At 37.7% G+C, this 71,457-nt stretch overlaps 3 protein-coding genes and 2 long non-coding RNA genes across 9 annotated transcripts; 3 read left to right on the top strand and 2 right to left on the bottom strand.

The window, feature by feature from the left end:
• Positions 1-18,809: 18,809 nt before the first annotated feature.
• LOC133712324 (uncharacterized) lies at positions 18,810-20,907 on the top strand. Of its 2 annotated transcripts, XR_009847296.1 has the most exons (4): positions 18,810-19,100; positions 19,231-20,296; positions 20,437-20,562; positions 20,759-20,906. It is a non-coding gene; the product is annotated as an uncharacterized LOC133712324 (long non-coding RNA). The 2 variants fall into 2 exon arrangements; XR_009847295.1 differs by having other exon boundaries at positions 19,231-20,562; positions 20,759-20,907.
• A 261-nt stretch (positions 20,908-21,168) lies between these two features.
• On the top strand, positions 21,169-22,077 carry LOC133708144 (diphosphomevalonate decarboxylase MVD1, peroxisomal-like). Its single transcript, XM_062133598.1, has 3 exons — positions 21,169-21,319; positions 21,684-21,747; positions 21,814-22,077. Exons 1-3 carry the CDS (start codon positions 21,172-21,174, stop codon positions 21,845-21,847), a joined length of 246 nt encoding a protein of 81 aa, XP_061989582.1. The 5' UTR covers positions 21,169-21,171; the 3' UTR covers positions 21,848-22,077.
• A 1,923-nt stretch (positions 22,078-24,000) lies between these two features.
• LOC133712375 (uncharacterized) lies at positions 24,001-29,278 on the bottom strand. Of its 4 annotated transcripts, none has more exons than XR_009847338.1 (8): positions 29,173-29,278; positions 28,956-29,081; positions 27,902-28,822; positions 27,627-27,744; positions 25,442-25,474; positions 25,100-25,363; positions 24,780-24,895; positions 24,001-24,334 (listed from the first exon to the last, which is right to left on the bottom strand). It is a non-coding gene; the product is annotated as an uncharacterized LOC133712375 (long non-coding RNA). The 4 variants fall into 4 exon arrangements; XR_009847336.1 differs by having other exon boundaries at positions 27,902-27,995; positions 28,084-29,081; XR_009847337.1 differs by having other exon boundaries at positions 25,100-25,177; positions 25,270-25,363; positions 27,902-29,081.
• A 5,263-nt stretch (positions 29,279-34,541) lies between these two features.
• Positions 34,542-37,616, bottom strand: LOC133710727 (auxin efflux carrier component 2-like). The gene is made up of 6 exons (XM_062136866.1): positions 36,295-37,616; positions 35,658-35,940; positions 35,398-35,483; positions 35,133-35,290; positions 34,899-34,975; positions 34,542-34,792 (listed from the first exon to the last, which is right to left on the bottom strand). Exons 1-6 carry the CDS (start codon positions 37,553-37,555, stop codon positions 34,726-34,728), a joined length of 1,932 nt encoding a protein of 643 aa, XP_061992850.1. The 5' UTR covers positions 37,556-37,616; the 3' UTR covers positions 34,542-34,725.
• Positions 37,617-66,754: 29,138 nt separating this feature from the next.
• On the top strand, positions 66,755-68,212 carry LOC133709112 (probable WRKY transcription factor 11). Its single transcript, XM_062134732.1, has 3 exons — positions 66,755-67,457; positions 67,546-67,671; positions 67,801-68,212. The coding sequence occupies exons 1-3, from the start codon at positions 66,832-66,834 to the stop codon at positions 67,976-67,978; spliced, it is 930 nt and encodes a 309-aa protein (XP_061990716.1). The 5' UTR covers positions 66,755-66,831; the 3' UTR covers positions 67,979-68,212.
• Positions 68,213-71,457: the final 3,245 nt, after the last annotated feature.

The raw sequence follows: 71,457 nt of genomic DNA on the forward strand, positions 1-71,457 counted from the left end.
CCATTGAGGAAAGCATTCTTTACATCAAATTAACATAGAGGCCAATCTTTAGTTGCTGCAAGTGATATCAAGATTCGAATGGTATTGATCTTTGCTACGGGGGAAAACGTTTCTTCATAATCAATTCCATAGCGTTGAGTGTAACCTTTGACAACTAATCTGGCTTTGTACCTGTCAATGCTTCCATCAGCTTTAAGTTTTACTGTAACCAGTCTTCTTTCCAGCATGCATATTCACAATATCCCAAGTCGAGTTTTTCTACAAAGCCTCTAGTTCTTCATTCATTGCTTGAGTCCACTTAGGATCTGCCATAGCATCCTATACACTACTAAGAATAGATACAGCGGATAATTGATCAACAACAAGTGCATGTGACCCAGACAACCTATGGTTAGACATGTAATTAGCTATAGGATACTTTGCTTTGGTTTTGATGTCTGGTTCATATTGTTTCTTAGGAATACCCTTGGTAGCCCTCTGTGATTTCCTAGGCTCAATATTACCTACCCCAAATGATTCGTTTGAAATTAAAGGTACCTGAGAAGGAATACTCGCAACGGATTCTTCAGTTGATGATGTAGAAAGGGGGAAGACCTCTGATAGATTAGGGCTCTGAATTATATTATGTTCATTGGGTGCATCACCATTGGGCATTAATGCATCGTTGTTAATCTGTTGGCTAGAGTCACATGGTAGGCTGGAGCCAAGCCGTTGGCTGGTGGAGTCAATAAATTGTCCTTCTGAGAGCCCCACGGGTCCATCCATTTTCCACCTTCTTTATCTCCCATCACGGGTCCACCTCCATCAATTTGTCCTTTTTTATCTCCCATCACGGCACCTCCACTTTCTTCTCCTGCGGACCCCACGGTGAGTTCTCCAACTTCTTTTTCGTTTCCTGCCCCATCTTCTTCTCCTGCGGACCCCACGATAAGTTCACCTCCATCTTCTTTTTCGTTTCATGCCCCATCGCTGTCAACTGATATTGGGGAGTTCCCAACTCCAACTCTAAATTTCGACTCCAAATTCTTCGAATTCTAATTCTTCAAATGCAAATAAATCTCGGGGATTTCCTTCACAATCTCTCTCCCCCTGAAGGGAAGACTTTGAACCTCCCCCTGAATAATAAGGCTCAGATTCGCGAAACGCAACATCAAGAGAAACATACATAGTGCCAGTAAAAGGATCATAACATCGATAACCCTTTTGAAAATCCGCATGACCAACAAATATACACTTATGGGCACGGGGTTCAAGCTTGCTGCGGTGAGGCTTGGGAATATGAACATAAGCAACGCATCCAAACACGCAAGGTTCAAGGTTTGGTAGCGACGGAAGTAACAAAAGTTTTTGAAGTTTTCGCTGAGGATTTTGAAATTCAATTACCCGAGAAGGAGTACGATTAATGAGGTAGGCGACGGACTTCACAGCTTATCCCCAATATTCACGTGGTACATGCATGCCAAACAAAGAGGCACGGACAACTTCAAGTAACTGTCGATTCTTCCTTTCCGCCAATCCATTCTGTTGAGGAGTATATGAGTTGGAAGTCTGATGTTGAATTCCATGAGATTGCATAAACTCCTGCATAGGGCCATTAACATACTCACCACAATTGTCAGATTGGAAAACACGAACAGACTGTTGGTATTGTGTGGACACCATTTTATGAAAATCTTGGAACATGCAACACACATTACTCTTGTTCTTTAATAGAGATACCCAAGTCATACGAGTGCAATCATCAATAAAAGTCACAAAATATTGAGCTCCAGAAAGAGAAGGGATCTTGGCAGGACCCCAGACATCCGAATGAATCTTCATAAATGGAATGAGACTTTTATTAAGACTAGGTGAATACAAAATTCTATGACTCTTAGCCAGTTCATATACATCACAACGAAAATCTGAATCACTGACAACCGAAAACAAATGAGGTTGTAGTTTTTTAAGAGAGCTAAAAGATAGATGACCCAAACGACGATGCCATAGCCACACTGTTTCCTTAGCACTCTCTACTCCATTGACCTGATTCACTTGTCCTAAAAACTGTTGTTCGCCACTCTCTGTCAGATCCAAGTAGTAGAGCTTCCCCCTTCTAACACCATAACGAAGAATCAGCCGAGTCAGAATGTCCTGAAACACACAATACATGCTAGTGCTAGAATAATTTCGCCAACAGATATGAGATTATATGCCAATGAAGGAACGACCAACACAGTGTGAGGGGCTCTTTTGATTGGAGTTGTACGGCAGTTGGAATTCATGGGTAAGGACCCAAGATTTTGCCCCTTTGTCTGAGTAAGCAGCAACTAGGCCCAGCAGACCTCAAAGGACAATGAGTCCTACGAAGAATGCTACTGTTTTTTCTTCCCGGCAACTCCTTCTATATTCACGGCAGTAAATTGAACATTCTAAAAAAGGCTTGGCAAGATGCATGTGGCGTGTGAGCTAAAAAAAGCATGATTTATAGTGAAGATGAGAGATTTACAGCAGCTAGGAAAGCTTGGATTCGGATTGTGGTTGATGAATTTTTGGATTGGAAATGGGTTTTTGCAATACATGTTGGGGGAATTGCTTGGTTTTGTTTTTGGGTTTGCACATATGTATGTAGGTTGGATCTAAATAGGTTTCTGGGATGAGTATAGGGAATAGCTTGGGTTTACTTTGCGTATGGATTTCTTTGGGGTTGTTTCTGAATGCCCTTCACAATAGTAAGAACTCTCAATTTATAGGAGAGCTGATGTGTGATGTAGCATTAAGCTTGCTGCCTTACCTTTGGCGTGCAGCTGTGATTATAATCCCAGAAATCCTGCTGCTGGGATTACCATTCCAGGATTTCCGCTGTTGAAATCTGCTGCTGGGATTGCAATCCCAGGATTTCTGCCGTGTTGCTGGGATTATGTTTTTGGTGTTGGGATCAAGGTTATATGTGGCATTTAGTGTTTTGTTTGGTTTCAAAGGAGATGGGCTTGGGCTTTTGGGGTTCTTTGCTTGTTGGGGTTGGCTTTATCCCTCATATCAAAGGGATATTGGGCTTGAATTGTGCTATCTCTCTTCTTCACCTTGCCCATGTTGAGAATTGGGCTGCTGGCTTGAATTTTGGTCCCAAGTCCAAAATTATCAGCATGCCTAAAACTCGCAATGGACATCATACTTTTCCGTAACCTTCCACACCACACCCATTCTTGTAAGCCCCAAGTGCGTGAATGTGGCTTGGGTCCACATGCGTGGCGTGATGGTTGCGGGTGTAATTCGCCTTGAAATATGAATTGGGCTTAAAGCATGAATTGGGCTTGAGGGCTGGATTTTTGGGTGTCAACACACAGAATCAAGGGTTAATGTATTAGATAAGACAACAGAACCTTCCCCAGTAACCGGAGTTGGAGTACCATCAGCAGTAGAAACAATATTTTTAGATGAGGGTTTCAGCTTTTCTAAGAGACTAGGATCATTAGTCATATATATGGTCAGATGCACCTGTATTAGTTATCCAAGAACTATTCATAGATACCTTACCCTTCATACCTGACTGTGCTACATTAGCAGAGGCACTAGATGGCTGTGTTTCCTCTGTAGTAGCCACGACAACTTTTCCAAGGTTCTTTCACTGTTTCTTGGTGAAATCCCACCAATCAGGGTAGCCAATCACTTCATAACACCGTTGCTTGCTATGACCCACATCTCCACAAACCGGACACTTTGTATTTGCATATGGATTTGTTTTACCCGGAGGATGACGTTGTGAGGGAGTTGAGAAGCCTGAGGAGGGCCCCTGTTTAGGTTGGACAACCATGGTAGAGGATTCAGAGGCGTGTCCCATTGCCTGCCTCTCAGAATGCACCTTTCGAACATATGCATAGCTTTGCTCCAAGTCGAATTTCGGGTCTTTGCGCAGAATCTCACCACGGACTTGATCATACTCTGAATCGAGTCCACTAAGAAACATGTGAACTCGCATTCGTGCCATGGCAGTGGTTTCTTGAACAACTGCAGCCACTGTGTTATTCTGAGAGGCCATACGATGATCAATTTCCTGAAACATCCCCACCAATTCATTGTAGTAGGTAGGAAGAGTCCGGCCATTCTGTTTTGCTCCAAAGCACTTCTTGTTTAATTCAAAAATCCTAGTTTCATCAGAATCATCATAAAAGGTCTTCTCAACAGCTTCCCACACATCTTTGGCTGTTGGGAGTTGGATATACCGATTCATGAGTGATGGTTCCATGGAATCAATTAACCAACTCTTCACTTTTTCGTTCTCTGTGGTCCAAACTTCAAATTCAGCAGAATCTATATTTGGTGCAGCTCTAGCTCCAGTGAGATAACCAACTTTTCCTCGTGTTCCAATCCTCATCTTCATAAGAGGTGCCCATATGGTGTAGTTGGATTCATTCAAGGCCACGCTAGTTGGAAACATTGAGTTATCTTGAGCGGTGGTATGATAATGGTTAACAATTGGAGGCATGTTGTGGAGTGCAAGGGTGGCAGCGTCGTCGTCCATCTAGCAAAAGTAGGGGCCTGTACGAAATCAATAAAGGGAACTGTAGGGACTGTAGCAGCGCAGCAATACTTGTCGGCTAGTACTTAATAAAAAAGATTGTCTGCTAGTACTTAATCAAAAAAGGGTGCAGCAATCTCAGTGCGGTAGTTTAGGCCTATGGTGATGATTCAAGAATTGTTGTTCTTCGGGATTCAGGTTTTGGGTTTCAAAAGAGTACGGTGCAAGTTCAAGGATTGAACCTGCTCTGATACCAAGTAGAAAATAAGAATTCAATGTGTTTTGGAATGCTTCAATATTATTCACCTCCAAAGAATAGGGTTTATAAAGTGATACAAGAGCAATCCTAATAGGAAACGATCTCCTACAAATATACAGAGAGACGTAATCTATACGTACAAGGAAAGTAAATATTTACAGAATATTCTACATCTTTCAATCATTTCTCCTCCTATTGCTTATATTTTCTCTTTGAACGTACAAAACAACAAACTAAGTAAAATCGAACTAAATTGCTTGAAAATACAATAAAAATCCAAGGTTTAAAGATATAAAAACTATAGGAAATAATGGTTATATTAGTTGATTAAGCTATTGGTTTAGTGCCACCATGCACATGCACCAATTCTTGAAGAACCTGAAGGATCCACCAAGAGCAAGAGAAAGAACACTTCACTAGTCTGCCAACATTTCGACAAGTTGAAGAATCCAGATGGGAGTTTAATGAAGCCAGCTCATTCGATGCAAATACTGCTCCGAAACCTACTCCAGCAACTCCAGATCAAATGGTATATTTGTAATAAGGACACATTTTCTCTATCAGTGCAGGAAGTCCCTAATTTACATCCCGAAGAAGAGCTAGAGGTACCTGACTTTTGAATTGGCTAAAATTGGAGGTAATTTGATTGCTATAGGTTATGATAAGGGGGTTTCTAGCTAGCTTGCTCAAAAAATGATAGTTAGTGATGAACTGCCATGTACTTTTGTTGAGAAGCAAGGGTTTATAGACTTCATGTAGTTGACTTAGCCACTTTTTAGGCCACCTTCAAGGAGAAAAATAGATAAGGATGTTTGGAAACTTTATCAAGCTGAGAAGGAGAGGATTTTGGGGTTTCTATTTGTTAATCAACAGAGCTGTCACCTACAATGGATAGTTGGACAAGTATCCAAAATATCAATTACATGGTGTTGACAGCTCACTTTGTAGATTGATCTAGTTGGAAGTTGCATAGGAGGACTTTAAACTTCTGTCTGATTCCAAATCACAAGGGAAAAACAATAGGAAAGCAAGTTGAATCTTGTTTGATTAAGTGGGGGATTGATAGCGTTTTTATGATAGTTGTGGATAATATATGTCCCTCAAGTGGCTTTAGATTACATGAATGAGAAGATAGGAAACTGAAATCATCTGGTGTTGGGAGGTAGTTTTCTGCATTTGAGATGTTGCTACCATATTCTGAAACTCATTGTGAAGAATGGAAAGGAGGAGTTAGACTCCTCTATTGATGACATTAGAAATTTTGTGAAGTACATTAGGTTATCATAAGCAAGGATAGAGAATTTTAGGAAGTGTGTAGCTCAAGTAAAGATTGAGCATAAGGGAGGATTTGTCTCTTCAGATGTCTGCACATGATGGAATTGAACATACTTTATGTTGGATATTTCATGCAAGTACAAGAAGGCATTTATGAGGCTTGAGGATAAAGATCAGCAGTTTGAGAGCTATTTCGAAGAAAGAGTTAGTGGAAACAAGAAATAATGGCCACCTAGAGCTATAGATTGGGATAAGGCAGCAAGACTCGATCGTCAAATTTCTCAAGATTTTCTATGAAACCACCTTGAAGTATAGTCCACTAAGTTTGTTACTGTCAATGAGCCTCTGCTTTGGATGTGCATAGTTGTTGGTGAGCTGGACAAATGCATAAGTAGTGAGGATTCTCTTCTTGTTAGCATTGGTACCTCGATTAAAAAAAATGTTTGATAAGTATTGGCTGAAGCTTGAAGATTTAAACAAGATTTGCTCATTGTTGTGGTTCTAGTTCTAAGATACAAGTTGTTGTATCTTTAGTTCTTCTTCCCAAAGTTCAAGCAGACCAGACTTTAGTTACTGTGAAGATTGAGGAAGTGACGAAAACATTGAGCAAGCTGTTTGATGAATATGCAGGTAACATCTTTATTGTTTTTCACTTTATTTCATATTATAACTTAGTTTCTGGTAATGATACACTAATTGCACTAATTTTCTTTGAATTTTAAAGTCTGATCCAATGGCTGCTGTAGCTTCAAGGAATGTGACAATGCCAAGGTTTGAGTCTGCATCTGTGCAAGTTAATGAGGATAGTCATGCAGCACGCCTGCATAAGTTCAAGCTGTTGAGGCAGGAGAAAGATGTTGTGGTGATTAAGAATTAGCTGGACAAGTATCTACTGGAAGCTTTAGAAGACCCTTCCAACTCAAAATTTTAAATTTTGGACTGGTGGAAGGAGAATCCTCCAAGACACAAATAGCCAAGGATGTGTTTGATGTACCTGCTTCAACAGTGGCTTCAGAAGCTGCCAGCTTTGGAAAGAGAGTGGTGGACCTTTTCAAAGCTTTACTCACCCCTAAGATGGTTGAGGGGTTGGTCTGTTTGAGTGATTGGCTAAGAGGAGTAGAATTCGATGCATACAAAGAACCAACCAAATATGAGATGGAGCTGTATAATGAGTTGGAAAAACTTGAAAGTGGTAAGTGTTCAGGGTTTTCCTCATTTTGTTTAAGTTTTCGACAAGTTTGTTAACTTTGTTTCAGATTCTAACTACTTTTTCATTTTATTGTTTTCAACATGATGGGACTGTGATTGGATAGATCCAGTGGATGTTATGTCTGACACTGGGGAATGAAGGCTGAAACAGGTTGAAGTTTGAATGGGGAAGGTTGAATATCTATATATATATATATATATATATATATATATATATATATATATATATATATATATTTTAGATTTGTTAGACTATTGCTTGTTAAGTTTGGTATGTATTAAGTTGAGACTTTGATAGTTTGTAAACTAGTATTTGCTAGCATTGCTATTGGTTTGAATGTTTGATGTAACATTGAAATTGTTGGTTTTTTCAGTCTATAATAATTAAGAACTTGTGTTACGTTTGCAGTTTGCTACTTTGCTAGGTTTGCTTGATATCTGAATTAAGTGTTTACATTTTCTTAGTAGTTGAAAGTTGGAATAGCTTAAATTTTTCTGCCTTGTTGAATACTTGAATCAGTTCAATGCGCGCAGCAATTTGACAAATTGGGTAAAATTAGGCTAGACTAGGCCTCATCATTTAGCCCTACTCGGCCCTTGCATTAGGGCGGGCCGGCCTTACCCTTTCTCAAATAGGGTAGGGTAAGGGTCATGCAAATGAAGCCCGGCCTATTTGAGCCCGTTAGGGCCAAGCCCGGCCCGACCCTTTAGCCCACCCAATTAAGCCATAATATTTTTCTATTTTTGTAATTGATTTCCTAAGCTTTATTTTCTTTCATTTTTATTTCCTTTGTTAAACAACAATTAATTTTGGGAGATTTAGAGAGATAGTTAATTGAATATAACCATCTTAACTAATACTATTGGGGTTGTGACCACTTACCCAATTTCAGCTTAAAAATTGCCCACTTACTCCACTAAGAGTTATTTAACCTCATTTACCCAATCTAACATCTATTGACATTTTAGCCCCTATTAATTAAATTAAAACCCATCCCTCTCCTCTCAGTCTCTCTCTCATTCCCAGACTCTCTCTCTCTCTCTCTCCCCCTGATCTCCACCTCCAGTCTCTTTCTCTCTTCTCGGCTGAGACGACTCAGCGACCACCGTCAGCCTCGAAAATCGGTGTCCTAGAGTCCGGTTCGATTGAAGAACAGAACCAAGCGGCTATGGAGATCAAGCTCCTACGACGGTGGGGGGCTGGGGGCTGGGCACCGAGGTGGCGGGTGGGTTGATACGTAGTCGCCGATCTGGGTGCTGTGACGGTGGGGGGTTGACGAATCCGATCTGGATGCGGCAACAATGCAGAGGAGTTGTCGTTGAGGTCGAGATCGGGTCTCACGGGAAGCGCGGAGATCAATTGCTCTGGTCCTGCTGTTGGGTGTGGAGATCAATTTCTCTTGGCTGGGTGCGGTGAGGCCGGCGGCCAAAACAATTTTTTTTTTTTTTGGATGGCGGCAGAAAAGAAGAAATTTTTTTCCTTCTTAGGATTTTTTATTTTATTTTTTTAATTTTTTTTTATGGAAAGAAACTAGTAAACTAGAGTTTTCTTTCTTGGCTATTGGCTCTGAGTGTGCTAATAACGTATAAAAGTAAGATTATTGGGAGGCAACAATATGAGTATTGGGGGGCAATAATATGAGTATTGGGGGGCAATAATATACATATAAATTGATCAATTGTGCCTGTAGTGTATTCATTTTGGTTTTGGGAGTTTATGCAATTCACTGGAGGGCAATAATATGATTATTGGAGGCAATAATATGATTATTGGGAGACAATAATATGATTATGAATTGATCAATTGTGCCTGTAGTGTATTCATTTTGGTTTTGGGAGTCTATACAATTCACTGGACGACAATAATATGATTATTGGAGGCAATAATATGATTATTGGGAGGCAATAATATGATTACTGGATATTATTGGGGGGTAATAAAATCAGACGCCGGAATCCGGTCACCGGTCCGGTAGCCGGATTCGGGATTCCGGTCACTGATCGCCGGATTCCGGTAACCGGTCACTGGTCGCCGGAGTCCGCTGCCGACCACTAGTCACCGGAGTCCGGCAAGGTCTCCTATCATTTCTCTCTCTAAGTGACAAAGAAGGAGAGGGCAAAAGTGTCCCAAAAATAAATAAAAAGAATAAAAAAAGAATTAATTGGGTATTAGGGAAATAATCTCTTAGAGTGTTTTGGGTAAATGGGGTTAAAAAACTGTTAGTGGAGCAAGTAGGCAATTTTTAAGCTAAAATTGGGTAAATGATCATTTCCCCTATTTATAAATGTTATAACTTATAAGTTAATTCCAATATATATATATATATATATATATATATATATATATATTAAATATGAGCAACAAAAAACAATGAGTCTTATATTACCTATATAACCATTGAGCCACATTTTGAGATAAAAAATAAAAATAATATATTTCTTTTTGTTAAACAAATTAAGGCCCTATTTGGCCCTATTCAGAAGGCCGCCCCGACCCGGCCCTTTCGGCCCTAGTGGCTCGGGCATTTCTGGCGGGTAAGGGTTAGCATATTTAAGTCCCGTCCCGACCTTACTCGGCCCTAAATTTTGTTGACTTTGACTACGCTCGGCCCGGCCCGACCCTAAGCCCTAAAATTTAGGGTAGGGCCGACCCTAGCCGGCCCATGATGACCCCTAGGCCAGACCTTTAGGGCCTCCCTTTCTTGTTAAAACAAGTAAACTGGGGTCTCAAAGCTGTGAGCTTTTATAAACTCAACCTTTCGAGCTCTAAGAGAGAGAAAACATATTTGAGAACCCCTCTGCCTCCCCCTTCTCTCTTGCCCAGATCTTGATCCATCTAGATCTAGATCGACGACTTGAGAGTTGAGGGCGGATCTCTTGTTCAGGCTTTATCATAGGTTCCTTCAATCTCCATTCCTCAAGCTTTTTCAGATCCCTTCTCACCCTTGTGGTGATACTTTCTACCCTTTGTGGTTATTTTCTGGCTATGTCCAGATGATCGGGAGGACCTTGTTCATCGAATTTTCTTTTCCTTTTTTCTCATTGTCAATTAACTTCATATGTTTCCAGATCTAAGATCACTCAACCCCATAAAAGGTCATCTCTCTACACCTTTTACCTCTAAGATAGGAATTTCTACAGTTTTTAGCTTTCGGTTTGTAAATTGTGAGAATTCGACCGTTGGATCAAGGTAAATTTTCAGTAGATTGATTGAATTATCGAGTCAACGTGACCTATAAAGTTTGAACTCGTTCCAACGTAAATTCGAGCTTTCAACGAATTATTGTTTTAGGGTTTCAATCTTGTTATCGTCAATTTAATATTGATTAAGTTATTCATGATCATCATTTTGTTCAAGACGACATGTAGATCGAGCTCAAGGAGGAGTTTGTTGAACGCCTTCATAGCCATAATTCAGTGAGTGGACATTTGCCTATTTAAATTAAATGTGCATCTAGTATTAGATTTTCGAGTATTAAATTCTCATATCTATTTAAGTTGATAATGGTTGAGATTTGATATTGATTTTACGATTTACTTATGATTTATCGGAATTTATGTTTTCGACGACATGATGATAATTTTCTATCCTGATTAAAGTTTGACATTGATTTCTTTTCCTAATGTTAATATCAACTTTGAGTTTAATTTGAGTTATGAGTATACATGGAGTCCTTGCTGATACTTGAATTATCGAGAATGTTCAACTTTTCAGAAAGTTGATGAGTTATTGAGATTTTTATGATGATGTTTGAGTATGGATAATTGATGGAGATTTCATAAATCATGTATTCAACGATTTGTTGATGATTTATGAAATTGATATTGAATTTCTTTTCCGAAAGCTTTTATCATAAATCGAGTTATTTGAATATATTGAGATTTTCTTTCGGAAAGATGATGAGTTAAATCTTATGAGAGTTAACAAGTTTGGATTTATGAATTTGAGGAGGTAAATTATGAAAGACGATAATGTTAGCGCATGCATGCATTACCTGGTCAACAATATCCTCCAGGTAATAGTCTGGTCGGCAGTATCCTCCACACAATAGTCTAGTCAACAATACCCTCCAAAATATATATCTGGTTAGTATTACTCTCCTATGCATCATTTGGTTAGTATTACCCTCCAGATGACATGAGATGGTTAGTTGGTAGTACCCTCTAGCCATCGCCTCTTAGTATTCTGGTCGGCAGTACTTTCCAATGCCTCATCTAATTGGCAGTACTTTCCAGATGGCATGAGATTGTTAGTCGCTAGTACCCTCTGATGCATCATCTGGTCGGCAGTACTCTCCAAATGGAATGAAATGGTTAGTTGATAGTACCCTCTAGCCATCGCCTCCTCTTTTAGTATTTCGGTTGGTACTACCCTCCAGATGGCATGAGATGACTAGTTGGCAGTACCCTTTACTCATTGCCTATTTTATTAAGTGATGATTTGAAATGACTTTTGAGATATCAGTATGTTTTGAGATATTTTATCATGTGAGGATTTGAAATGTTTTTTAGATGCTCGTATTTTGAATTAGATGATTAACAGTATATTTTGCTATATTAGTACCATAGACTGGTTAAGTGTATTTTATGAAATCTTATTGTATGCCTTTCTTTTAAGTAAAAAGAAATTTTGGGAAAGCACTAAATTTTATTTTATTTCTTTGAAATTAGTTATTTTTCGTCCACTCACTCTAACAATTTTTTAAATGCTTTTTCCTGGGCTTTTTTATTTTTCGTGCCCATTCTGCAAATTAGTTGAGGTCTGGCGTGCATAGGAGTTGAGGCATAGTGTCCACCACTTCCGACTTTGTTGTAGATTATATGTTTAACCTACTTTCACTTTATTCCAATTATTTGTCTAGTCGCTCTGAGTACCAAATTTTAGTTGTATTAATATTTGAGATATGAGACTAATATTTAAACTTTTCTTGTTATTTACTTTGCGGGAGTTAAATTGTGGAGGAGAGCATGTAGGCTCTTGGGAGTTTGACTAGTTGTTGATAATATTAGAAGTGTTAGAGTTGAATTGCAGGGTTGGGTATTCCACTTTTATGGTAGATTCTGCCAATTTTTTGGTAGGATATCATTTAAGATGGCCCGCATGGCCACTTCGGATTTCATCCTGAAATCCAAGGTAGGCACATATGGCGCCTATTCGTAATTTTGATGATTCCAAAAAGATGATCTAGACGCAAAACAAGACTGTCTCGTCATACTACCTTTTAAAGTTATCCCACCCATCCATTCGCGATTATATAGGAATAATGCACATTGAACAAATTGAAAACTATGTCATCACAATAATAGGCAATTTATCCCGGTAAGCCATCCTCTTCCCATCAAATCAATGGCCGCATTTGGAAGTTAATTTGGCAGCCCTCAATTGTTCCAAAGATTTCTAACTTCATCTGGAGGGCCCTCTCTGCTGCTCTTTCAACTGGTTGGAATGTGTTTAAAAGGAAAATCATCCCAAGCCCCATCTGTGAAATATGCGGAGAGTACCCAGAGACAACCGAGCATTGCCTTCTTCTCTGTCCTTGGACAAAGGCGGTGTGGTTTGGTAGTTCTCTAGGGTACATTCCAGCAAAAGAAAAAATCACTCATCTGGAGGATTGGCTTTTAGCAGTTCATGACAAAGCTGATGTGCTATCTATGGGTCAGAACAACCTTTTCCAGTTTGTGTGCTTCCATTTGTGGGAAATTTGGAAACACCGTTGTGAAGTGGTCATGAGAAAGACTACCCCAAACCCATCGGTCACCATTCAAAATATCCACCGCAGATACAGAGACTGGGTAGAGGTGAGACTGAAAATACTTGGATGAAACGTTTTTCTGGGTTTCGGGGATTGATAGACACGTTTCAATCTTTACTGGGCAGAAATCAAAAAATTCACACAGAAAACACAATTTTGGTTACGTAGTGAAAACCTCAAGTTTAAGATTAAAAACACTGCGGGGCTCTTACTCTTGAAACCCAAATAAAATCAATCAACTTATTGATGAAGGATATGGTTCTTTACAAACACATATAGCTCTCTACGCGGCTACAATCTCTAGACTCGCTAGAGAGGTGCTTGTCTTGAATCTTGACCTTCTTCTTCACTTGAACGATCTGCAAATATCGCTCCACTTGCACCACCAATCTTCTCTACTGATCTCAAGAGAATCAATGCATGTATATGAATGAACAATGAAACACTTAGACACCGAACAAGTGTTTCATGGACTCCTATGAAACTCTTTCTAAGCAAGCAAGACACACAATAATTTGCATCAAAATCCCCACCCAATCAACGCTGTTTTTCTGAATATATTGAGGAGAAAATAAATTCTCAACAATTAAGACTTAACCCTAATCGGACTCCTACTAGGAAAGATCTTTTAATAAAAGATATCCAATTAAAATAAACAAATCCTAAATCACCTAGGACTTCAAAAGCATGATTTTATCAGTTGAAAAATATCTTTGTAAAATAAAATCTAAAAACCAAAAGATACTTTCCAAAATTGGACTCCCAAAAACGTAGGGTTGACTAGCACTGACTCGGGGATTGCAACACATGTTGCAATCCCGTGCTTATGCATGAGATGCAATTACCTGAAATTCTCCGAGATCAGTTTTGATGAACTTTGTAGGCTTTTTCAGTGCTTTGTATAGGGATGCCAACACATCAAGTGTAAACCTTATACCTACAGAGACAGACCTTGGAGGCCATACAAACACCATCTACAAACCCAGCCCCGCAACCTCTTTGGTATCCACCACCTCCACACTTTGCAAATGTGAATGTTGATGGGGCCTGGAAGAAGAATAGCCTTGACAGTGGGATGGGAGTCATTATCAGAAATCACAGGGGCTTCTCATTAGCCGGAGCGAGCTTACACAGGACCCACAACTCCGCCATTGAGACTGAAGCTGAGGCGGTGGTCCTCGGTCTCCAATAGCTGCCCACCTGAAACTTGAAAGGATCATTTTGGAAAGTGACTGTCATGAAGTGATTAAGGCTCTGAATGGTACCACTGCTGCTCCGGATTGGAAGATATCCCCAATGCTCAACAAAGTTACTCTACAACCTCTTTTTCAAAGGATCTCTTGGAATTGGATCCCGCGTGAGGCTAACCGTGTTGCGGATGCAACGGCAAAGCTTGCTAATGCGAGGTTGTGCTCTCAGGAATGGGCCAATAGGCCTCCAACCTCTCTCATCTCAATCCTAAGGAATGATGGTCTTCTTGGCCCTCCCTGAGTTTCCTACTGGGACTTCTCTGTTGTGTTTTCTTTCTTGCAGTTTGTTTTATTTTCCAGCTGTTTCAGTTTTTGTAATTTCTTCCCAGTTGTTTCTTTCCTTGCCCTAGCTGCTTTAATGAATTTCAGTTTCTAGACCAAAAAAAAAAACAATAATAAGCAATTTCAGTTTACAAACCTCAAAATTCCTACCAGATCAGAAAAACAAATCTCACAGGGATTCAAATCATGAACATGCATATTATTTCAGTCCAAACAAAAACATTATGGGATCACATTACTAATTAAAATCAACTAACTAAACGAATCATGTCAACATGCAAAGTACTATCCTTAATCTTTGGTTTTATATTCTCGTTAATAAAGTTGCACATATATATGAATTAAACAACCTGGAGGTAGTTCAATATGGGGCTAGTTCAATATATCCTTAAATGGAACTATCTTATGAAAATGTGTCGTACTTTGATGGAATGTCATATTGCAAATGATGCTATGATTCTGCTTCAAATTTATGATTATAAAGTTGCAACTTTTAGCATCATTCATAACTATAAAAAAGTGGCATTTTAAACTAAAACTTCACAGCCAATCTTTGCATCTATCCAAGAGCTGGAAAATAAATTAGAATTGTAATATGTGCTATGAGGGAATGTACGTTATATATATCTTTAGTTTTTTTTTTTTTTTTTTGAGTAAAAAGGTCATCCCTTCATTATAATTTAGCAAGCAGTACAAAAACAACGTACCCCTAAAGGTCGTCATAAAACGCCGTTTACAGAGTACTCTAAAATCCTATTCTAAAGATAGAATAAGAAGCCAAATACCCCAAGTACACCCACCTTTTAAAGTTACGCACTTTTATTCTAAACAAGAACTAAGAACTCCGAAGGTTTAACAGAACATCAGAGTTAATAATTCCTGCGACCTGAAGAAGAAATTAAAGAGCACTAGGAGAAGAGGATGAAAATTCACCCTCAACTCCATCATCTGAAAAAACAAAGCAACATGTAATTAGGGCCCAAGACACCCTAATCCAGCAACCCCAAAGCATAGTGGCAGCCCACACCCAAAGATACCTGAGCCCAAAAAGCCCACAGCCAGAAGCCCAAAAGCTAGGGGTAGAGCTCCGATCTAACGCGGCCCAATGTGTGACATCTGCACTACCACCACCTCCGACCTGCGCCGCCGCCGTAAAGCACTGGTACAATAAGCCACCATGACCAAGCCGACGCCAACCACTCCCAGACGGAGCTAGAACGCCGTCCTTCACCAACACCATATTGCTGCCATGATCAACTCCAGCAACACCAGCCGTGACTGGCCCTCGAGGATGGTCTGGACTCAAGCAGGTTGTTAGGCTGCCATTGACGCGAATACCAGAGGGTAGAAAACCCCTCCACCTCCATGGATCAATTGCTTTATCCCTAGATCCTCCATCACCCGACCCATCAGGAATCAAAGCAAGAGCCAAACCCGGATCAAACAGTCCTCCATCAAAACAGCTAACAGCGAGTCCAAGGAGAAGGAAAAGCAAAGAGAAACGACCTACAGCGCACCCTAAAGCAAAGCATGACACGCCGGAGAAGGGGGAGTTTGTGGCAATATCCATAGATTTGGAATTTAGTCGAAGACGACAGGGCCGACGAGGAAACCCTAACAGAGCGGCTAGGTCAGATAACATTATTAAATCTCTAAATTATGAGATATGAAAGGTGCCTGGAGTTGAGTTGTGGAAAACCAAAATATCGAACGAAATTCTTTTCATGAATTTTTTTTATATATATCTTTAGTTATATATTGTCCTTTCATTTTAAGTCTACTTTTAATACTCCTTCAAATAAAAAGGCAAGATATTGAATTTAATGCACAATAGCACAAATTTTCATATAGATATATTAGTTATAAATCAATCATCGATATCCCATGCATTCTCAATATAGAATTCCCTTCCTCTTCTGATGTCTTTGTCCTACTTAACCTTTCTCTTAAGAGGCATTTGTGAAACAGTTGCAGATATAATCCAATAAGTTCAATAACCTCGATCAAAGTATCAATCTTTATGAACTACAACCTACAAATTTGAAAGGGCCAAGAAATGAAATCAGAAGACCATGATAGCAAAACTTGAAAAAGGTAAGAATTTCAGCTCCAAAAGCACCAAATCTTGCAAGACAACAAACAAATCCCAATGTTGATCGGCAAAAACTGGAAATTATGACATCCCAGAAACAAATAACCAAAACGATTTAAAAAAAAAATCAAATCAAATCAAATATAAGAGGGGGATTCAGTCACCATATTATTTAGTGCCTAGCTCCCCCATTGTCACTACTAACTCGACATTTTTTGCAAACAATCAGGAAATAAAAAACAAAATTCAAACTTCAGAAAGGCATACTTTGCAGCCTTGAATGATCATAAGCCAATTGAGTAAAAAATAAATAAATAAATAAATAAATAAATAAATAAAAGAAAAAAAAAACCTTTCAACGCTACTGAAGTACCTAATCCACCAAGAGCATCCCTTCTTCGTCTCTAGACTTTTTTTGTTACTTCTATAACTGTAACAGCAGTAAATTACAAACTTTATGAGTATACAGGCCAACTTAATTGAAATTAAATGCTGAATAATATAGAGCAAACCCATCTAATAAGAGGACTACCTTAATTTCAAGTATTTCAAAAACAGATTGGAATCCAATTAGCCAGGATGTGATTTTTGTATGAGTATAATAAAGCTAGATAGTGGTTTGGGTTGATGACGTTAGTGAAGATGATTTATTCAAGTTAACCGAGATATCAAAGGCTTTGATTTTTTACAACTAGACATAATGTTATTAGACTATACAAACTTTAATTTTCTGGTTAGCAAAGTACAAAGCTATATATTAATGTAGCAATAACATGAAGAGAAATAATTAGTTTACTAACTCAGAGCAAACAATACCTAGATAAGAAAGACGAAGAAATAGTACCTTTGTTAGCGAGAAGAGTCCCAAACCATAATTTTCTTGCACAGGTTCAAGTATCTGATATTTGCATTAATCCAGCTTATGATGTTTAGAACAGATAGAAGAATTGGTGAAAGTGGCTATCATATTCTTGATGAGAAGCCTACACTGATTCTGATTGAGAAGCTTATACTAATGAAGCAGGGAAGCGGTGGATTTTGGCAGCTTTTGAGAGAGCTGAGTGTTCTACATGTGTAAGGATTTATGAAGCGATGGAAGAGACAAAAGTGTAATTGAGGGCGAATGCGAAAATGCACTGAATCCAACAATGAGGTTAAAAACATAAGGACACTATTCATAAAAAAAAACATTGTTCATATGACATTACATTACCAGAGGCCCAGAGGGTGAGCTTTAAAATAGAGAATTCTTCTAGTGTGGTCATGAGCCGGCCCGTGGTTGTGGATTCCCTTCTCAATTTGATAACAGTTAGGGGCCCTCCAATCTAGCTAATTAGTTGCTTAATAACAAAGGTTACTGCTCAAGTTCAGACATGTTGAGTGGTGGTCACACGGCCACACCCCACCCCGTGCTCTATGCTTTGTAACTGTCCATTGTCTTTTTTTTTCTTTTTCTTTTTGTCCATGATTTTTAAGCTTTTCAGTAAAAAACCCAGTGCGGTCAAGTTTTTAGATATGCAGGGAAGCTCAGGAAGCATAACAGAAGCAGAACTAGAAGCGTCGCCTCAGGTTGAAGAGAGAGGTGTATATAAATAAACAGACCATCATTTCAGATATAGTTTGAAAGTGCATGTCCCTCATTTGTATATATAAAACCATCTCCAATGGATATGTTAAATCCATGTGGAGACCTCTAACAGCTAGAAAAGACATCTGCAACCCCTCCAACCCATGAGTCTTATCTGACGTGTAAATGACATTTTCATTTGGTCTGTCAAATTTGACAGAGGCAAAGGGAACTGTCTTTTATTTTTTATTGTTTCTTCCTCTTTCACTATGTCAATAAACTCATCAGACGACAGAGCTCAGACATGTGTTTTCTGTTGTCTGAATAATTTTAACGACAGAATGAAAAAATTCTGTTGTCTGAATATAGTGATATACCATGGTAAATCAGTTTTCTGAAAAAGGTTATGTTTCAGACAACAGATTTCTATTGTGCATTAATTTAGTTTTGGTTGTTTGGTTTTTTGAAAGGAACTATTTGAAAATGGTTTTGTTTCAGACAACAGATTTCTGTTGTGCATTAAACTGAGATCAGTTGTTAGGATTTTTTTTTTTTTTTTTTCCTTTTAGTTTGATTTTTTGGCACAACGTAAAGACCTATCCGTCTAACACTTCATGAAATTTTAGCCCGACAAATTTATCAAACTGATCGAAACCAGAACCCAACACTCAGCTCGCTCTCGCTCTCAAACTATGTCGATCTTCTCTTAAACCAAAACCCGACAACAGAACTTCTCTCTTCTGATTCTCAAACCAAAATCATCGAATTGAAATTCCAGGTCCTAATCCAACATCAATCTCTTCTAATCCAATATCGAACTGAAAACCCAGAAAAAATTTTCCCATCTCGCCTCGCATATATAGAAAACCTCATTCCAGCCAAAACATATCGGTCTCAATCCCTATCGTGTTGCTGGTAAGCCCCTCGGTTAAGTGTTAATAGATTTAGGGTTTCTTCAAGATTGGGGATTTAGGTTTTTTTTTCTTCAATCAAGTGTTCTGCTCAAGATTGGGGTTTTAGGGTTTTTTTTTTTCGATTGCATTAGGCGGAGGCTAGGCGGTTTAGACGGAGGATAGGCGGATCGACCTCCAACCCAGTCTCGGCGACGACCTCGTCTTGTTCTCTCGGCGTCGACCCAGTCTCGGCAGAACACAAAGGCCAGATAGCCAGAACCCAAAGCTAGAGAGAGAGAGAGAGAGAGAAACTCATACTATGTAACTCTGACAACACATACTGGATTCCAGAGTCTCGTTCAGTCCAGATTTTCCAAATTTCACAGCAAAACCCAATCTTTCTCTCATCAACGTCAGGCAAGATCACCTTTTTATTTACTTTCTCTATCTGTATCTATATGTTTTTGGCTTATATGTATACGTATGCTATGCGTTCGGCCACTTTGGGATTTTGTATTTGCGAGTTATGAATGTAATGCTGGATTTTCTTTCAATTTTAATTGGCCCAATTTGTAGAAACAGAGGATTAGTCTCAGTGCATCAATTTGATCCTAACACCTTGTTTGGTTCCCGGAAAGTTTTTGTTGCTGGAAAGCTTTAATGGCGTCTTTGCAACCATACAGGATTACAGGGAAAAAAAAAAAAGGAAAGATCTTTTTATGTTTCTGGGGATGAAGAACAACTGGAATTTGAAACATAATTTATTAAAAAATTTTGTTGCTTTTGGTACTTGTCGGTGCAGAGGGTATGAATTCTAAGGTTGTATGTTTTTGAGGAGAAAGCTTTGTGTTGATAGTTTATTTTTGTTGCTGAGATAATGCTGGGTACCAGAAGTTTAACTCCTTTGTCTTTTTGATTAAAACTTGGGGCCCAGTGAATGGATTAAAATAAATCTCTCTTGCAATGTAGGTGTAATTTTTGTTTAACTTGAGTTTAATTGCAGACGAGTCTTTAGAGAGAATTGTGTGATTTAGTGTGATGTGGTTTGAGGTTCTAAAAGGAAAATGTTGCTGCTTGTAGCTTTTAGAGAGTTTGGCTTGACTAAATATGACATGGTTTGGTTTGTTTCTTGTTTTATAAATTGTTCTCTTGATTGTGCTATTGCGCAGATACTGCATCACTGTTTCCTACAAGGCATGCCTAGGGAGATCTTCAAACGTAAGAGCCTTGATATTTTATTTAAATATTTCCAATGATCATTATTAGTTCCTTGTACAAACCCTTCTAATTGGGTTGATAGAGGAAAAAAATTATGTTAAACATTTATGCACTTTATAGACTTCTGAATTGTGATACAGAATATATATTCCCCACGCAATTGAACCTGACTTCAACTCAAGCCCAGAGGCACAATATTCCAACAAGACATCATCAGATGTATCCTATCAAGATTTACTCGGTTTCTAGAAAATTCTTTCAATTTTGTAAGTCAAAGTTCTTAACTTTTGTTAGCTTAATATGTTATACAACAGATGACTCCTATTATAATCAGCAGCAGACTATATTTTAAATGAGAGTACCCTGTTCTGCAAACACTGCATAATTAACAACTTCTGAAAGAAAAGATTCATAACTAACAAACATTGACCCCCTTTATTTTCTTTTTTATTTGTATCACAGATAAGGCTAGTAGAAAGACTTACTTCAACAACCTGATTTGGCCTGGTAGGCATTACTTTGATGCATCTATTAATCCGCTTCTTTTCATGTTTGCATTAGTAGTTGTTATACTTTGCGGCACATATTTCAGTTATACTATGGTTGAGGTTGTAACAATTTCTGATGGTCACAATCCTCAAGTTCTTGAAAACTGCACATTAGAGAACCCATTGTAAATATTTATACTGTTTTCCGGTAATGAGGAAAGGAAAAAGAGACTCATGAATAGCTGTTGCTTGATTTATATCTTGCCCTATTGGCGTAGTATTTTGTTTGTTTATCCTTTTTAGGTTACTTCTGGCTGTTTATGTCCATTGTGTTCATTCTTTTTCAACATTTTTAATGTGGCTTCCTTTCTGTGCAGTCTTCAACATATGGAAAAGTGCTTCTTGTTGATGGCATCATTCAGCTACTATTCAGTGGTGCGAGCTTATGTTCATATTGCTAAATCTACCATGAACTGCAAAGCATATCTGGGTTTAGGAGGCTTTTCAAAAAAGGGATTGGCCACTTTATTGATAAGTAAGGTTTTGCATATAGTGGCTCCCATAGAATGATGTGCCTTATTTTGGCTCGATTTGGCTGCATAAGTCTGTCCCAGGGATCATATTATGGAATGGCTAACATGAACTTCTGTGTGGTCAAATATATTATCACTATATAGTGTAAAAGTAAATATTGCCCCTATTATTACTGACTAGTCCGGTCCCTTCTTCCTCTGTGGAATTGCAAGTTCTGTTGTTCATTCTTTCATTTTGATGTTTCTTATGTCTTCTTACCCGCATTTACTTGTAGTACACACAAGCTTTTACTCTTTCCTTCTCTTATGCTAACCTTGTACATGTGTCTGGATGTGTTTCCAATAACTCTTTATTTGTACTTGCAGTTTTTGCCCTTGGAAAGTTAATGAATAAAAAGGAAGATCAGAGCCAGCTTTCTGCAATTGCAAGGTATTGTGGAACATAATATATTTATTTCCAGGGGGCTGCTCTTCATTAACAATTTTGTGCATGCAGGCAAGGTTCAGGCAGTGCTTCAGAGGAGACTTGAAAGTGCCAATCATATATCAGCTTTATTTAGCAAAGGTATTGGATTATGTGGCTGGTCGAGAGCTTAAGAAAGATGTAGTGTGGATGGTCAAGAGAGCAGTTTAGAGCACTAGATGATCTGGTATTTTCATATTATGTGGATTTAACTTGTAGAATTATAGTTTGATTGATTGATGTAATGGGATCTGGATACTTGTACATTTTCAAATGAAATTAATTATAATGATAATTTGATTGAAGTGCTTCTCTTTCATAAATTACAACTAAATTTTGCAGACCAGATTTCTTAATATGGTGTTGTGCAACTGCTCTTGCTAAGACATACAAACCAAATAAAGCTGACATCCAAACCAATATCAAACAACAGAATTCAAGCAAATGCCTGTTGTTAACAGTCTTATACATCGACATATAATTGTGGTTTCTAATTGAATCACACAACAGAAAAACCCAAGAAGGTACAAGCTTCTATATATTCGGACGACATATTTATGTCATTTTAATAAAAAAGAAACAACAGAACATGAAAAATATATGTTGTCCACAATTGATTCACACAACAGAAAAAATCCAAGATAGTTCAAATCTCCATATATTCACACAACAGATTTTTGTCGTCTTAATGAAATACAAACGATAGAGATTTATGAAAAGATGTTGTGTAGAATCCTTTATAACAACATATAACTATCGTTTTGTTACATCTTCAACTACAGAAAGTCATAATTTGACATATCTCAACATAATCAGACAACAGATTATTGGCCAGCCTATGTTGTTTGAGTGAAATATAGATCACGGGTAATATCTGTCGTCTGAAGGCCTAAGAGATATCAGGCTACTAGACAACAGAAATTTTCTGAATCAGACAACAGCCCTCGGCTGTTGTCTGATGAGTATATTGACATAGTGTTTCCTACTCTTCTCTCTCTTTCTTCTTGAGCGTCTTTCTGTAACTATGGAGAAACCCAATCGTTTTCCCATTGCAATTCCCAGTCCCTTGCTTGTAACAAACAATGAATTTGAGGAGGAAGAAGAAGACTCCTTCAATTTGGAAATTAGTACAGAATCAAACACCGAAACCCACCAAGATCGAAAGTCCCAAGCTTTACTCAAAAGAAGCCAAAACAGAACCAACCCTTTCTGTTTCTCCTCCTCTTGATTCAATTCCGAAAGGAAAATCATGTCAATTAAACCCATTTGCAAGCCTCAGTTCCCCATTACTGTACTCAACTCAGCTCCAAAGTTTAGATGTTCGATTTTTAGAAAATCCAAATCAACCCATACCAAAATGCAGACCTTCAAATTCAATTCAAATTTGGGGATAAAGAGAGAAAGTTCACAGTCATCCAAAAATGATCGAAATCAGATAGGGAGGAACTTACCCAGCCATGGGTAAACGGCGATTGACGATCGAAGACCACCGAATCTGTGCCTCTTCAAGTTTCTGGGTTCAATTGACCTATGGCCTTGAATACACTACTACAAAAAAGCCATCAGACAACGGTGGATTTTTGTTGTGTGATGACCAAACTCACCGTGGTCTAAGTGAGTGTTGTGTGATTGAAAAATCAGACAACGGTGATTTCACCGTTGTGTGATAATGCTTTGCTCAACAGAATTCTATTTTCCGTTGTGTGAATTCTGCGCAGGCATGTGCCTGACATGGCATGCGAAGGGAAGCCTCCGGACAGTCAGACAACATAAAAAGAAATTTGCCGTTGTGTGAGATTCATAACACACGATGGGTATAACTTATTCTTTGTTATGTGAGATTCATAACACACAACGGGTATAACTTATTCTTTGTTGTCTGATACTAATAACAGACAACAGATATAACTCATTCTTTGTTGTCTGAGGTAAGCAACACACAACCGAAGTGAAATTATCTCCCTTGTCTGTTGGTTACTCAGACAACAGAGATGATTTTATTTCCGTTGTGTGTTATGAATCTCACACAACAGAATTTTGTTTTCTTTTGTTGTTGGTTGTTAGTTCACACAACAAATTCTTTTTATCAACCATTGTGTGAGCAACATTAGGTTTGTTGTCTGAGCTTGGTTCTCACAACATTGTTTTGAGCTGTTGTTTGTTCATTATGTATTCCATACCTGGAATATCTTTTCATAAATAATGGTCCATATTACCACATAAAACCACACTAATTAATCCATATCATATAAGTTTTTCAAACTTCCAAACATTCAAGTTATTAGATAATGTACCAAACAAGAAAGCCTTCCTAGCTACTACCTACACATGAATCAAAAGCATTATTCCTAGCTGCGCGCTAGACCCATGAATCAAACTTGGTAGCTCATATGCTGAAAGGAGGTAATCCATAGCACTTGCTTCTCGAGCTCTAAGATCCCAGTCCAAAACTCATTTATGTTGCTTCTCGAGCTTTGGATCATTACCGCAGAGTGGGCATCCTTGTTATGGCTCTAATGTCTTCCTTCCCAGTCCTCACTGTCATAATTGACGACTGTTGAAAACCAGAAAAATGTTAACAAAGACATAAGTAACATAAAAGGACCAGAAAATTAAATGAAATGTTACATGACAATATATGCAGCAATAACTGATGACTGAAATGAAGAACTGAAATGAATGAAACTTTGTATAACTGAGCAGATGCAATTCCAAATGCCATTACATAGGCTTGGCTTATGTGTATATAGAGAAAATATATATATGTTATGCTTTCTCACACAGAAGGAGAGAAATGATAGTTTAAAGACGATTAGTTTCTGATCATACTTATGAGCCATGAAAGGATGGTCTGAATGCAACCAGCACATTGAACAGGCATTAGCCATGTTACACATAATATGACTCAATAGCCACTTCCAGTATTAAATATCTTGACTCTAGAGTATATCAGTTAGAAATGAGCCAGAATTTTGATTATTCCACTGTGCAACAAGTACCTGCAAGATTTTCCAGTGATGAAATCTATAAAAGTCTTCCACACATGGTTCCAAAAGCTTTCAATGGAGTCAAAGAAACCAGTTGTTCCTGTCTTTGGTGGCTTAAAGGGATTACCCTGCAACACGTAATGACTTGAGTGGCTCATATAAATCAACTGTAGAAGGTTATAAAATTTCACGAAATAGCATCAGGTTGATCAGCTGTTGTATATTAATATACTGATGATCATATACCAAAACTGCTTATTCTACGGGGTTTAGCAACATTCATACTGTCTTAAAAAACGAATGAGATTTCTTGTCTCTAAGCTACCACTAACCTGTGATCCATTATCAATGACAGTAGACGTCGTAGAAAATTGGCACTCGGCTCTATCCACTTCATTATAATTAGAGTCCTTAAGTATAGTTGCATTCAAGATCCAGAAATGAGTCCAAGCGTGACTACTTTAGGCCATTTTATCATCACTATGGCTTGGGCAGATCATACCTGCACATATGTATTTTGCAGCTTGATCGGTTCCTGGGTAAAGCTTGAATGATCGAGTTAACGTTTCTTTTGGCTTCATAATGAAGTATTGCTCCTGAAAAACAGGTTCTCTAACAAATTAATACTCATCTTGTTACAAGTCTAAATACAAGAGCTGCAGGGGCAAAAGTACCTCCATAAGGGTGACATCACTTGAGCAATCAAACTGCAAGAAAGGTAAATTTGTGTCACAACATATTGCAATAGCCATCCACTGAAGTTGTGGACAACTACTTCATTCAAGCTGGTAAATGAATAATGATTCCATTTCAAGTACTATGGAAGATTCAATATTTGATTTTTAACCTTCTTAGCAAGTGGACAATATATTTATAGAATTTCATCGCCCAAAAGAAACACGATAAAATTTCTTCATATGCAATAATCACAATGAAATGTAAGCATTAATACTGTCACTAGGTGTTCATTAGCATCACTAACTATCCGAGCTGTCAAAAAGTTTATCAGAAATTGAGAACCAGTTTTAAACAGAGCATGTTAAATAGTACCACACGAAATAATCATCAATAGGAATGATATTAAGCCTTAATATATCAAAATTAGACACATCATAGGTAAAAGGCCTATCAGCTAGTTGTGCGTAACTTGTTATTTCTCAGCTGAAGAGAGTATCCTAGTATAAACAACCTAGTTGAAGTCCCCCCCCCCCCATTCAAAACCAAAAAACTTATAAGAACCCTTAACGTCCTTTACTTAAGTTAAAGAAAGGACTAAATACTGTTTAGTCATTGAACTTTTACCCAAAAAAACACTTCAATCTCTGTCCTTCTAATTTCACACGTTTAGTCCCTGTACTTTAAAATTTCGGACCAATAGGTCCTTGCCGTTACTTTTCGTCCAAAATCTCGGTTAAATCGATGATGTGGCAATTCTTTGGGACCAAAATGTCTATTCTACCCTCACTATTTTTTTTAATAAATTTATTCTTTTTTTTTCTTTTCTTTTCTTTTCTCTTTTTCTATTTGTTTGTTTTTTTTATTCTGTTTATCACTTCTCCTCTGCCTCCTTACTCCCTCTCTTCTCTTCACACGCCTCACCTGAAACCACGCACCATTCTCCTTCTCCAACAAACCAAACCATGGCCAGCAACGCCAAAGAAGACCCCAAAACTGCTCCTCACCCCGATCAATGGTACAACCTAAGCCTAGGCCCCTCCTTCAAAGACGTCTCCTCCAACAAGATCTGCACCCTACGAGGAGGAGAGAAAGATTCTCGGCTCTAACAACATAGGCAACTGAAGATCGACATGTCTTCTTCAAGGTCCAGGCTGAGCTCTGAAAGCTCATGTGCTCCGACAACGTCACCACTCCTCCCCAAACTTATAGACCGTTGGCGAAAAGGATTCGGGCCCCAAAAGATCACAGCCTCCATAATTCCAATTTGGAATTGGAATCATACAATTGGGTCCTCTAAATCTTCACCCGAAAATCCATTTCATCTTCATCTGCTGGAGCCTCCGCTCTCTTAGCACCTCCAGATCGTCGTCGTCCACTCGATCTGGGTTGCGATCTGCTCATCGGGCTTGTCCTCCACCACTTTCGCCACCGTCAGCACTTGCTGCTCAATTATCTGCAGACCAATCAAAGGAAAAGCTCAATTCTATTCTTGGAGATTTATATATATGTATTCGAACGATGAGGAAGAGAGAGAGAAGGTTGTACCTCTTAGATGGCTTGGTTTGCCATTGTTGGATTGGATGGATTTGCAGAAGTTTGATTCAAATGAAGGAAATGAGATCTGAGAGGAGAGGGAGAGGGGGAACGAGGGTTGATTTGGGTGAGATTTTGTTGAAGATGGCAATGGAATTGGAGTCCGGAGGGGAGTGAACTCGCAGGCGAACAGGGGTTGAATTGCTGATGCCGGTGGCATTGGGGGAGGGCGCTGTAGGGGAGGCCGCAGAGGAGGTCGTAGGGGGTGGAAAAGAAGAGATAAAAAGAAAGAAATAAAGAAAGAAAAAATAATAATAATAATAATAATAATAATAATAAAATAAAGAGAAAAAAATAAATTTATTAAAAAAAATAGTGAGGGTAGAATAGACATTTTGGTCCCAAAGAATTGCCACGTCATCGATTTAACTGAGATTTTGGACGAAAAGTAACGGCAAGGACCTATTGGTCCAAAATTTTAAAGTACAGGGACTAAACGTGTGAAATTAGAAGGACAGGGACTGAAGTGTTTTTTGGGTAAAAGTTCAAGGACTAAACAGTATTTAGTCCTTAAAGAAATCCAAAGTCCCAAACATCAAGGGGAAGGGAAACAATAGGGCATTAAAAATAGAATAGTCAATAGTGTACCGTTAAGCAATAGGATGCTTCCACTTCACCAGTATTCTTTGCTGTGATTGTAGCAGTTCCAAATTGAGTAAGGGCCTCAAATGTTGGGATATTGATGCTTAAGATTTTCCCAGGACTCCTATATAATACATACCATTAAGTATAGAAAATGAACATTCTATGTGAAAAGTTGAGTTATTAGACAAGTACTGGATTGCATAATTGTTTCAAAATGATACTGGTGAAGCATAATCAATGGACCGTAGATACATGAAACCTAGTCTGGAAATACTAACCTTTGGTAGACATAATCTACGTCATCAGCACTTAGTTCTATCAAGAGATTTGTATTAATGACTTCTGTGACTCCTATGGAAAACGAATGAGTCCCTGCATTTTGCAAACAATCAGAAATGATACGAATCCAAATGATAGAAATTCCTTGTGAAAAATAACTCAAATATTGCTGATACATTACTGGATGCTGGTTTATCCTTTCGAACCTTCCTTCCACACCAAAAAGTGGCACCTGTTTCCTTTCGATACGGTTTTGGTCAGCATGTCATCAAGATAAAATCTCCCAATTGTTCACAAGAACAATAAAGTACTCAGGTATCAAATACAAAACAACCATGCCATAGTCCTATGAAACATCTCATTAAAGGAAAGAGACTCTGGCTTTTCATACAAATGTAGACATACAATTGTTTAAATAAATAATAGATAATAGAGCTTGTAGCTCTCAGATTCTGATGCTAGAGTCCATCAGAGCCGTCTCAAACTTTTCGGAGGCCCTGTGCGAAAGTTTAAAATGCGGCCCTCCAAGCTTCAGTCTTATATGAAATTTATACTGGAATAAACTCAAAACATAAAATCAAATAACCAACATGTATCATCAATATATATCATTAGATGAGCCTACAAAAAAGGCTAAATATTTAATACAAACACAAAGTTTGCAGCAAAAGATAATTACAAAAATATGCTTGATCTGGAACCCTCAAAATAACACATTCTAGCAGTGTTGATTGATATTCATTTCAAAATCCATCTCCTTGCCTTCTTACCTGCAAACTGATCAATTAGCTTATCACAATTGATTTTTCCAAGATATTCGTTCTCAATCGAAATCAAAGCAAGTCCATTTAGCCTTTCTTGTGACATAGTTGATCGCAAATAAGACTTCAATAACTTTAACTTGGAAAAACTCGTCTCAGCTGAAGCAACAGTAACAGACACAATTAACAATATTCGATATGCAAGTCTAACAACTGGGCAAGTATTCCTTTCCTGTAAGAAATTCAATATATCACTAGCTGTCTCTTAGCAAATCAAGGTGAAGGAGAGAACCTGATTCCCTGAACTCAAAGTATAGTCCGAGACTCTGAGTTTGTTCACTGCTCGACTTCTCCAATTTTCTCAATTCCAGAATCCCACAAAATTGCTAGACGGCCTACTGGCCTACACCTTTGCAATCTGGAAATCAAATCAAACCATTAGAAATAACACATCAAATAATCATTACGGGGCAGAGTAAATAACACAGCAAATATTAGTTCAATCATACCTGAGTGGCTGAGTAGAGAGGTACTGAGGTCAATGAGAATTGAGGAGAGGAGTCGAGGAGAGACAGAACGCAAAAAAAAAAGAGGAGGATAAGGTTTGGTTATTAGGAGCTTCACTTCATATGATCTTCAGTTTTTAATATTTATTTATATAAATATAAAACCATTAAAAGGAAAAATGGGCCCTCTAAATTCTCAAAGTCAAAGTATGTGGAGTTGTGAACGCAACAAAGTGGATTATGGGGCCCTTTTTTATATTTTTTTTACACTTTTTAATATTTATTAATATATACATAAAACTCAAAAAAAAAAAATTAAGGCCCTCTTAAATGAGGGGCCCTTGCTGTCGCTCTCGTTGCACATGCTGAGAGCCGGCCCTGGAGTCCATGCTAATCAACTTTAAATCGAACGCTTAAAGAAAAAAGACTGGTACATGATATAATTGTACCAAGTGTAAGAGGTTAATACCAATATGTAAATTTAACCTTACAATGAGAAGACAGACTAAATTGGGGAGAGTAATTGGATCATAGACATTTGGGAATAAGGCACTACAGTTTCCAAGTCTATACTTGTGGCTCCGGGAACGGAGAGTAACCACGTCACCGCCTGAAATCACCGGTCTTAGTCAATTTTGACAGAATCTTAATCGGAATTGCTAATTAGAGAGAGAGACCTGAGAGGCTCCGCCGGAGAGATAGAGAACGGACTGCGTGGGAGTAGAGTGAATGACTTTCACTAGTGCTCTGATTCCGCTATTCATCACATTCATACAACAAGCAGCCTCTGTCATTTTCTTCTCTTCCTAAACCTCCAACCTCGTTTGCTCCAGAAGCTTCTGCCTATCCCTCTCCTTTGTACTCCGTCCCCCCAAATCCACATGCTTCTGATTCGACGAATCGCCGGAGAAGAACATTCTCGTGAAATTCGAATCTCCGGAGCTAGGTTAACGTCCACGCAACTCGTTCCAGGCTTCGGCGAGTGCTTGATAGGTCGAACAGAGAAGCTAGCCCTAGAATCGGAGAAACTGAAGAGTCTTCTGCATCTCTTCAATTGCAGAAGAGGATTTGGATTTGGAGGCGAGGAGGAGAGAGAAAGTAGATCTAGGGCACTCTATCTCTTCCATTGCTGAAGAGGATTTGGATTTTAGGGGATAAAGAATAGAAGCAAGGAGATCGAGAGACTAAGAGAGAGGGGTTTCGTGGAGGGGGAGGGGAGAGGGGTTTCACGATTGAGAGAGTCGTGGGGGGGGGGGAGAGACAGGACTGAGAGAGCACGAGAGAATTTGTTTCATTTTTCTTTCGACACGATGTGGCTTGGGCTGGGTGGGAGGCACAATTAAAATTCAACAAATTCTAAAGTTGCTCACACAACAAAAACCTAACAAACTGTTGTAAGAGTGCACTACATAAAATCAAAATGTCAAAACATGGAGGGAAATCTGCCGCATACAGCAATTTGGCTCAAAATGTTGCCGCCTATATGTTCCCACTTTCACACAACAGAAAAGTATAACTTCTGTTGTCTAATTTCTACAGCTTGCACTAGGTTTACCTTGTGGAAGACATTCAATCAAGCTTCCTCAAAATTTGGCATCCAGTTTTCAATCACACAACGTAAATATAAAGCACCGTTGTATCAAGTAGCACAAATTTCAGATTTCAAGAGGCAACCAAGACTCCAAAGTTGAGGGAAATCTGCCGCTAAATTTTTTAAGACTCAGACAACAGACATTACTTAATTCCGTTGTGCAATGTAGTTCTGATAAAAAAGTTATCACTTTGTTGGCATTCACACAACAGAATATAACAAGTACCGTTGTGCAATAAAGCTTACTTAAACACACAACGGATGATTTCTGTTCCGTTGTGTGATTAGTGTTGTGTGATTAACTTTTTGTAGTAGTGATACCCAGCCAGGGGTGGAATCTGATGGCTGTTGTCAAAACAAGATTTGTTTGGGTCCTTTGGGATTGAAAAGTCATCTCCTGCAACTGGAGAAGAACGTACAACAAGAAAAACAGAGAAGAAGAAGGAGAAGAAGAGTGAGCATGATTTTAACCACGAAAGAGGAGAGATAAGAAGAAAGAGGAAAAGTGATTTTTTAATATAAAAATTCTGAAAAAAATAATAAAATAATATCTGAATTTAACACATCCATTAGAGTATAAATTTGTCAAAAATGACAACTGCCACATCACCCTTCAAATTCAAATTTGACACAAGTATTTTGACTATACTATTGGAGATGCTCTAAGTGAATAGTTTGACTAAAGGGATATTTTATTGTATGAACAGTTTTTGTGTATCTACAGGTAGAAAACATAGGTAGTGTCCAATTACATGGGTATGGTCAATTGGTATGATGCATCAACGATTCTTCGGATCTTACACTTTTGGGAGAGGATCCTCTCCTGAGCTAAACTCTCTCCTAACCTACCTAAACCCTAAAGGAGATGGTGACACGTGGTTATTACGTAAATACTTAAATTTTTTTTTCTTTCCTAATCTTTATCCCTTTTTTTTTTGACTCTTTTCTCTCGAGTTGAGAACCTCAACATGTCGTTGACCGTCTCTTCTCATCTGATCTTTTGAAATCTCTCTCCTCTTTCCATCTTCTCTTACCTCTCAGCCTCTCTCCCCCATTCTATACTCTTGCATTTTCATTCAAAGAATGGATTGTCATGGACAAGTTGTTTAGTTTCCATGGATACACTTCAATAATAATTTGAGCATTTAAGCGAAAATCCAAAACAAAAGGAAAAAACAATGAAAGAGAGGTCAGGATGGGTACGAAGACGGGAGAGGATAGAGAAAAGAAGATGGGGTTAATATCTAATCTGAAAAATAAGCATTTACATATGACCAGATGGAACTTAGATGTGCTTTTAGAGAAAAGACGATGGCAATTGATTATGCTAATTTGTCAATTGATTCAATTTAAGTTATGAAAATCTAGATATGATAATGCTCAGATTCAATTTACATACTATCCAACCACAAACCCAGATCTCCTAAAAAAGAAGAGCATAATCACATGCTTTTCCACTTCTTTCACATACCCAGTTCCTATTTTTTCTCATATCAGTCATATATAGAACAGGAGAGAGAGAGATGTACATCAACACTGGAGTATCATTCGAACTTGGTGCAATCTCACAGTTCCATTTAATCAAAATCGAGGAGCAGTGTGCTATTGACCAGTACCAGAGTAGGCAATAAAGTTCCAGAGTAGGTACATGCTACTGGAGATCAATTGAAAGAAATACAAACCAAACGTTTTTCCGGTGTATCAAGAGAAAGGGAAGGAAAAGAAAAACAGGAGAGAGAAAGGGAAGGAAAGAAGAACAGCAAAGGAAAACAAGAAGAAGGGAAATAGAAAGATGAATTGAGTAGATACCTCCACTAGTATGGATAAATAACTATGTCACCAAGCATATGTAACACCCTCTTAGGGGGGCCCACAAGCCATTGTGAGACCCAACCGCGATATGCATCTCGTACCCTGATATCCAAGCTACCCCGTGGTAGTCGGAAGCAGCCAAGAGCTCACCAGGAAGTCACTTTCTCTTTCTCACCAATATGCCTTCACAACAAGCTTTCTAGACTAGAAAGGGAGTCTCCCGCCTTAGCGGGAGGCGAACTACTATACTTCTTGTGTTTCACTTACTCTGTCTCTCTTTCTCTAAAGTTAACTAGACCCCTCGGTCACTAACGTTAGCAAATTGCAGACTATCAAATTTGAGAGAGTCACATGGCATCATCTGCTTCAGAGCTTAGGAAGCTTAGGTAAAAAAGAAGCTCCAGAGAGGATCCTCTCCCTACACTTTTACGTTGATAGAACTAAACATGTCATCACAGACATAAAAATATATAGTAATGTTCGCACGCGGTTTGCTAGAACCAAAGTCCTTTTTATTTATGACGGTAATGAGTTAATTTCCAACATTTTTTTTTTCATTTTTGGACAAAAAAGTTGTCAGCTGTTGAACAAGATCGATCATATGTCTTGATAGGGGCTGTTACACGGCCCACCAAATTCATTTTATATCTCTTAAGTCCCCAGAGACAAGGTTCCTCAGAGATTCTTATAGATATCAAACCCTCCTCCTTAAAAGGAGATGGCAAGTCATCAATTGCAAAATTGAGTGGATCGGAGAGTCATCAAAGAGAACAGCCGTGTAGCAAGCTTTCAGAGTTTCAGGAGTGGCTGCCATGAAGGCCGACGCCCAGAAAAGGGTTTCCGTTTAGGGTTTCTATTTCTGTTTACAGTAGTAATTGAAAACCACAATCTAAGAATCGATATAAGGTAAGTAATCTTATGTCATCTCATAAAGAAATCTATGTAATCTACTAATTCAATTAATCAATGTTTTGAAACACTAAGACATACCCCGAGGCGTTTTAGGGAGAGCCTCTCCAGATCTAAGCCTCAAAGCGTTAGGCGTAACCCTTGAAATAGAAAAAAGGGGCTAAATACTAGTTAGTACCCTGTGGTTTAGGTCCAAAATCAATTCAGTCCCTGGACTTCTAATTTCATCAAAAACACCCCTGCACTTTCAATTTTGATCTAATAGGTCCAATTCGTTAATATTCTTTCAAATAGTTGGATTATTTGTTGAAAAACTATTTATTTTTAATAGTAGGACTCACTCCTAAATTGACAAGGCAGACCACCTCGACACCACATCATAAAACATAGGCCATATATGATCCACATTAACAAGTTAAATAACTCAATTGTCGGAAAACTAACAAATTGGACCTATTAGATCAAAATTGAAAGTGCAGGGGTGTTTTTGATGAAATTAGAAGTTCAGGGACTGAATTGATTTTGGACCTAAACCACAAGGTAGTAATTTGTATTTAGCCCTAGAAAAAAATATATATAGAAAAAATTAATTATATAGGGTTAATAATAATAGTTATTCATCTAGGACTTAAGCCTATCCTTTTTTTTTAGTTGTTCATAACTCCTAATTTATTCATCTACGACTTAACCTCATCATTTGGAAATCTTCCATATAATGTCTATCTTTAACTCCTAAATTAACACATATTCATGCAAAGCTCAGACGAAGTACAGAAAGAAGTTTCCGATGCCAAAGATGAACTTTGGAAAACAGCCAGCAAAGTGAGGGGTTTTCATCTGTTTTACTCTTCAAACCCTCATCATTTGGAATTTATCTTTCATCTATTTTACTTTCAACCCCTCAGAGAAAGAAGTTCTCAGCCTCTGATTTGCAGCAGCACCAGTCGACGCGTACACCTACGTCATGGTTTTAGGCTTTTTGGAAAATAAAAAAAATAAAAAACTGTATGTTCTTGACGCCTTTGCCCCTAGTCATGAAAACACAGCGTTTTGACGGCAAAATCCCGCCTTCCACACCTTAAGGCGCGGCTGAGGCGTGTTTTTTAGCATTGATTATTACTATTATGATACATAATACTTTCCTACAATTTTCTGTTCAAGACATTTCATCATTCACTCATCCTCCTAAGTCTGACTTGGATATACAGTTACTAGCTTTCTTCTGCCTTCAATTTTGCCAGAAACTAGAGTCCGATAAGTATATAGTAGACTATTGTTACAGGCAAGGCAAGCAACATTCCAAAAATGACCCTGCAATAATTGCAATACCGTAATACAAGTTAGAGTTTTTTCATTACTATTTACCATCATTCATGAATCATTTTATGGGTTTTTCTTCAGAAATGTAAATACTTACGCAGTGCTAAGTATGTCTGCGTGAACATTGTATTCTTTGGCAAATACAAAAGGAACAATCCCTTGAGGAAGAGCAGCCTGCGAAAAAGGGATAAATATTCTATTTGTGGTAAGCTTTTAATTCAGAAAAAAAAAATGAGGAAAACATAGTAAACTTATATGGTATTATCTTAAATTGTCAATTAACTAATTAAGATTTCCCGAGTGGGATAGTTTGAAGATTGAGTTGGTTAACCTGAAGTATTGCAACACGCAAAAGAACTCCACGAAGACCAACAGCTACGGAGCATGCAGCAATCACTGCTGGGCCTATCAAGAACCTAACAGCCATTCCGAATGTTGCTACTGCTTTTCCACAAGATATGATCTTTGGTTGCAAAGCCATGAATAAACCTGAAACCAGGAAAAAAAAAAAAAAGGGTTATTTTGGATGGATACAAGATTTGCATTGTATAATTTACCATATTTAGGTGGTCAATCAGTCAATAGAAGATGCATACCTAGACTGAACATAGCCATCCCCAAGCCAGTATCAGATAATATTGATATGGATCCACTTACAATTTTGGGCATTTTGATGTGCCACCTGGCAATTAAAAATGTTGATGTGATTGAGGTAACGCTGAGGGTTCAAGATATTCTTATTCAACTATTCGTATAAATTATTAATATGCCTTTCATGCAAGTAGGAATACTTCTTTTGACCGACTTGTGTGAAAGGCGTAATTTGGAAAAATAAAGAAAAGGAAGAGAGGTGTACTTGTATGATACGAGAGACCATGCGAGACCAAGGAGACTGGCGTAGCTGTTGGGATTTCTAATGAGCTTTCTCCACACCATGATCAGTATAAGCCTAGTCATGACACTTGCAGGAGGCATCTGTTGCTTCTTTGTCACACCTCCGTCTTCCATGTCCATCTTCTTATGGCGACTACTATATGAGGTTGCACTTGCTGGAAACTTTGTTCCTTCTTCTATTTCGAGCTCGACATCTCCACTCATTTTCCTTCCAGAACTCATATTCTGAATCAATTCATGCATCCCTGCACATTTCAGGACACATTAGTTATAATATTAGTAATGATTTTGGATATATATTGATCATTAAACATATGCACTAAGTATAGTGACGCAGTTATTTAGTGAACGAATTTGATCGATTCGGGATCTTGGAATTATTAATGCAATATGTTTGAAAAAAAAAAAAACACAACAAATAGATAGATCCCGAGAAAATTGATTATTTGTTTTCTTTTGTCATGTAAAAAGGAAATCAGTTGTCTGGTTGATTTGAGTGTCGGTTTAAACTTGAAATTGTTGGTGTTAGAATTTGCTAGCAATTTACCATATAACAAGTATGGTTTGGAGGTGAGATCACACGGATATTATTTGCTCACCTCTTGAACCAGCAATTGGATGATCATGTTGAGCAGCCCTAGAAGAATCAATGCCCCCAAAATCAGTAGAGGCAGCTCGGTTAACTGCATGTTTCTGACTCCCTTCGGAAACCGACGAAGCACTCGAGCTCCAAACAAACATATGAAGCTCCTTATTAGACACTGCACCACCACTACCACCACCGACAACGGCACCGGCACCGGCGCCGCCTCTTTCCTTCTTCTCCGGTCCGCCACTGGTAGACCTCGAAAACATGGGATTTGGAGCCGGGTACGAAGACACCGTCCCGGCATTGAACAGCTCACCGCTCATGCTCCTTGCCCCTCTCTTCATATCCTCATGAAAATTTGAAGTCCTCGGAGCTACGCCTTTCGATGACTGGAGCGAGCAAACATCGCCAAACCCGCCCTTGAAGCTGTTGGTGTAACCGTGTTTAGGGCTCCGCGCCTCTCTGGAATTGAACATGGTGTAGAAGTCAGTCTGGTTGAAGCTGGATGCCCTCGGCGTCTGTTCACGAGACGACTGAACGGAATAAATCTCAACGCCGGTCAGGTTCGAAGCTCGAGGAGTCATGCCTGAATTCAAGGAGTTGAACCCGTGCGACTTGATTGACGACACCATCGACGACGCCGCCGATCTTCTCACCACCACGTGTAACTTCCCATCCTCTCCAATCTCGGCATCCGTCTCCAAAGGCTCGCGTCCGCTAAGCGAAATGACGTCGGAGTCCACCCGAAACGAGGTGATGGACCCGGCGGTTTCCGGGAACTGCTCTGAGATCAAGAGTTTGGCTCCTCTGTACTCGAACATGAAGAGCATGAGAGTATACCAGATGACGCTCTGCAGCACCACGATTTGAACCATGAGAGTGGCCGCAAAGTCGCCGTACATGGCCTTCAACAGAGGAATGCCCATGACGAGAGTGTTGGGGAGAGTCGAGAGGGAGAAGAGCGAGATCATCCACTCGAGGTTGCCGCGCTTGGAGAAGATCTGCCAGAGGAATAGAGCCACCAGAATCACCACTTTCTGCAATGAGTCCGCCGCTATGAACCGGTAGTTCATGGCGTACGGATCATTGGAAGAAATTAAGTGAAAGGAAAGCAAAGGAACGGCAAAAACCGCCACGAATCTGTTGATGCCGGAGCACTGGTCCGGGGTGAAGATCTTCCACCACCGGACCGAGCCATAGGCCAAGATCATGGCTACGTAAAGCGGCACAAGGCTCGCAAGGACCTCGTAAATGTCCTTTCCGCTGATCATGGTTTAGTTCTTCAGTATTTTGATGATGAGAAAGAAGAGAGAGGTGGAGAGGAAGAGTAAAAGTTTTGTTTGTCTTCTCTTATAGAGAAGTCTGTGTTTTTGGGGATTAAACAATTCGACAACAGAATATTTTCAAAAAAAAAAAAAAAAAAAAAAATCTACAAAGCACAGAAGAAAAAAAAAAAACATTAAAGCAAAGGGAAAAAAAGTCTAATATCATTAGATACTCAAATTAATTAGGCTTGAATTTGAAGAGAAAAAAATGTGACATTTGAGGAACCGTTTTTACAAAAGATTAGATGACAGAAAATTCTTTGTGTCCAGAGTTGAGATTTTAATCTGTAATAGCTTACTCCACCATATTAGCACCTTATTGTATTCACAGTATCTAGGAGGAATGCAAACAAGAAGAAATGGACGGATATCAAATAAAAGGGGAATAGAATTCCGGAATAGATTCTGATTTTCTAGCAAATGAAGCCATAGAGACTAAATTTTTTTGTTTTTTTTTTTTTTTGAAAGGTGAGACTAAATTTTTTTATTTGACTTAAATTTGGTAAAAATGTAAAATAGGGCGTTTGTGGTTAAACTGGGTCAAACACTTGGATTTCATGCCTTAAATGTTACAGCAATATCAATCTTTGAAGATTTGATGTTATTAGAAGCTACAAATGGTCAAGATTATTTTAGTATAAAGCATTATTTTGTGGTTAAAATGGATCAAACACTTGGATTTCATGCCCTAAATGTTTTTTTTTTTGACGAAAGGAGGTCAGCCCATTATATAGATTCAGCAAGCAGTACAAAAACGAAACACCCCTAAGGGGTCGACAGAAAGAATCGTTTCTCAGAGTACCCTGAGACTCCTATTCTAAAACAAGAACAGGAACCCACTATACCCCCAGTACACCCACCTTTTAGACAGTTCACGCACATTAATTCCAAACAAAAATCAGTAATCTCCGAAGCAAGATAAAAAACCCTCAGAGATTATGATATTTGCGATCTAACAAAATTAATTGACAAGTCGAGGTTGTCGTCCTGGATCCCAAATTTTTATAAGAAATCCACCGGGATCCCAAATTCGAATCCAGAATAGAAGAAACCCACACTCTGCAGCCTTAGGCAACCCATGAGGGCCCAAGCCCAAGTCAGAAAAGTAGAGCCAAGCCCAAACCCAATTAGGGTTTGCCATTGTAGTCAATGCAATAGGGACTCTGGTCTTGCCGCCATCGCCGCACCCACCTGCCACCAAGCCTCCGGTCGACTTGCCCCAATGATCCAGACAACTCCCGACTCCAACACCGCCAGATGACAAGTGTGAACCAGTCGATCTAAGCAAACCAACACCAACACCTTGGAAATAGGACCACCCAAACAGCAGAGCAACGACCACCCCTCTGCATCTTTGCCGCCCGACAAACAGCAGACGCCGAAGAGCCAGGAGATAGCCATGTCTGAGTTGCAGCCAGTCGTAGATAGGAGGCTCAAATAGAATCTGACCCGACCCGAACGAAAACTCCAATCCCCTCCGCCATGATCGAATCAGAACACCCTGCGCTGCCGGTAACGTTCCTCGACCTTTGAGCCTCGCCCGCCGTGGTCTCCTTAAGCCACCACTAACATCAAGAGGCTGAAACTCCGATAGTACACATGTCACTGTGCCTACCAGCCACCATGGCGCAGAAGGAGTCGGCGACGGAGAAGAGACGGTGCAAGCCAATCTTGATTTAGGAACCCCCAGAGGAGACGCCGTAGGTGTACTCCATACAAGATGAAGAAAGGTACAGAGAGGCCAAACCCGACGGCGGCGCTCTCCCAACCCTAGCAGAGAGTTGCTAGGTCGAAACATTCCAAAGCTCTTTTTCTTATTTTTAGTTAGTGATTTGTGACTATGCCCTAAATGTTAGAGCAACATCAATCTTTGAAGAGACCCCAGACTTAAAATTTCATACTATTAGAAGCTACAAATGGTCAAGAATGTTTTAGTATAAAAGCATTATTTCCGCATGCAAAATTTATTGGTCTGTGGAAATGTGCGTGTGTTTTTATTGCTCTTGTTTGTATTCCTCAGTCAAACCGTCTAAATTTCTGGGTCATGCCGGAACACCGGGAGATATGTCCGTCACTTTCAGCCATAACCTCTCTTCTCGAACTTCTATATATCACTTCTTTCTTTCAGTGTTCTTCATTAAAGTCATCGCTTCCTCCTTGATCAGTTGTGAAACATTTAATTGAGGTTGCTCCCAAATGAGGGGACACTACAGTTACAGATTCAGTGTATGTCTACCAATATTAAGTTGCATGCCCGTAGAAAACAGACTGGGAATTTATGATATGGCCTTGAATGGAAGAGACCATTATGGTAGTGTGTGGATTCGTGTTCTTGATGCAAAGATCCCTAGAAATTAGAATTAACCATTAGAACATTGCTCAAAATGGTGTTAAGCTGCTCTTGGTTGGTAATAAGTTTGGATTCAAATATATAATGAGTACCATTATTGTCTTGCCAGAAATGTCTTTCTGTCAAATAAGCCGAAGAACCAAAGATAAATAAGTTGAGGTATGTTTGGAGAAGAGGTCGAATTGGATCAGCCCAGTTGCTGAAGGGCCTAGAACTAGACATTGAACCGAAAGGGCATTAAGCACGTAAAAGAATAAGGCCAATTTTCTTGACCCTTTCTAATGGCCCGAAACTCTGCATTCTAAATCCATATCAATATGCTAGATTAGTCCCTTAGACCAGTGTGCTAGATCACTCAGCCTGATTAGTGATAGGTTGATTTTGCGTTCGGCCTTTGAGTTGCTATAGCGTTCGTCCTTATTTTCGCAAACTTGAATTGGTGGGTCTCACTCCCCTAAGCAAGTGGCCCAATTCAAGTTCACCGAATATTACGAACCTTTATTACTTCTCCTTGTACATTCCAAACCACAAACTACTAATAAGTAGCTCCCGTTGTAGCTTGTGCCACTTATCCATGAAAATCTTTGAATTATGTGATTAGTTATTATGGGAATGATTCAGACCACTGACGTGCATTTACACCAACATGTATGGATAGTTGGATAACATTAAGTTGATTTTTTTGTTATTAAAAAAATGTTAACTATGAATACCAAGGGTTGAAATCATTTAATAGGTGTTGGGATCTCTTGCACTCAAGGATCAAATTTCAGTTTCTGTACTTCAAATTTAAAGAAATTTTGGACAAAGTTTCGATTTCGGTGAAAGTTTTGGTTAAAAATAAAGAAGTCACATTAATTGCATTTATTAAATGAAATTTTTACATAGATTAAACCAACTTATAATAAACCTATTTACAATGTAACCTCTCTAAAATTGTATTTGGACAAGTAATTAACTAGTACTGTAGTGGTTGTTAAACTAATATTTTTATCTATATGTAATTATAAATGTGTTGTAAACATAGTTAGTAATTTTTCGTATTATATGTGAATAAAACAAGTACTTACGGCTTTCAAAAATACTTCCGTACTTCGTATTTTTGAAAGTGAAAATACTTCCGTGCTTCGTATTTTTGAAAGTGACTCATTAAATTTTCCGTATTTTTCAAGGCAAAAATATTATATACATACTATACACGATTTTTACGTTTTTTTTTTCATATCTTACACATATTATTGAACAAAAATGAATATAAATTAATATTTTTAATTTAAAAACTAACTATTTAATTAATTAATTAAAAACATTTTGCCAAACTTTATAACGAACTATAAACTATTTGATAAAATGTCCGAATAATACATGTACGTATTTTTCGCATACTATACACATCCTATTTTTTACTAACTATGGCTGTAAATTGATAATGTGAATGTCATATTTAATATGGACGAGTACTTAACTAGTACTTTTTTTTTTTGGCTAAACTTGTACTTTTTGTTGTATTCAACTTCATTGCAAATAAAATCAAAATTTCATATTTTCTCTATGATAGTGTAAAGTAAAAAACTCATTGTCGGTGACATACAAAATTTCACAGAAATTTGGGAGAAATTTCGGACAAAATATTGGTGTGAATTTTAAATATATATTTTGTGTGACTTTGTGTAGATATTTCAGAAATTAAAAATTTTGCGGAAATGAATGGAAAATTTCGGTAAATTTCGGGAAACTCTTGACGGAAATAATATAGCATATGAATTTCTTTTTGGTCCTTCAAAATTACAGAAATTTCAACAGTTTCGGAGAAATTTCAATCCTTGCTTGCACTGTCCATGCATAGAAGAATTTCCAAAATTATTAAATAAATTTTTTTTTAGAAGAAACAACACTTCATTCATAATAAAGCTGACAATATTACAATGGAACTTGCTAGGGGTCATCATGGGCCGGGTTAGGACCGGCCTTACCCTAAATTTTAGGGGTTTGGGTTGGAGGACAAAAGAGCACAACGTGCATATGTCCTAGGTAGCATGCTTCTAGATGCTCCCTCTGATTGTTGCAAGCCTCATTTATGTATGCGATAAGCTACATGTACCATGTATAGTAGTTTGATGTGTCTATCACTGAAGTGAGACCATGTGTGCTTTGCATATAAGAGCTCATCACAAATTTTCATACCTGCAAAGTTTAAGCAATACCAAAAAAGCTAGATGATTTTCGATAAGCCTTACCTCATATGATAAGGTTAGAAACAATCTCATATGATCAAATTCATACACAAAGTAATAGCTAAACAATATAAAGAAATTGACACATTTAACTTTGTATAGTTTAAAACATTGAAAAATCATCATTGCATACCTAGCCATACACATCAATATCTTTGTGTATTGATACGTCTCATCTAAGCTCTTCAAGAGCTCTAAATAATTCATAATTTTGGGAAAGTTAGAATATGTTGCAACATTATAATCATAATTCGAATTCGATTTTGTTGTCTTGTCATATTACTCATTAAGGCAATTTAGGTCGCGTTAACTATAACGGAATGAGTACATATGAACTAGCTTTAGACTCGTTGATTCCATGAGTGAGCTTCAGGCTCTTTCAACCATTCATGGACTTGGATTTGAATCCTTCTGTATTTGAATCCCTCAAGGATTTGATAAGAAATACGTTTATTATTACACTTTACTTTTGAGATTTTGCTTTTAGCAATGTGTTTTTAAGATCTTCATAATATACGATGACAACGTGCCATAAATCTCTCATCAGTATAATAACTATATGTAACACTGCACTTATAGAAAATTGTCATTCGTATAAGGGAAGATATTCATAATCTCATGTCTCTATAAATAGACATTGTGTCATAGTGATTTATCTTCACTTTTGACAAATACCCTTTTGTACCATGCATGTAGGGTTAAAGGTCCAAGAATTCCATCACGTTTCAAATATTCAATTTCATTGGAATTGCATCTTTCCAATTTGGCCAATAATATACTTTGTCTACATTCATAATGAAACGTGGTATAGCATCAATACAGCCCTTAATGATTTTTGGTAGCTACTAAATGTAAATTATCATCGATGATCATTAATCATAGATCTCACACATTCTTATATACATGCATTAGCTGTAATAAGCTTATTGATATTGAGTACCCATACCACTTTTGGGGCATACATTGTCATTTCCAGGACAATCATCTCTCGTAGATGAATTATGTAAAATGTGGATCTTTTTACTTACAATCTCATGTAGAACATTATAGGGCTTGTATAATCTTCCCTTTTTAGGTGGTTAAAACTTTAGACCTGGTGGATACATTCCACACAAATTCACGCTGTTATTCAAATGACAGTAGTCTTTCCTCCCCTTAACGGCGGGAAGACTGTCTTATTATGATCATGCGCAAAAGATGCGTTCAAATATCTATCAATTTCTTTGGACTGAAGATCTTCATTGGTTGGTGGCGAACCCAAACCAACTTTTAGGTCAATAACATTTAATTCATGAGCATCATGATCATTAACCATATTGATGTATTATTGTAGAGGAATGCTAGCAACCTTCCCCTCCAACCTTTCCCTTTCTACCTTCCCCATTCATTGCATGCCACGTGTATTCTACTATCTAAAAAATTCAAATAATTAATACAATTAAAAGACAAGTTTTAACTTCCCCTCTTTACCCCTATTTAATTTCACATGCATTTAATTAAGTAATTAATTTTAGTTTCTCAACTTTTTTTTCTTTTTTCTTTTTGTGAATCCTTTTTATTTGCAATTTATATTACTTTTGTGGGCTTACGTACGTATTTACATAAGAAATATGTACTTCAAATTTTTCCCAAAAAAAAAAAAGAATTGAAACCAAAAAATGGCCAAACGTTTGCTTTACTTATATACATATATCAAAGAGAAAGTTAATTTTCAAAAAAAAAAAAAATTATATAATCATCTAATCTAACATGTGTTCTAACGAGAAGGGAAAAAAAAAACGTTTGCAGCTGCCATGTCAGTGAGTTTTACCATTTTGTTTTTTGTTTTTTTTTGTTTCTTTTTGTTTTTTGTGGGTTTTATATAAAAAAAATGTCAAAAAAAGACTCAGTATTATGGAACATGACCAAATAAATGAAAGAAAAATTTTCATTGAAAAACTTAGGAAATATAAGAAATGAAAAAAAGTTAGAAAAACAAAAGAGTCAAGAGTTTTTTTTTCATATTAATAGAGAGCATTTAATAAGGTCAAACATTTTTTTTTTTCGAGAATAAATGTCAACTCCATTAATAATAAAAAAGATTACAAAAGACAGATGTATAAACTACATCATAAATGAAAGATACGAAAATAAAGCAATGAACATAAAACCTAGCAAAGATACGATTGGATGCAAAAATGCATCTGAGGACGCATCGGGTGTAAACCGTGCTATGTGAAAAGTTACTAATAGTATGACCAACCATAACAGGGTAATCTTCTATCAAAGTAACCGGTCAAACATAAATAAGGGCAAAACATGGAATGAAATTAGTTATTTTTTCAAGGGAGTAAATACATAGATTGTAATCATAAATGAATCCACATGTCATTTGGATACATGTATACCATAAATCTAATGGGGTCTAGATTGTTTGTAATAGTATGGTTTTTTTTTTTTTTTTTTTTGAGGTTTGGACGACAGTAGTAACCACACACACACTCTCATGCAGTGTATCCCAGCGTAGCCGGACTAATCACTGCATCGCAGACGCACGAACCTTGGTGTTTAATCAACCTAGGTCCCTCAAATCTGCTAGCCACGGGGTGGAGCTGGGATTCGAACGCTAGACCTGGGGGTTCCAGATTAGGCCGCTCGACCAACACACCACACCACGTTGTTGTAATAGTATGGTTGGTTTTAGGGACTTTATCCCACACAAATGCCTTTGCATTTAGCATATGATTTTGTCACTTTCTTTTATCAATTCACTAGTTTAGATATTTCACGAAGTCCTGGGTTCGAGTCACCATGGGGGTAGGAGTGAAATCCTTTAATCCTCTTTTTTTTTAAAGAAAAAAAAAAAGATATTTCACGAAGTCAAAATGAGACGATGGATAAATATCACACACCAATTCATATCGTTCTTCAGGAACAATCTTTCTCCCCCTCATTGCAGGAGGATTGTCTCATTAAAGTGACAACTCGCAAATATGCGGTAAATAAACAATTTGCTTGTGAGTAAGATTAGCAGTCATCAAACTTGTAAGTGATTCCACGCAACATGGTAGACAAAAGATGACGTAATCAATCATGCCAAATAGTGCATTTCGTTCAATGAACTTCTGGTTCATGACATTATATATGCCTCCATTTACTGTAAAAATTTGACACAATATATATCAAATAGCAAAAAAAATCTTCTCCAATCACATTGAAGCTACTTAGTGCATCAATATTTCAAATTTGGTAACATGATAGTAGCTCATTTGGAGTCATAGATCAAGATCTACAACTCTTGATATGGGTGTTACCTTAGCTTCAGTAAACACTAATTGTGAAATACTGATAATTGGAATGGACCAAATTCATTTTGAACTGCTGGCCAAAATGATATATACTCGAAATTTCAAATTGAAGACTATAATCCATAATAATAGAGTAACTTTATCACGTGGAGAACCTCAAGTTCTCTGTCACATATATATTTATAGTCATAAAGAGGAGGAAATTCAAGCCCTCATATAATCGAAGATCCAAGAAACATGAGATTTCGATTTTTTTCCATTTTGTAACAACTTCTTGAGGAACATCACATTCTAAGATAATCAGATTAAGAAACACTTAGTTTCAATGGAAACTCAAGAGGTTACGATAAATTTGTGAAATAACACGATAATGCTTTCAATTTGCTTATTGTAAGCAAAAGACATCAGGCATGTGAAATGAATCTCAATGTTCTTATTAGTCAATGCAATTTAATTTGATCAGTGCTCTTTCGAAAGTGGCTTGATAAAGACTCATATAGTGTACAATAGACACACACCCAATTTACAATTTCCTCACATGTGTGGATGTTAGGACAGTATTTACATTGACTCTTGATTTCTCTCATGCCATGATCCATTTTTGGTGGTATTTCATGGTATAGCCATGTCAATCAGCTATCTTATTATACAATGAGATCCATGAGAGAGAGTGATTATACATCTCTGGTAATATTGGAGGCACAAGATGCAAAGAGACAATAATATGTGCTCTTCTGGAGCCATCAATCAGATATGTAAGATCTGACATGTTGTTATATTAGCCTCATAAGCATAAACCTTAATAATGTTTTCTAGACACCATGGATAAAATTGCATTGCCTTAAAATCATTCAAAACACAAGTTTGAAGATGACACAAATCAAATTCATAATAATTGAACAGTGAATCTCATAGGATATACAAGAAGCTTCTGGTCCGTGTTGTACAGGTAAAACATGACGTTCAATTATTTTATTGTTGTTTGATGTAGATTAATAACGTCAAATGAATTTTGAACTTCTGGCAAAAAAAAAAAAAAAAAAAAAGAGGTACTCGAAATGTCAAGTTTAAACTTCATGATCATAACTTTTAAGTGAGAAACTTCAGGTGCTCATCTAGTCAATATGATCATTGAGGAGCTTCAAGTCCACATGTAATTAAGGATCTAGAAATTGCAGGTTCCAATATCTTTTAATTACAGAATTCATGATCACAAATTTGGGTTTAGTGGCTCACTTTCTCAAAATTTATGATGAGGAAAAAAAATGATATTGATTAGAAAAATGACGTACCTGGATTCAAAAGATATACTCATTAGTGGCTCACTTTCTCAAATTTGGGTTTAGTGGCTCACCTTCATTAGTTAAGTAAATAACCAATAGTTGAATATCTGCTTACTTATAAATTGGTGTCAAAATAATCCCCTCAAAGCTTCATGTTTGAGGTTAACCCAGATTAAAACTTTATGATAAATTGTCCATGTATCCAATCGAAACTTAAGGCTTCAGTATGCACAATTAGAACTCCAGGTTCTAAGGTGGAGTGAACTTCATATACACTTATAAGATAACAATAAGGAAGCTTTAGGTAAGCATAAAAAAAACTGATCAATTAACATACGAAAATTCACTCGAAACTTCTGGTTCGAAGTGTACATAAAGTTAAATAAACTGTGAATGAATTACATGTGTAATCGAAGCTTTAGGTTCGAATATTTTTTCTATGAACTGCAAGTTCTAAGATTTCGTAATTTGAATTTCGGGTTCAAATAAATTTGGTGCTCGAAACTTTAGGCTCGAGGTGACTAAAGTGAATCTACAAGTTCACTATTAACTCATTTATATTTTATACTCAAAGCTTCGGGTTTGAGTTTTACTGTTAGAACTTCAGGTTCTACTATGAAATTTTGAACTTCTGGTTCATATATATTACATTCGAAATTCATATGTTCGAGATATAGGACCGTTGGTCCGTATGAGTAACAAAAAAAAATTAATTTAAAAGATAAGTACTGTAATGAAAGTACATAACAAAATAGGAAAATTGCAGTGAAGAAAAATAAATAGATAAACTATGCAATAAAATTAACTGTGGAAACTTCTGGTTCCATTAATGAAGAAATTACAAAGAACTTCTGGTTTGCTTAACTTCACAAAATGATAATCTTTTTTCTCTCCTCTAATCACACAAGAACATAATTTTATCTTGTGGAGAACGTAGCTTCTAGCTTTAGACAAGTTTTCAAAATTGAACTTCAAATTCATATTGTCGTATGGAGGAGGGAACCCCAATACCAAAAAAAATTGAGGAACTTAATTTCAGCCCTCTTATAATTATTGGGGATCAAAAATATGTGAGTTTATATACTCATTGTATAGCTCTAAGGATCTTCTGGCCCTCGTAATTGTACTAACTCTGAGAAATTTCACATCACAATTTTTTTAATTATAACAATGAAGAACATACCTTAATATTGAAAATTCAAGCGTTAAGCCGATCAAAATTAAAATAAGACCATAAAATTGGCTTTCGACATATTGGGTATATATCAATATAGATGAGTGTAACACGCAAGATACTAGAGATAGAAAACAAATTTCTTTGTTAAACTAATAACAACTTTAATCTATCAAAAATCAATATATCAAACCTAAAAGAAAACGTAACGAGGTTATAAAACATGTATGATATTCTTTCAGGTTATAAAACATGAAAGAATATCATACATTTAGAATTTTAGGGGAATAATCACAACTTGTAATGGCCATTTGACCCTTTCATCTCTATCAGTAGATCGATGTGGTGATGATCTAATGAATCAAACCAGTTAAGGAAATCAAATATGCAACGATACATGTAGATAGGTCCTAAACTTATGGAACTATGTGTGCGGCAGAACCACATATATAATTATGAAGTTTTGATGAAAAAAAATGGATGCAAACCGTCATGAAAAAAAAATATATATATATATATAGCGAACCCAGTACACTATAGCTAATAAAAGAAGAAGAAGATGGACCCTGACAAAATTGAAAAGCGCACACCGATATGAAAACACATTAGCAATCGATGCAAGTGGTATGTGCAATAGGAAATACGAGATCATGCATGTCAAGAACAAAATTGGTAGATTAACTTCCACATCGCACAGTGAATGAAGATATTAAACTCATATATCAAAGTTAAGGTCAGAAGCAACAAGGCTGCACCAAAAACTTTAAGATCATCATGGATTCTAAAAAGTAGAGCAAGTGTGTGTAAATCAAATATATATATCCAAGTATATGTATATGCAGATTTGTACTCAAGCTTAAGAACACAAACATACCTGGGTTTGAAGCCATTGTGGAAGATCGCAAGTTGATCTTAATGAGTTGGTGCACTTGGTTGGTTCTCCTCTGAGCTATCCTTGTTGAGAATTCTCTTATGGGCAGAGCAATGTATTCTCGAGTATTGTTGATAGCTAGAGCAAGGACCAAGTGGTTTCTTATATAGGCTAACTAGTTAGGTACCCTCCCATAAAGGTTTCCTATATCTATTAGCAATAGGAACAACATTCCTTGTTCATGTACAGAATCATAGTAATCCTAATGTAATAAGGCATGGTCCTCAATGAATGATTTTCTTCAATGAACTAGGAATACAGATTGAAACATCATTGCTAAATCCGATTGCTTGTTCTGTACTTAGAGTACGTAACAAGTTGTTGCTTCCTTGAGTTGATATTGATAAGTCCATAAAACCGTACAGTGTGCTGATAACATGTTATAAAGTAGACAGTAGATATAGAGAGAATAGTTGAGAGGAAGTAGAAGTATTCTCATTCAGTCTCATTAGCCTCCTTTATATAGAGGTAGGGTTTACATCAAAATACATAACTAATGAGTATTTACGTGGACAGTCACATATCTAATAATATTTACAACAATATTGGAATTAACTTATAACATTTATATTCAATTGACTATGAGAAATTTTATTCACACACCTCTAAATACTAAATACACATTCCTTTTTTCACAGTACCAAGAAATTTTATGGGTAAGTTAAATTACCAAAAGAGATATTTGTATTAACAATAAAGAAACATAGTTGGAATTAAGAAACATATGCAGTTTTTTTTTTTTTTTGTTTCCAGGTATTTATCTCAATTTATTTCAGCAAAAAAGAAGAAGAAAAAAGGATATGTATTTAATGAAAAGATGTTGTGTATTGTGAATGAGGATAGTTTAGGAAGTTTGATTCCAATATCATGAATTTGATTCTCAATAATTTACCATGCATTGGATCGAGTCTTCTTATCAATCTAGTTTCAAAAATGTATTAACTGTCCAAATGATATGGACAAACAAGAGCAAGTGAAAACCGTTGAAAAATTCCTCAAGAACTCTTGTGATGTATTGTTTTGTTTCACTCCAATTTCATCATCTTCTTTTATTAAAAGAGGATAAAAGGATTTCAGTCCTACCCCCATGGTGACTCGAACCCAGGACCTGGATCCTAGGTAGCGAATGCTCTAACCACTGAGCTAACACCACTCCAATTTCATCATCAGTAGTTCACAAATCTCAACAATATGGCATCTGAATATTGTCTTGGTCAAGTCCTCAATGACAAGCAATTCCCCATTGGCATCTGAGTATGTTCAACTCAACAAGTGAAAAGCAATTAAAACATTCTTTGGGTGCCGTTGCATTAACTTTAGTGATGACCATGTGATTTACCGAAACTCTCACATTGAGCCATTGAGAAATTGATGCTGAGTCTTCTAGTGTAATATGCCATTCTTTGGGTCTCGTTTTTTTTTTTTCAACTGCAGCAATGCAATAGGTAGTCTCTCTTGTATAAGGAAAAAAATAGGTAATCTCTTACTAAATATTTATCTCAATTTATTTCAGCAAAAAAGAAAAATGATATGTATTTAATGAAAAGATATTGTGTATTGTGAATGAGGATAGTTTAGGAAGTTTGGGGTTGTGTTTCTAGTAAAATATTAAAATAAAAAAGTTAATAGGTTGTGTATTAAGTAAGAGATGTGTATCTATCATTTAGCAATGTGTGAATAAAATTTCTCATTGACTATCTCCCAAAATTAATTGTTGTTTAACAAAGGAAACAAAAATTAAAGAAAATAAAGCTTAGGAAATCAATTACAAAGAAAGAGATAAGTTGTATGTTATAGAAAAAAACAGAAACATATTTTAAAAAAAAAAAAAAATAGAAAGTGATTAGGGCTTAATTGGGCGGGCTTAAAGGGCCGGGCTGGGCTTGGCCCTAACGAGCTTAAACTGGCCGGGCTTAATTTGCATGGCCCATACCCTACCCTATTTGAGAAAGGATCGGGCCAGCCCGCCCTAAAGCAAGGGCCGGGTCGGGCTTCTGCCTTATGGGCCAGGCGGGCTTAGAGCCGAAGGGCCAAATGATGACCCCTAGAACTTACTATTGTGTGGCTCTTGAAAATAAGTTTTCCACACACAATATTGTACTAACGTCCGCATGACACCCCAAATACACAAGAAATAAGTATAAGAGCTGGTTTGAGCTGTTGTGACTTAGAAAAATAAAAAATTAAAAAAAAAAAAAAAATGCTTCTGCTGCATTGTGAGAATAATCGATTATGAATTAAAACAGTTTCATTTGGTAAACAATACTTGAAAAAGTGTTGTTAATACATAAACAACTTTATAACGTGTAGTAAATTATAAGTACAAGTGTTGTACATTTTTTTTTTAATCGAATGAGGTCAGTCAAATTTATAATTCAACAAGCAGTACCAGAAACGACACACCCTAGAGGGGCAGACAGAAAGAGCCGTCCTTTAGGACATACAAAAGACCTATTCTAAGAAAAATAGAACCTCGCAGTCCCGAGTACACCCACCTTTTAAGGACAATTAAGCACCTTTATTCTAACAAAACCTAGAAACTCAGAAGCAAAGTAAATAAATGTGACAACTGAGCAACTAGATCTTGCGACCCAAGGAAAAATTAAACAGTACTAAGGGCCCTAGAGCCCCAATCCAACCAGCCCCACACCAAAGAGGCAGAACAAAGCAAAGGCCCATGAAGCAGCCAAATCATCCAGTTCGAGGCCCAACCACTCCTAGGTCCCAAACCCAAAACAGAAAGCTAATTAAAGCAAAGCCCAATCCCAATTAGGGTTTGCCATTGCAGCCATCCCAATAGAGCCATCAACTTTTCCGTCATTGACACCTGCACCACCACACAAGCTGCTCCGACGTCGAGGACTACCGATAGCCTGAGAGAAGCCAATTGCGACTCCTAAGCACCGCTGTTGAACTCCAGTCGTACTGTCGCTGCTTTTGCTGCTATAGAGGCCGCTGCCATATCATTTATCCCACAGCCAGGTTCCCTGGGAGCACCCGCCACCAATAGCATAACCACCATCCGAGGCACAACTCTTCATCAGACCCCAAGCCGAGCAACTTTGAATCACCTTCCTCACCATCAGATCTAAACAATCCCAGGCAAGCCAATCTAAGAAAGAGAAACAGACACTGCACTCCCCGCCATCTCTTCCATCTTCCTCAGAGAATTCACATCCCGACAGGACCGATCCAATCGTAGATCGGTCCCAACAACACCATCAGCATAGCCAGCGCCGATGATGAACAGAGCATCGTCGAAATCCACCGGCGCCACCAAGAATTAGACTAGAGACAGGAGCAAAGACCGTTGTCTCAGTCAAAAGCACAAGACCACCGCCACTTGAGAAGAAAACCTCACCTAGCCACCGTCAAGAAACCTCACTTGCGGGAGTCAGAGAAGAGAACATCATGTTTACTAACTATGTGTTGGAGAGGATAAGATATGCGAGTTGTGAATAAAACACATTAGAAACAATTGTCAGATATATACCCCCACGTTAAAAAACAAAAAAACAAAAAACAAAAAACTGTAAAAGTAAATAGGAATTAAAGTGTTGTACATATGTCTAATGACCACAAAATACATGATTTTGATTTTTTTTTTTGTTTCACTCTTTAACAGATTGATCATGTCCATTTGTGTTTTTTTTTTCTCTCCAAAAAGTTTACAAAAGAAAATCAATCATCAAACATGCATTTTCTATATCAAATTGTAAATAATTATTTCAGCAAATAAAATGAGCTCATGTATTTTCTAAAATGAGTGAGAATGTTATTGGGATTTTTAAAAATTCATTTAAACCTCCATGTGTTTTTAGCCACACCAGCTTTTAGAAGTAACTTTGGGTTTCATTTATTATCTACTCTCAATGACTCATACTTTTCAAATAAAGCTGTTTTTTTTTTTTTTTTTTTAAATTTACCAAGTATCTTAAAACTTAAAATTTTAGTAAAAAAATTGATTTTTGTAAAAGTAAAGCAATCCCAAACTAGCCAAAGGAAAATAATAAAAAATAAAAATACAAATAAAAAAATCAGCTTCATTATGCCCTATACTCTATTCCCTGCATGTGGTGAACCGTTTACATTATTAATACTAGCATGGCCCACCCACTATGTGTGTGGAGAGAAGTTAAAGATAGTGGAAAAACTTCTCGTACAACTACCACATTTTCTTTTCTTTTTTTTAATTTTTTTTTCTATTTTACAATTTACTATATTATCCTTATTGATTAATTATATTTCATAGTTTTTTTTAATATATAAAGGTTAAATTGGTAAAAAATTTCAGTTTTAGAGAGCAAGCTCTCTTCTCTTAATAATAGATAGATAAAACTAATGGGCTCCCAAGCCCAAGTTCATTACCAAAATGAAACCCTAGGGCGCAAAAAGAAACCCTACCCGTCATAGACATCAACTTGAATACCTCACTAACGGAGTCGTTGCAAGCACCTAGATCAAAAAACCAAAGCATAAAACACCTTGTCAAACGTTCACAAATCACCAAGCCTTAACAGGAGGAAAACAAGAACCCAACAATGTTTTGGATTCTAGCAAAGCTTCTAGGTGGGGGTTTAGGAACTGGGATCTGGCGACTGGCCTTGGGCATAGGCCTACGCTTAGGGCACCCTATTTCATGGGCCCAAAAAAAAATTAATACTTAGTAATTTGACCGAAAGCACCTCAAGTTTTGCGATTTCGAATATATTTGGTTGGTAGGATTGATCGGAATGACAAGAGCTACAAGACTCCGGAAGTCTTGAATGTGTGGGACCTCACCGTTATCAACAATTATTTAGTTTGGTTTAGTCTTGGAATATTCCACTCCGGTATTAACAGTCTGGGACTATTTCAATATATGATTTTTTTTTCTTGGTTCTTCATGTTTTGATGATCTAGGTGTGGTTGTGTATTGATATTCTATGTTTGCAATGGTTTTATTGCCTTTTGGGTTTCCTGGGTACTATTAATAGTGATGAATATGCGTTTGTATGTGGTGCTGTGTGTGCTTGCAAGATTGGTACTTTCAAGCTTAATGTATGGAAAACAAAGGGCTGGGATATGTGGCTTGCTTGAATCTGTTCAATTTAGAATTTGGAATTTGATTGTGGTAATTTTAAATCTGATATGACTATGTGTGATTCTGATTCATAATGAAATGTATGTTGTGGTTGATGAAACGTGTTTTTATTGCGTTGTGATTCCGGATTGCGTTGATGCTAGCTTAATATTGCATTAGGTCATTGAGTATAGGAGCTTCTTTTGTATTAAATAATAAATACTTCAACCCAATAGTAAAAAAGTACATAGTTCAACTGATGCAACTATACTTAAGTCATTGAGAGTACATGAGTATATTTTGTACTAAATAATAAGTACTTCAACCCAAATAGTAAACAAGTACAGACTTCAACTGATGCAATTGCACAAGAAAATGAATGTATTTGAAGATAGGGAGCTCCGTTCTTTTTCTTCTTCTTTTTTCGCATGTTGTCCTGATCGTCCGTCGCTTTGAATCGCCAGAGTCGTGATGAGTTTTGACATAACATCATTGAAAATTAAGTCAAAATAGGACATGTCTGTTACCGCTATTCATATACAAACACATATAAATGATCGGTTTTTAATGATGCGAGTTTTGAGTCAAATTATTAAATCAAAACAATCGAAAACTATCAAGTACCAACTGTGAGGGTCCTTTTAGAATTAAGCATTGACTAGGCCAAAATCAACCCAATAATTGATTAATGGGAGAATTTTGTGTGTGATTTAGATAATGAACAGAGCTTGCAGAGTGAAGCATGGTGTGGGAGCTAGAAACACATTGCGGTGAGAGAATTTGGGGTTTTTGGGAACCTGGTTTGAAGGAGAGTTTGGAAAAGAGATTGAGAATTGGGTTTATGCTTGAAGGCTTGAAGGCTTGATTGCTGTAGGTGTTTCTAAGTTTTCTGGGTTTTGCTCGATTATGTTGGATTGTTTCTTTACACTGGCAAAGCTCTCTCCCCTCATTACAGTCCCAAATCTCCCCTTATATAGGCTTTATTGGGAACACATGATTTCTGGATAAAACATTTCTTCTTCAACCTAGACACGATTTATGCCTTAAAGTCTGGGAAAAGAAAGCTTACTTGAGAGATGAAGCTTTGGGAGAGGGAGAAGGACGTTGTCGCCATCGACAAAGATTGCAGCAAAAACAGCAGCGGTGGCACAAAACCTAGAACGATGTTGACGAGGAAGTTTGAGAATTGTGCCCTCATGGTTTAAGGAAGAAGAGAATATTCTTTAACTGGTCACAAGGTTTACCTTTCACTACCTAGCAGAAGGAATCGGTTGTTCTTGAGGATTTTAGTTCAATCTATGTATAGGCAATTGCTGCGGGGAAGAAGGCAAGATTAGAATAAAGAGGAAGAAAGCTGGGCTTTCTGTTTAGGAGAAAGGTTGGCCTAAATCTCATATACACCATTTCGCTATCGATTTAAGTCATTGGGCTTGGATCTCGGGCCCAAGATCGAGATCACCAACGACGCTAAATCAATATACGAACATTATGTATTTCCGTAACCTTTCACACCACACCCACTTCTGCAAGCCCCAAGAGAGTAGTTGTGGCTTGGGTCTACATGCGTGGCATGATGGTTCGAGAAGATATGTAATTTTTGTATTTTCGAATGCAATTTGCATGTGTATTTCCTTATTGGGGTTGAAATGTGCGTAGGGCATGCTTTGTGCTTTTTTGGGTATCAACATTAGCCCCCTTAATTATGTGGGTTATGCAATGACAATGAAATGAGTCATATAATTAAAAGAAAGAATTGGAAGAATGAAATCAAAAGTGTGAAAGATAATGCTTGTGTATAGACTTGATGATGTATAAAGCAATATCAAGATTATGTTTTACAAGAGATGCTTAAAATGATGCATTTTAAAAGAAATATAGTAAGTCAGTAGGCATAGAAGTGAAATGAATTGAATAAGTGTAGGCCTCGTGAAAAGATGTTGTGAAAATTTTGAGTAGAAGTGAGACATGTAGAACTTGTAAAGAGTAAAAATCATAATGAATAGATTAATCAGGAAATAGAATAGTAATAGAGCATGTGATTTCGGTATGAAAAGTTAGCAATAAACATAAATTTTTTAAAATATACGGATAAGTTAGTGCGTAGAAAATCAAAAATAATTTTTGAATAAAGCAAAGTACGTAAACAAGAGCATGGTTGAAAATGATGTAGCACAATGTTAAAAGAAAAATTGTTATTGTAGCTTAAGGAATTGAAAATGAAGAAATATAAGGATGGTATGCAAGGTTGAGCATGACATGAATGTGCAAGGAAAACAAATATGAATTTTGAAAAACAATTTTCTTTACTTGAGTATATTTTTGCTTGGATTAATGGATTTAGAATGGTTGCATGTGGTATATAAAGGTTTCTTCCATTTGCCTTAGTTTGCTTGAATTTGCCTTAATGATTAATACGCATATTGCAATAATTTTTTGTTGCTTAGATTTAGCTTGTGGCAACGTTGCATATGCATGTACTAGGCATGTGTTTTGATTGCTTCGGCTTTTGGTTGCCTTTTGTATTTGAATGACCATGAAAGAGCGCGTGTGCATTGAAAGGTATTTGCTTTGGAGATGGGCTTGGCGTGGCTCTATCACGGCTTTTAGAATGGATGCATGACCTTAAAAAGAGGAGATTGGCAAGATTCCTTTTGAGTTTTTTTTATTTTTTATTTTATTCATATGCTTGTTGTTTATATGCTTGGAGTAGTCCTCTTGGTCATGAATCCGCTTGGCATGGCCATAAGCTTGGGGTATGCATAAGCTTGTCACATATTGAAATGAGCTTGGTATATGAATTTATATGACATTTTTGTCTTAAGCATATGTAGGAGTTAGGAAAGAGCATAGTGTAGCAAGCTTGGTTTTGCAATAGCAATTTGATGTAAGTAGGTTTGTTGGAGCAGCTCATAGTGTAGCACGAGATTAGCAGTGACCTAGCCTATAGCATTCTCGCAGTATTGTATGGCTTTGCAGCAGTGTCAATTGCAGCTTGAAATCAATTGATAACAGGAACTTCGAACCTTGCAATATATAAACTGTAGGTAACTATGAACACCACAGTAAATAAGAAGTACTTGGTCTTCGAGTCGGTTATAAAGCTGATAACTTAGTCTGCATTGATACATGGATTTGTAGTAATGGCTATACAGCAGCATCTTATGTTTGAGCATGAGAAAGTGACTCATAGCATGGCAGTAGCAATATATGGCTTTACAGCACCACCAATTATAGTAGAAAATTATTAGCTACCGATAATTTTGTCCTTGCAATATATAAACTGCAAATAACAAGATTTTTGAAACTGTAGCTCTCCATGCTGTGATATTGGCAGTGATTTGTTGCTATCTACACAGTAATATGTGGATTTACAACTATGAAAATGTTGTAGTATCTTGTCTGTATGAAAAATGAGCATGAGAAAGGAATTGGTGCTTGACAAGATTTTGAAATTGTAATTTGGAAAATTATCCATTAGGGGAGCTAGAGATGATAAGGAGGTTCGCAGTACTGGTGGATATGATTATGAGCTAAAAGGTATGGTGATGATCATTAGGCCTCAAAGGACACACGACTTATGTTTGATGCTTAAAGTTTAAGAAAATGAGTTATAGCATGTTTGGCTCTTATTTTGATTGAAAACACTTCACTGAAGTTAGGAAAATTATAATGGCTGCAGTGGTGAAGTAATACTAATGTTGAGATTGACTGAAGATGTTGTAGAAATTGACTAAGATTGCTGTGTTATTCAGTACTTCCATGAAAGCAAGGTCGTTATGATGACACTAGGAATGATTCTCGTGCTAGCTACAGAGAAGGGAGGAATATGACTCTTATCTTATTCATACTGAAATGATTTGCATGATGTATGAGTGTATTATATCTTATTTATAAGCATCTTTGCTTGATATGAAACAAGGCAATGAGCCATAACATGAGTCGTATGAGATCAGCAATCAACATGTAGCTAATCATGAAGTTACTGCAGTGACAAAACTCAAGCTTGAACTAAGTCCTCGAGACTTAGACGTAAACTATGCCTGTTATTGATTTCACAACTTAGCTTTCCAAGACAATCACACTGTTTTGGCATAGACACTAGCATAGGAAAAGAGATAATCAAGCATGGAATATTTATCATTTTCCCAAAATTTCATCTGTATAAATCAATTTCTCAAGGTTGTCTACATGCCAAATAGTTGAAATGAATGACCAACTACTATAGTGCTTTTTGATTACATTAAAGCGTTATCTTGGAGAATCATCAAGTGCTCAAACTTCATTTATGGACTAAAACTACATCTGCATGGAGTATAACATAGCAATAAGATGACTAAAACTACAACCCAACTTATTTGCTACAACTTTTCAATTGAAAGATCAAAAAACCACAGTGCTATGTCATTGCAGTGAATGTTTTGTCATTGCATAGGTCATGAGAATGGATAATAAGATATGACTGGATGGTGACAAAGACAGTAGAAGATTTGAATAAAGGCTTTTAACTGGACAAAAGGTGGAACAAATGCTTTTTACTGGAGAAAAGGTGTAACAAAGACATTTTACTGGAGAAAATTTATAACAAGGCTTTTGACTGACCATTTGATATGCTAAAGCAAATATTTATGTCTGTGGAGGGGAAGGTTTTGGTTATGGTTGCGAAATAGCGTTTGCTCTTGGCTAGTGAAGGCATCAGTGAAGCTTGCTACTATAGTGTTTAATGAATGGTAGGGAGCTTGAACAATAATTTTCAGGGTTCAGTTTGAAGAGATGTTATGCTTGAATTAAGGTAGCAAAAACTTTGTGAGTGCAAGTCTAAATAGGATTCGCCTGAAAGTAAGTATGTATGAACAATTTCAAATGCAAGATTTAGATAATGAGCCTGATGTGAGATGTGCTTAGCATAACCATGATTTAGTGGAAGGCTTATTTTGCTTGAAAAGTAAAGTGGCATGGTGGCTTGACTTTGGCTTGTTGTCATGTTACAGATGAAGTTTTGGTTACTGCTGTTTGGCTCCAATTTTGTTGCAGCTGGTCAACAGTCTCTTTTCTGCGCAGGCGTGCCAGCACCGTTCGGGTGCGGTCGTCGGGGGTGTCCCTTGACCTGACTTCTTTCAAGAAATTATAGACAAGGAGAGCACCAACCTCGTCGTGGGATTCTTTATGCCTCGTGGTGAGGACTTTTGCTAATCTTCTTGAAAATCACAATCGATACTCGGTGTTGTAGATCGAGCAGAGCGAGAACCACTGGGAAGTAGAGAGAACTTGCTAAAGTGTGACTTTAGCTTGGCTGGTTTGCGAGGGCGTTACCCTTTCTTGGCTGGTTCCATAACCGTTGTGGTCGTGGTACTACAATCGGCTCCCGAGGAGACTAGGATCGAAGTACGTTGACAGAGGGTTTGGTGGCACTGAAAGTCGGCTTCTGAGAAGACTAGGACTAGGAGTGTGATCACCGGTAAGAGAAAGAGAAGGAGAGGAGTTTCTCTTAGAGAGGTTTTCTCTAGAGAGACTTAGATCATCTTAGAGATGTATTGATGAGTGAATTGTGTGTTTAAGTGTTTCATTGTAACTTCTATTTATAGGCTACCATGCCAAGGTGTTTAGCATTAAACAAATGATAGTGGAGCATTAATTGGAGATAAGAAATGATGAGTTTTGGAGATAAGGAAGCATAATTGGAGATAAAGCATGATGAATTTCGGAGATAAGGAGTTAAGGAGGCATAATTGGAGATAAGGAATGATGAATTTTGGAGATAAGGAAGCACTTTCTGCTCCTTTATTCCTTCAATTTTATCTCCATCAAGCACTCAGATTTTGACGGTGACTTCTTCATAAGAAATGTTCCACTATGAGTGTAGATCACCCTGGTAAAATTTCAGAACTTTTTATATAGTGGTTGGGCCGAAAACCCTGCTGGACCTCTTACAGGTCCAGTTTTCCAAGCCTCTCTAGACAAGGAAATTGGACTGATTGTTTGAAGGTCTTTCACTCAAAAATAGCTCTGGCACTCTTCATAAGAAATGATCCTTGGGCTTTCTAGATTTAATCTGGAAAGTTTCATCTCATTTGAATTTCGTTTGGTTAGTCTGCCGCCCCTCCTTCCTTGTTTAGCTCGGTTTCTCCTAGCCGAAGTAGGAAAATGTGCTAAAGTTGACTTTTCATGCTTTCATGCTTCCATACTTCCATGCTTCCATAGTAGGCTTTATTTAGCCTCTAAATATATATTTCGAACTTGTCGACAATATATAGCTTGAGCCACTAACATTGGCTCAATTTCTCGAAGACGTGCCTTGTCAGGCCAAAATGCTCATTTTGGGTCCAAACAACTGCGGTGGAAACTTTGGCTCTAACTACAAGAGCTTTGGCCTAAGAAATGCTTGCAATGAGGCTTGTAATTCTTTTTTACTTGGCTAAGGGCCAATGGTATAGTCTCTATCAATAAATGCATGATTTGAAGGAGGCTTGTAATAAAAGTTTTTGCTGCATATGAGGTTTGGTTATCATGGTAGAAGTTCTGGCAACACCTATTTTTGGTTGACTAGGCTTGCAACATGGGAATTTGGTTTTATATGAACTCCTTTGGCTAAGAATCGGAGGTAATTTTGGTTTTAGCAGTAGATTCATTGGCTTGAGAAATGCTTGCAATAAAAATTTTGATTTGACTGGAGAAATTTCTGGCTATGAAATTGAATATCTATATTTGGTTGCTGCAATGAAAACTTGAACTATGTAGTAAAGTTGGTTTAAGAAAGGCTTGAAGTAGTGAACTTGATTCGATTCAAGTTATTTTACTTTGAGCTTGGATAATTTGATAGCTGCAAGTGAGGTTTTGATTACTGAAGTGAGGGATGTGACTCTGTTTTATTTTGAGTTTTGACATCAGGCTTATGTAGGTAAAAAATGAGATTTTGGCTGTTGCAGTGGAAGTTTTGGCTTTTAGCATAATTTTCTTTTGTTTGGGGAAGCTTGTAATAAGGATTTTTTATTATTGTAGAGGCTATGACATGATTTTGGTAATGGCACTAAAGGATTTGTCAATAGCTGTGAATGCTTATTTTGAAGAAGGCATGACTGTAGTAGCCATTAATGGATGAGATGTTCATCCCGGCATGAAAATATGTTGAGAGTTAAACTTTCAACCTCAGCCCCCCCAAGTCTATAGGCATGAAGTAGCTTGTTAAAGATTAAATATTGGTAGCATTGTACAACACTCTTCTATATGCATGAACAAAGTTCACCTGTCAATATCATTGAATTTTCATGATTTGCATAATCAGACTATTACATAAATGATTGGTTATTGCAGTGAAAACTTTGGATCTAGCTAGGGGTGATTGTTCTGGTTTTAGAAAGGTTTCCACTAATGTTTTTGGTTTGACATGAGGCTTGTTTGGCTTGAAAACTAAATATTGTAATCACTGTATATTTGGTTACTATAGTGGAAATTTTGGCTAGATTTTGGTAATTGTAGTAAAGAATTTAGCTATAGCTGTGAATGCTATCAAGTAAGGTTTCTAGAAGGTGATCACATATTTGAATTACGAAAAAAGTTGAATTTGCATTTGTCAGCCCCCAAGTGTTTGCATGATTTGAGGTATGGATCTCAATATACTTAAATATTTTCAACATTGTACAATGTTCTTAAAGTAGATCACAAGAATCTGCAACCCAAAATAAAGCTTGTTTGCATGGCTTGAGATACTGTTATGAAGTATAGCTGCAGGGCGTTTTATCACAACAATACAAATGCTTATCTTCTAAGATTCATCGAGCACAAACATTTATGCAAGAGAAACAATATTTGCTTGTACGCATTGAGTATAATAGACTAACTAACAAGAGGATTCTCTTGTTAATTGGACATCATCTGAGTGTTAAGCTTGTCTGTATTTGCTTCACTTTTTAAGGACAATCTATGGCAGTGCAATGCTACCGTAGTAACAATACAATATTTAAGATTCATCAAGTATATGTCATAATAGCAGAGGTTTCATCTAGATTTAGGTACTAGTTTTTATTGTAGTTCAGGATTTGGCTAAGGGAGTAAAAACTTTAGCTATGCACTAAAAGTTTCAGATATGGTAAAGCTTGCATAAAAGATTCCTAGTATGAAACATTTTTGACTATGGTAGTGAAAATTTTGGTTACTGCTGTGAAGACTCATGCTTGGGCAGGGAAGGCTACAACTTGGAAAAGACTTGCACCAAGAATTATCCACATCTTGAGGTAAGGCTCTATTTGGTTTTGGCATCAAGTATGATATTGCCTCTGAGGTTTTGGCACAGAAAGTTAGGACTATGATGAAGAAAGAAGGAACTTAAGATGGTGGGCTTGGACTTGAGGAATCATCAACAAAACATACACAACAGTTATGAATCATGTTAAAAGAGGTAGCCCCCTGTTACTTGAATTCAACAACAGTTTTGAATGACACAAGCATGCTTAAATTGAAAGACTGCATGATGAACAGATTTTCTGAATCACAACCTAGTCCACAGTGAAGTCGCCAAAATGTGAGGGTCCTTTTAAAATTAAGCATTGACTAGGCCAAAATCAACCCAATAATTGATTAATGGGAGAATTTTGTGTGTGATTCAGATAATGAACAGAGCTTGCAGAGTGAAGCATGGTGTGGGAGCTAGAAACACATTGCGGTGAGAGAATTTGGGGTTTTTGGGAACCTGGTCCGAAGGAGAGTTTGGAAAAGAGATTGAGAATTGGGTTTATGCTTGAAGGCTTGAAGGCTTGATTGCTGTAGGTGTTTCTAAGTTTTCTGGGTTTTGCTCGATTATGCTGGATTGTTTCTTTACACTGGCAAAGCTCTCTCCCCTCATTACAATCCCAAATCTCCTCTTATATAGGCTTTATTGGGAACACATGATTTCTGGATAAAACATTTCTTCTTCAACCTAGACACGATTTATGCCTTAAAATCTAGGAAAAGAAAACTTACTTGAGAGATGAAGCTTTGGGAGAGGGAGAAGGACGTTGTCGCCGTCGACAAAGATTGCAGCAAAAACAGCTGCGGTGGCACAAAACCTGGAACGAGGTTGACGAGGAAGTTTGAGAATTGTGCCCTCATGGTTTAAGGAAGAAGAGAATATTCTTTAACTGGTCACAAGGTTTGCCTTTCACTACCTAGCAGAAGGAATCGGTTGTTCTTGAGGATTTTAGTTCGATCTATGTATAGGCAATTGATGCGGGGAAGAAGGCAAGATTAGAATAAAGAGGAAGAAAGCTGGGCTTTCTGTTTAGGAGAAATGTTGACCCAAATCTCATATACACCATTTCGCCATCGATTTAAGTCATTGGGCTCGGATCTCGGGCCCAAGATCGAGATCACCAACGACGCTAAATCAATATACGAGCATTATGTATTTCCGTAACCTGCCACACCACACCCACTTCTGCAAGCCCCAAGAAAGTAGTTGTGGCTTGGGTCCACATGCGTGGCATGATGGTTCGAGAAGATATGTAATTTTTGTATTTTCAAATGCGGTTTGCATGTGTATTTCTTTATCGGGGTTGAAATATGCGTAGGGCATGCTTTGTGCTTTTTTGGGTATCAACACCAACATAGCCGTAATGTTGTGGCATATGAGGAATATAACCCCCACGGTCGCTTTGATTACTTGACCGGCCAGTTGACCACGCAAAATCTTTGACGCGTCCGGAATTAAAAGGTCCGTCCGGCGCATTACGTAGTGCGAGCTAATCAATTCCCAGGTCAACTACTAACAGCGCCATGTTGTAGCCGTTTGGGATTAAAAATGTTTAAAATGATTTCAAGCACTAAATATATATATATATATTATATATCCAACCCACCACCCCCACGGCGACGCTTTAATGACACTTCGAAATTCGGTCAACAATTTCACTTGCCCACTTGAAAATGTCAAACCCCAACAAAACGAAAGCCAATTAAGCACCTTCTAGTTTCCTGCTCCATCACGTATCTTCCACCGGTGGGCCCCCACCCCAGAACCAGCGCATTCATGCCGTTACAGAGTTTGAAACTGAGGGTTGTAAATTGTGTGTGGAGGAAGAGGGAAGGTCTTTTTAAAATTTGGGTCAAAGGCTCGTGAATGGAGAAAGCAAACTAGGCGTTTTCCATATCGAGCTTTTTCTTTGAATTCTAGAGTGGTCGACCACCTCGCCTTTTGACCCTAACATATAAACTGCTTTGGGGACCATATTTAAGTCAAAGTAACTTCCGCTGTGTTCACCATTATATGAACAACAAACATAGAAAGTTCTTGATTTTGGTCTTTAGTTACTCTAGGGTTTTGTAAAAGATCAAGGGACTGCTCTGCCTCCCAAGGTTTTTGACTAATTCCAATATATTAATGATCGATTAAAGTCATAAAACGGTTAATAAATTTGACTTTCGACATTTTTAATATATGAATATGATTCACTTATCATAAATTTAGCGTTGAGGTCGTTTATTTTTATGATAAAACTCACCACGTACATACTGTAATTTTAAGACTAATTTTATCGGTTCAAACCTAAAATGTCAAGAAATAGATAGCGGTGTAAAAAAAGAGGAAGTGAGTTGACTGGAATTAAAAAAAAAAAGGATAACATACAACACGATAAAAAATTTAAAACTAATTTTAAGTAGAGTAATTAATGTGATAATTTTTTTAAATGGCTAACTATGAACTTGTAAAGTGTATTCGAACAGACAGCTATACTACTACACGAATCGATCAGTCGACCAAATATGATTTGTGTAATGAAAGAGACTAGTTGGGACGTTGGGTAGGGACTAAATTAGAAAGTCAAATATTCACCCCAAATAAAACAGAAGGTCAACATTGACAACAAAAACAAGTGGAGGATGCTCCTTGTCCTTGGGCAATAATAAAGCTAAAATTACTGACAGAATAAAGTTAAAACTACTGGTGGAATAATCTTTATTCACGGTGAGCAAGAATCTTTTGCACAAAGCAATCTAACCAAGATCGGACTTTTTCAGCTCTCAATATATTCCCCAAGAAAATCAACCCATTCAAGATATGAATAAATCCCTCCCTCCTCTAATAAACTATGAATATAACAGAAACCTAATGAGGGCCTTCCGCCTCTCTCTCTCTCTCTCTGCTAAACCCTAGCCCCCACAGGTTGGGACTCTATCAATGGAGCACGGCGCCAACACCACGCAGATCAACTGTCTCTGCCTCTCGCTGTCTCTTTACGGCAATCCAACACCGACTTTGGGCGACGCATGTCCAATCGATTGTTCTCATCGCTGAGAATTATCGAGATGAGTTTGGGGGGTTTGCCTTTGCTGGGCTATCGCGTGTGATAGCAGATAATCTGGTCAGATTCCTGCCAGGCAGGAAGCTACTGAAGGCGGGTTTGGTGGGCCTTGCCGGAGAGACGGATTTCTGGATTCGCCCATGTCGGGCTCGACTCAAACTGGATCTGAGACTTGGTGGAGGAGAATACACAGCGAGATCAGGGGATGATCACCTCCTCCATGACCTATTTCTACCGGTGACGGAAAACCGACGTGTAGATCAGGGGCTTACCTATTCTGGTCTGCGATTGGAACTGGCTGTTGCTGTCGATCTGATACGGAAGACAGTGGTCTCAAGGTATCGATCTGCGGGCTCACCAAAGGGGTCTGATAGTCGTGAGCGTTGCATGACGGCGATGGTGGCAGCGAACGGGACAAACGCCGGTGATAGAAAGGCAGTGGTGCCCAGTTCTGGTTGGGTGCCAAAATCTGTTCAGGGGCCCACACCAGATTGGAAGCCCAAAGGGGGCTGGAGGCCTAATTGGCTAAGGGCCTGGTTTTGGACTACATGGTTGGGCTTGATTACTTCAGGGTATCGTATTTGGGATCCTGGTGGGTGGATTCAAACAGCCTCGCTTATGTTTGACATAAGTGACATTGGCTTTCTTTTATGTTTCTATGCCTATACACTATGTATTAGATTATGTCATAGTTATAGGCTCATTTTAGATCAGTGAGCGATAAGTTCGAATATAGTTGGTCTATCCTATGTACCACTGTGGCCCCTCCACGAATTCTTGTCTGACCATTGTTATGTGTCAGCGGATGGGTATGTAATGGCCTTCTTGACATGCGATAATCAATGGATTTCCATTATCTCAAAAAAAAAAAACTATGAATATAACATGATTCTAGAAAATATTTACAGTAATAATGAAAACGTGTTGTCTACTGTATATTAATGAATCGATATATTAAATAAATTATCTTCATACAGAGGTAGATTAACTCATTATAAAGATAAAAGCTCATTTACTACCGTATAAAATGAGTCTTACAATTCAAAGATTTTCATTGACGAATGATCAGAACGGTACATACAAATGGTCTAAATATGACACCCAGTAACATCATGAATTGTTACATAATACTGTTCATTATTAAAAAACTTGCAAAAATTAAAGTTAACCAAGACCTCTATATGGAATCTTTATATTAATATATTATAAAAATATCCTAATAACAAAATATATATATATAATCAGTGAATTTGTGTCACAACTCACAATGCACTGCTTTTCTCACATCAAGCATTGACCATTTGTGTTTCCAACATTTTCAACTCTCTGAGTGCGTTACAAAGAGGGAACCCTCTTTTGCCCCATGTGGGACCCATGACCCAGCTCCTTTAGAGTTTAGACTTTACAGTAATCCCTATTTTATCTTCATGTCATCATGTGCCATGCAAAAACTGTAATAAAGAAACATCAAACAGATCTCCACCGTCCGATCCTTCCTTTGACTTTGCACCCTTGTTTTCGTTTCTTTTATAAACCATGTCCACCCCCAATATCTCAAACCAGCAAAACTCATTTCCTCTTTGACTCCTGAGTCTCTCTTTGTTTCCAGACCAAAAAAAAAACCTTCAATGGCAATTGATCTCGTTAGGTTCTCCAAGATCGACGATCGGACGGCCATGGAAGAGGCCGCCTCCGCCGGCTTACAGAGCATGGAGCATCTCATCCGTGTCTTGTCCAGTCAAACCCCGTCTCACAACAACCTCGACTGCCGTGAAATCACCGACCTCACCGTCGCCAAGTTCAAGCAGTTCATCTCCGTCTTGAACCGGACCGGTCACGCCCGCTTCCGCCGCGGACCGGCCAAGCAACCTAGTGAATCTACCACCACCTCTTCTCCTCCTCCTCCACCTCCACCTCCTGCCAACCCGGTCCCACCAAAGCCTCAGGTTACTTTGTCTTTTGAAACCGGAAATCCTAATACCAATACCAATACCAATACAAACACCAATTCCAAGTCCAAAGACTGCCTCACCTTATCTCCTCCCATGTCCACAACGTCGTCGTTTCTTTCTTCAGTCACCACCGGAGACGGCAGCGTTTCCAACGGCAAAGTTTTCTCTTCAGCTGCCGTACCCCCGGCGCCGGCCTTCTCCGCCGGCAAACCCCCGCTCTCCCAATCCCACCGGAAACGCTGCCACGACGAGCTCGCAACCAAAACGACATCGTCCGGTCGATGCCATTGTTCTAAAAGAAGGTACTGACTTCGATACACCCCATGTTCATTTTACCATTCTCTTATTAGTTTAAATGTTTTCTAAACTAATTAATCTGTTTATTAACAGAAAATCCAAGGTGAAGAGGACAGTCCGAGTACCGGCGATTAGTTCGAAAATCGCCGACATACCTTCCGACGAGTTTTCGTGGAGGAAGTACGGCCAAAAGCCAATCAAGGGCTCCCCATACCCACGGTAATATTCTATTTCTAAATCTGCACCGCAGATCGTGTTGAAAATTTCAAAGTCAAACATGGATCTCGAGGATTAATTTTTTTTTTCTCTGCCAAATTATTAATTTTAGTTTTGTCATTTTATTTGCAGAGGCTATTATAAGTGTAGTAGCGTTCGAGGGTGTCCGGCAAGAAAACACGTGGAGCGCGCTCAAGACGACCCCACCATGCTTATCGTTACCTACGAAGCGGAGCACCGTCACCCTCACCCGCAGCAGTCAAGCTCAGTCCCGGCCGGTGTTGTCGGACTCGTGTTCCAATCCGCCTGAAGAAGGAACATTTGTTGCAATGATCGCGACGGTTGAAAAAGCGCCGTGACGCTGGAGCTGTGGCACGGCGGGTGACGTTAGAAGCCCACTGACAAAAGTCAAACAAAAATGTCAAAAATATAGGGTGTAATGGGAAATGGGAAGGGGTATGATGTAAATTACGAAAGAAAGAAGGGTGGAATATAATTTTGTGGATCTTGAACATTAAATTAATTCATTTTTATCTTGATTTTATTCGTATTTGTTGATGATGGGATATTATTGACCAAAAAAAAAAAAGTTGATGATGGGATATTGGATTCGTTTGGTTGAAATCTAGGTCACGCGCGCAAAAAGTCAAAAGGGGAAAGTGGGGTGGGGGGAGCATTAGCATTAGCATTAGAAATAGAATAATCTTCTTTTTTATATTCATGTCGTCTAGATGTACAGAAAGTCAATGGAGTTATTCTTGGGGGTTGGCCCCACGCCAGCTATTGCATGTTTGTGTGTGCTACTTGACTGTGAGATCCGGTTTTGGCGAGTTGTGTGTGGTGTGTAATGGGTGGAAAAGATGTAGATTTGAGCAGTGAGCTAACTTGGGTGAAAGTCACAGTTTTTCAAAGTATTGAAGTCTCGAGTTTGTGACGTCTCTTGCATTAAACTAGTTTAGCGTCTTACTTTTCTAGAGTTTCTAGCACAATCATGTTTCGAAATCGAATCTTTTATCTCAAAACCCGTTTTAAAATAAGTGGATGTGTCACTAATTTCACTTTACATTGAACATACCCTAATCTCAGTGATCCCACTTCCCATCGTCGGTTGACCCAAACTCGCTTTTCACTTGTTTACCCACAAACATAATTTTTTTCTATTACATGAAAGATATATATATGAAGACTTAAATTACGAGAGTAAAAGATCATTGAAACTGAATTTGGACAAAAAAGAAGAAGAAGAAGAAGAAGAGTTTTTCTAAGAGTATTTTCATATGACAACATGTTTTTTTGAATTATCAAATGACATATTAATCCTAATGTGAAATTCCTATTATTCCATAAAATTTATTATGCAAACCTCGGAAAAAGAAAATAGAAAAAAAGAAATCTAATAAATTTTGACATAGACCCTAAATTATCATCTTGCTATCATCTATGTTGCAAACGATTTCTTTTCCAAAAAAGCAAGACCATTTGTTTAATGGTGAACAAATCAAAACTTAAACTCAGTTTATTTATTTTATGACTAAAAAAGTAAGTATTTTTTAGAATTGGTTGCGAATCAAGCAATATCATTGACAAAATTGTACACGATACAATAATACGACACGAGCACAAATAAAATTATAAGGACTTGGTTTCATGTAAATTGATTCGATTTCATATTGGGTCAACACGATAAGAACATGATTTTTAATGGTTTAGTTTACAGTTGATCTGTTAATGCGATAAGACTTATTAACATAAGGGTAGTCTTGTAAGTTTAAATTTCTTCGTCAAATATATATTTAAAACTCTAGTGCATCTCTCTGATTCATCACACTCTTTTTTCTCAATTTTCACGACAACCTCAACTCTCAATTAAGAAGGAAAAGAAAAGGAAGAAGAGCAATTTATTGCTCAACCGCTCTGATGCAAACCAAAGGGACAAAACCCTAACCCTAAATCGACAACTTTCTACGTCGGTCTGTTCTCATATCACCAACCCAACTACATTCAAAAGAACATTAGCCTCATCATGTCTTCCATTGACGACGCTACTCCCAGCTTTGTAGCGTCATTGGCGCTAGTCGAAAACTATGTCAGTGACATCTCGTGCATGAACGGTGCTGCCGTGAGGCGCAACTCTCAAATCATACCTACTTGCTAAGCCTCTGACGTCAAACCTTTTTGGATGCCTGACTTGTTGCATCAATTCCGGTATATATGGGTCCTTGATGATAAATTTAGGGTTCAAGAGCGACCCCATAATCGCTTTGTTATTGCTTTCGACCTCAAAAAGGACCGAAACATAGTGTTATAGGGTGGTCCATGGTACTTTAATCGAGCTCTTGTGATTCTTTAGGACTATGATGGTTTAATGGCTCCTTATTTGTCAAAATGGACTCATTGTTCTTCTGGGTCCGAATCAATAACATCCCACCGGCTTTGGAGGTCAAGGACACCATCATCAACGTTTCCTCTGTTGCAGGAAAATTTCTAGACATTGATGCGAACCTATTTGACACCACAGGTAAGATCCCGAGTTCGTGTCTCTCATGAAATCACCAAGCCTTTATTTCTTAAAATAAAAAAAAAACCCAAAAACTGGCTCCGGGGTTTTTTGAGGAAATTTCCTTCTTCTTCGAAAACCTAGTTGGCAAGTGTCGTCTTTGTAATCTGATCTATCATAAGGATGGTAGTTGTTAGATGGATGAGAAGTTTTCAGTGCATCAATCGGAGACATAAATGGTGGAAAACCGGATTGAGTTGCCTACTTTATTCTAGAGCTTCACAGATGGACACTTTACAAATGTGCGTTCAGGTTTAAGGGTGTACAAACACTGATCTTACCCCATCTCTCAAAATCATTTTGGTGTGCTAGAAACACAACCAAATTGCACAAACCTTTAGTTATTAGGCAGGGAGGCTCTAAAAGTATCTAGTACAGAAGATAATACTATGGCTCTAGTCTTGGTTGATGTACATGCAATGGTTCCACTCGAAGATGCACATGAACAAACTCAAGGGAAGGATACACAGAAACCTTAAAGCGAGGGCGCCTTTCATCACATTTTTCCTCTCCAAAAAAATTGAAATTCTTGGTGAATGATCTGCTTGAGGGGAAGATGGATGTTACTGCCCCAATGAAGAAAGTAAAGATCCCAAAGTTTCGCTTTACGGCCAAATCTCTAGGTCTTATTGAAACTCCAGGCGGAATGTTGGTGTTTGCGGAGGTTATGATGTAGAAGAAAGCTATGCAAGTGAAACGAAGAAACGAAATCGACCTTTAGGCTTGAAAAACAAGTACCCTGCAAAGTCTAAGAAAGTGCCCATTGAGGAGGTAGTAAATGTACTCTATACTGGAAAGCCTCCTAGCCCTAGTTAGAAGGGCAAGGATAAACTATGAGGTTCGTAGTAGATAATAGTTTTAGCCTGCAGACTATGAGATTTTTTTACATCTTGTTAATGAAAGCTTCTAGCACACAGCAATTGAGCGCATCGGCAAATGAAGTTTTATTGCATATTTATCTTTCTGTAGGATAATTTATTAGTTTGCTAGGCTCCTTGAATAAGTGAGCTTTGATGTTTTAAGTGAATGGTACATGATTCTCGATTGTTTTGGAGGTTTGTCAGTCTTGTTCTGGCTTGCAATTATCAATGAATTCTTTATTTACTAAAAAAAATAATAATAATAAGAAAACAAAATGTACCTTGACTATATAATATTTTGGTGTGTTTCTTGTGTTGCTCTATTTTTATAATTTTTTATAAGGTTATAAAAATTGATTTATTTTTAATGGG

Source organism: Rosa rugosa, chromosome 5, assembly GCF_958449725.1.
Source record: "Rosa rugosa chromosome 5, drRosRugo1.1, whole genome shotgun sequence".
Taxonomy (NCBI): domain Eukaryota; kingdom Viridiplantae; phylum Streptophyta; class Magnoliopsida; order Rosales; family Rosaceae; genus Rosa; species Rosa rugosa.

Bases quoted from the DNA above. Each gene is read 5' to 3' on its own strand.
- LOC133708144 (XM_062133598.1), top strand. From the start codon at position 21,172: ATGGAAAAGTGCTTCTTGTTGATGGCATCATTCAGCTACTATTCAGTG. The intron at 21,320-21,683 runs GTAAGGTTTTGC...TTGTACTTGCAG, and splicing joins ATTGGCCACTTTATTGATAA to TTTTTGCCCTTGGAAAGTTA. The intron at 21,748-21,813 runs GTATTGTGGAAC...TTGTGCATGCAG, and splicing joins CAGCTTTCTGCAATTGCAAG to GCAAGGTTCAGGCAGTGCTT.
- LOC133710727 (XM_062136866.1), bottom strand. From the start codon at position 37,555: ATGATCAGCGGAAAGGACATTTACGAGGTCCTTGCGAGCCTTGTGCCG. The intron at 35,941-36,294 runs GTGAGCAAATAA...TGAAATGTGCAG, and splicing joins TCCAATTGCTGGTTCAAGAG to GGATGCATGAATTGATTCAG. The intron at 34,793-34,898 runs GTAAGTATTTAC...CAATTATTGCAG, and splicing joins GCAGACATACTTAGCACTGC to GGTCATTTTTGGAATGTTGC.
- LOC133709112 (XM_062134732.1), top strand. From the start codon at position 66,832: ATGGCAATTGATCTCGTTAGGTTCTCCAAGATCGACGATCGGACGGCC. The intron at 67,458-67,545 runs GTACTGACTTCG...GTTTATTAACAG, and splicing joins TGCCATTGTTCTAAAAGAAG to AAAATCCAAGGTGAAGAGGA. The intron at 67,672-67,800 runs GTAATATTCTAT...TTTTATTTGCAG, and splicing joins AAGGGCTCCCCATACCCACG to AGGCTATTATAAGTGTAGTA.